Source organism: Lissotriton vulgaris, chromosome 11, assembly GCF_964263255.1.
Source record: "Lissotriton vulgaris chromosome 11, aLisVul1.2, whole genome shotgun sequence".
Taxonomy (NCBI): Eukaryota; Metazoa; Chordata; class Amphibia; order Caudata; family Salamandridae; genus Lissotriton; species Lissotriton vulgaris.
In genome coordinates this window covers 911,945,724-912,017,812 of record NC_141699.1, presented here as the reverse complement: position 1 = coordinate 912,017,812, position 72,089 = coordinate 911,945,724, and the positions used below count along the sequence as shown (strand labels likewise).

The 72,089-nt window shown below is 48.1% G+C and overlaps 1 protein-coding gene across 1 annotated transcript; it reads left to right on the top strand.

Moving 5' to 3' along the window:
* Positions 1 to 17,764: 17,764 nt before the first annotated feature.
* Positions 17,765 to 46,105, top strand: LOC147683679 (uncharacterized). The gene is made up of 3 exons (XM_086942564.1): positions 17,765 to 18,031; positions 18,089 to 18,650; positions 45,948 to 46,105. Exons 1-3 carry the CDS (start codon positions 17,765 to 17,767, stop codon positions 46,103 to 46,105), a joined length of 987 nt encoding a protein of 328 aa, XP_086798690.1.
* Positions 46,106 to 72,089: the final 25,984 nt, after the last annotated feature.

Genomic DNA, 72,089 nt, shown 5'->3' with positions numbered 1-72,089 from the left:
CTCACTCCCTCTCTCTTAGCCTCACTCTCTCAATCCTCTCACTCTCTCACTCCTCTTCCATCACGCTTACTCCCTATAACTCACCCACACTCCCTCACTTACCTTTCTTTGCTCACTCACTCAGTTCCTTTCTGCCACTCTTTCCTTCACTACCTCTATGTTCTCACTCCTTCACTTCCTTTGTCTCATGCTCACTTGCTTTTATCCTCTCTCTATCTTCCCTTTTTCCTCAACCTCACTGCTCTTCACTCACCCTCCCTCACCCTTGTTTCCTTACTCCGGTTCCCTCAGTTATCCTCATTCATCATCCTTAACTACCCTTCCTCTTTCTCTCCTTACGCACTCACCTTTTCCCAGTACCTTTGCTTCACTTTTCTTCCCTTTCTTCTCTTCCTTTGCTGCCTCGGTCATTCTTCTTCCCTTACTCACTTTACTGCCATTTACTCACTCTTTCTCTCACTCCATCTGTTCTCTCATATTCTCACTTGTCTTCCCTCACTCCCTCTCTGTTACCTTCACTCCCATTGTCTCTTCACTGTCTTACGACTAAGCATGGGCGGAAAATCCGTTTCGCTCGCGGATTTTGCGGATTTTCGGTAAATTCGCAATCCGCGAGATTCGCGAATCTCCCGCAAAATCCGCAAATACGCGAGCAGCGGATTTTATGGCTTGCTCGCACTGTTCGCGTGAGTTCGCGGCTTCCCAGTACAACTTCGCGCCCGCGAATAAGCGCAAAATTGCAGAAATACGATCTTAGCAAAACTGAAACTACTTACCAGGTTCAAAAGTTCAGGCTCATCATTAGTAGCCATTTCCTGTAGTGCTTCCTGAGGGGCCCCTCCAGAGTTCAGTTGCCAGTTGCAACTATTATGTGACCCTGCTCTGAACCTCAGAATAGTTACACATATGCCACAAAGGTCCTGAATTACAGCTAAGGGAGACAAGCAGGAGCCAGGCTGGAAGTTCAAATCCATTAATCAACCCCTAATTCATTATTGTCAGTTGGGGCAGGGCAGGTGTTGTAACTAATTTTGCAACAATGAAAGCACTTAGCAAGTGCAAAAGATCACTAATCAGGAAGCACTAAGGAAGCAGGTGCCAGCTAAAAAAATATTCTGTGACACATTAATCAGCCCCAAATTAATTCAGGTCACTTGAGGCAGGGAAGGTGTGCTTTGCTTTGCCACAATAATGTACACTGACTGGACAACCAGAGGGTGCTGTGATGAAACAGAGGGTGGCATGGGTGGGCCAGAGGGTGGCATGAGTAGTCAGAGAGTGGCAGTGGTGACAGAGAGTGGCAGTGATGAAGAAGAGTGTCCCAAACAGGCTGGACACGTAGAAACAACAAGTTCGCGAAACTTGTGACCCAACAGGTAAGTTCGCGTTTGCGAAATTGTACAAAACCCTCACGAACTGGCAGAAACCCGCGCGAACACACAAAAAAAAAATCCGCAAATTCACGAGAATTCGCAGATTTGGCGGATTGCGAGTTCGCAAATCCGCAAAATTTGCGAACGCGAGATTCGCAAAATTCGCCCATGCTTACTTACGTCCCTACATTCACCTTCACTCACCTTCCATGCCTCATTGTCATTAATCCACCGTTATTCACTCCTGCTTCTCTGTCACTCACTCCCCTTTCTTTACTCCCCTTTCTTCCTTTAGTTTTCCTAATGCACATTCCTTTAGTATCTTACTCACCTTCACTTCATTTCTCTCTCCTACTCTTCTTTTCTGTCACTGAATGTATCCAGGTCATTATCCTTTCAGTAAATTGCTCTCCCTCTATTTCTTTTTAACTCTCTCTGACCTTCACTATTCCTTTGTTTTCCTTTCTGAGTCCTTCACTCTTACTTCAACTCTTACTAACTCTTTAGGACTTTTAATCTCCTACTTCGTCTCTTGTATTGTGAAATATATATTGTAAATATTAAAAAAAAAAAATTCTCTTTCACAGATATTAAATTTACTGAAAATATGTAATTACGTTTTCATTACTTATAAGGTAAGTTTGACGTACAAAATTTACTTTCTCAACACTCTTTATCTTAACCTCACTACTCTTCTCTCATGCTCCAACACCCCTGTTCCTTTACAGCACTTCCCTCACTTATTCTGAATCCCCACATTTACTCCCCTTTTCCTCACTTCTCTCTCACACTCACCTTCTTTCAGACCTTCTCCTTTACTTTCCTTCCTCTCTCTCACCTTTCTTCACTCCTTCACTCTTTTCTCTTCCCTTGCTCTCCTTACTCCACTTCACTAATTCCTTCTCTTACACTCTTTGTCCTCTTACTTCTACATTCCTCTTCCCTCAATCTCTCTCTGTTAGCCTCATTCTCTCCGTCCCCTTAGTCTCTCACTCCTCTTCTGTCACGCTCACTCCCTATAACTCAGCCATACTCCCACACTCACCTTCTTTCAGACCTTCTCCTTTACTTTCCTTCCTCCCTCTTCCCTTCTTTCACTCCTTCAGTCTTTTCCTTTCCCTTACTCTCCTTACTCCACTTCACTAACTCCTTCTCTTACTCCCTCTGTCCTCTTAGTTCTATACTCCCCTTCTCTCATTCGTTTTTCTGTTAGTCTCATTCTCTCCGTCCCCTTAGTCTCTCATTCCTCTTCTGTCACGCTCACTCCCTATAACTCAGCCATACTCCCACACTCACCTTCTTTCAAACCTTCTCTTTTACTTTCCTTTCTGTTTCTTACTTTCTTTCACTCTTTTCCCTTCCCTTACTCTCCATACTCCACTTCACTAACTCCTTCTCTTACTCCCTCTGACCTCTTAGTTCTACACTCCCCTTCCCTCACTCTCTCTCTCTGTTACCCCTCTTCTCTCTGTCCTCTTAGTCTCTCACTCCTCTTCTGTCATGCTCACTCTCTAAAACTCCGCCATACTCCCACACTCACCTTCTTTCAGACCTTCTCCTTTACTTTCCTTCCTCTCTCTTCCCTTCTTTCGCTCCTTCAGTCTTTTCCTTTCCCTAACTCTCCTTACTCCACTTCACTAACTCCTTCCCTTACTCCCTCTGTCCTCTTAGTTCTATACTCCCCTTCCCTCATTCTCTCTCTGTTAGCCTCATTCTCTCCGTCCCCTTAGTCTCTCACTCCTCTTCTGTCACGCTCACTCCCTATAACTCAGCCATACTCCCACACTCCCCTTCTTTTATACTTTCTCCTTTACTTTCCTTTCTCTCTCTTCCCTTCCCTCACTCCTTCACTTTTTTCTCTTCCCTAACTTTCCTTACTCAACTTTACTATCTCCTTCTCTTACTCTCTCTGTCCTCTTAGTTCTATACTCCCCTTCCCTCATTCTCTCTCTGTTAGCCTCATTCTCTCCGTCCCCTTAGTCTCTCACTCCTTTTCTGTCACGCTCACTCCCTATAACTCAGCCATACTCACCTTCTTCCAGACCTTCTCCTTTACTTTCCTTCCTCTCTCTTCCCTTCCTTCGCTCCTTCACTCTTTTCCCTTCCCTAACTCTCCTTACTCCACTTCAGTAACTCCTTCTCTTACTCCCTCTGACCTCCTAGTGCTACACTCCCCTTCCCTCACTCTCTCTCTGTTACCCCTCTTCCCTCTGTCCTCTTAGTCTCTCACTCCTCTTGTGTCAAACTCTCTCTGTATAACTTAGCCATACTCCTACACTCACCTTCTTTCAGACCTTCTCCTTTACTTTCCTTTCTCTCTCTTCCCTTCCTTTGCTCCTTCACTCTTTTCTCTTCCCTAACTCTCCTTACTCAACTTCACTAACTCCTTCCCTTACTCCCTCTGTGCTCTTAGTTCTATACTCCCCTTCCCCCATTCTCTCTCTGTTAGCCTCATTCTCTCCGTCCCCTTAGTCTCTCACTCCTCTTCTGTCACGCTCTCTCCCTATAACTCAGCCATACTCCCACACTCACCTTCTATCAGACCTTCTCCTTCACTCTTTTCCCTTCTCTAACTCTCCTTACTCCACTTCAGTAACTCCTTCTCTTACTCCCTTAGACCTCTTAGTTCTACACTCACCTTCCATCACTCTTTCTCTGTTACCCCTCTTTTCTCTGTCCTCTTAGTCTCTCACTCCTCTTGTCTCACACTCACTCTGTATAACTCAGCCATACTCCCACACTCACCTTCTTTCAGACCTTCTCCTTTACTTTTCTTCCTCTCTCTTCCCTTCTTTCGCTCTTTCACTCTTTTCCCTAGCCTTACTCTCCTTACTCCACTTCAGTAACTCCTTCTGTCAATCCCTCGGTCCCCTAACTTACTCACTTCCCTTCCCTCACTTTCTCTCTGGTACCCCTATTCTCTCCGTCCTCTTAGTCTCTCACTCCTTTACTGCTACGCTTACTCCCTATAACTCTGCCACACTCCATCACTTTTCTTTCTTTCCTCTCTCACTCACTCCTCTACTGTCACTTTTTCCTTCACTTCCTCTGTCTCCTCACTCCCTTACTCCCCTTGTCTCACGCTCACTTGCCTTTATGCATTCTCTATCACCACTCTTTCCTCAACATAACTGCTCTTCTCTTACCCTTTCACACCCCCGTTCCATTACTCCATTTTCTTCACTTATCCTCATTCCCCTTGTTCACTCCCTTTCTCCTCACTCACCTCTCACACTCACCTTCTTTCAGTCCCCCTAGTTCACTTCACTTCCCTTCCCCTCTCGTCCCTTTCTTTGCTCTCTCACTCATATTCATTTGCTCTCTGACTGCACTCCACTTCACTCACTCCTTTTGAATTTGTAAAGAATATAGCTCTTTTTGGAGAATTGGAGGTAGTTTTAAAAAGAACTGTTAGACGGACCGGGAGGGTCGGCCGAGGATAAGGGGAGAGGTCTCCGGGGAGAGCCGTCTCCAGCGATCGTACAGACAAGTAACTTCCCCCCCACAGACGGACACCACACCAGGTTAAGGTTTAACGATACTTTATAAGCAATTCTTTAAGTACGGTGAAATGATACAAGGAGGTCTGGACTCAGGGGTCCCCTCGATTCTGGTCTCTGGTTTGGGAAAAGGGTAGCGGGACAGTCTTGTTACCAATAGATGGAATAGCTCTCAATCCTCGAGCTCGGCGTTCTAGATGGACGGGCCGCGGCGGAGCCAGCAGGTCCCGAGATGGATGAAGGAAGCGACGGTCCGCGGCGGAGCCAACAGGTCCCGATGAAGATGGTGGTTACAAACGGTCCGCGGCCACGCCAGCAGGTCCCGACGACGATGAAGGTTTACGAAGGTTGCGGCAGCGCCAGCAGGCAGGACGATAGTTCGCAAGGCAGAGCTACGGCAGCGCCAATAGCTCGTCAAGGATGAGTTCTTCTCTGCGTCTCTCGACTCCAGGATACAACTGCCTTCCTGCTCTGGAGCTGCCCCAGTTATAGGGCTGGTGCCCTTTGATGTCCGGACCCTCGCACTTGGAGGTCGGGGGGTCCGGGATGAAGGAGTCCAGACACCCAGCAGGGGGTTGGAGCCAGCGCCCGGGGAGGTTGTGGGCGAGCGGTACCTGGCGGGGGAGAGCCATCGACACCTCTTTCTCCCATTGACCTGCCAAGTAGTCCGCTCACCTCCTGGGTGGATGGTGGTGCCGGGATGTCTGAGGCCTGGCCAGGCCCAGGGTTGGGGTCGCTCGGGAGCCACGCGGCCTCGTGGTGGAGGGTCCAAGATGGCGCCCAGGCTGGGTGCGCGGGCCGGTAGTGGATCGGGCCCACGAGGTCGATATGTTCAGAGGCAAGGGTCCCGGAGGGGACGGAAGACGTGAAGTGGTGGTGTGTGACACTTGAGGGGCCGGGCTCGGGCCTGGTCGGGCAGAGGGGGAGCGGCCCTTCACGTGGCCTGTCCAACATGCGTCCCCCCCAGCTGAAGGCGGGGAGAGTCACCCATCCTCTTGGGGACTCTCCTCGTCGAGGCGGAAAATGCGGGACAGGCCATCCGCGTTGGCGTGATCTGGCCCAGGCCGGTGTTCAACAGTGAAGTCCATCCCTTGTAGGGAGATGGACCAACGTAGTAGTTTTGGGTTCTCCCCCCGCATCTGCATCAGCCACTGCAGGGGTCGATGGTCGGTCTGCACCCGGAAGTGTGTGCCAAAGAGGTAGGGCCGGAGCTTCTTGAGGGCCCATACCACAGCGAAGGCCTCCCTCTCGATGGTGCTCCAGCGTTGTTCTCGAGGTAGGAGTCGCCGGCTGATGAAGGCCACTGGCTGATCAAGGCCTTCGGTGTTCAATTGAGACAGGACCGCCCCAATGCCGTGGTCGGAGGCATCCGTCTGGACGACGAATTCTCGGCTGTAGTCGGGGGCCTGGAGCACAGGGGCGGAGCACATGGCGGCCTTCAGTTGTTCGAAGGCTGTTTGACAATCTGGGGTCCAGTTGACCTTCTTGGGTTGATTTTTGGACGTGAGTTCTGTGAGGGGCCCCACGATGGTACCATAGTCTTTCACGAACCGTCTGTAATAGCCCGTGAGTCCCAGAAAGGCGCGTACCTCGGTCTGGGTGATGGGGGGCTGCCAGGACTGGATGGCGGCAATCTTGAGCTGCAGAGGGGCCACCAGGCCGCTTCCCACCTGGTGTCCGAGGTAGGTTACGGACCCCTGACCAATTTGGCATTTGCTGGCCTTGATTGTGAGGCCAGCTCGCTGAAGGGCCTGTAGCACCGCTCGGAGGTGGTGGAGGTGGTCGGACCAATGGTGGCTGTACACAGCGATGTCGTCTAGGTAGGCGGCGCTGAATCCTTCGAGCCCGGCCAAGACCTGATTGACGAGCCGCTGAAATGTTGCTGGAGCATTCTTCATGCCGAAGGGCATGACCTTGAAATGATAATGGCCATCAGGAGTGGAAAATGCAGATCGTTCTTGGGCCCGGGGTGTGAGGCCGATCTGCCAATAGCCCGCCGTCAGGTCGAAAATACTGAGGTAGCGGGCAGCTCCCATGCGGTCGATTAGCTCGTCTGCCCGGGGGATGGGGTGTGCATCCGTTTTAGTGACCGCATTCAAGCCCCGGTAGTCGATGCAGAACCGGAGTTCCGGTGTGGTGCCGGGAGGGGCTGCTTTGGGGACCAGTACTACTGGGCTGGCCCAGGGACTGTCTGAGGGCTCAATGACCCCGAGCGTGAGCATCTTGGTTATTTCTTCCTGGATGCAGGCCCGTACCCGATCTGGTACGCGGTAGGCCCGGTGGCGGATAGGGGGGCTGTCCCCCGTGTCCACGTCGTGCACACACCAGGAAGTGACACCTGGGGTGAGGGCAAACAGGCCGGCGAACTGCAACAGAAGGTCTCGACATTCTTGGCGTTGTTCCAGGGTGAGGGCCTCCGAGAGTCGGACCCCATCCACCGAGCCATCTTTCTCCCGAGTCCGTAGGAGGTCAGGGAGGGGTTCGGAGTCTCCTTCGGCTCCATTGTCTGTGGCCATCAGGAGGCTGAGTTCTGAACGTACAAAGTGGGGTTTCAGTCTGTTAGCGTGGAGGACTCGGAGGGGGTTCCGTGAAGATTCCATGTCGATGAGATAGGTGACGGGACCCTTGCGCTCGACTACTTTGAAGGGCCCCGTCCACCTGTCTTGCAAGGCGCAGGGTTCGGTGGGGGACATCACCCATACCTGTTGTCCGGGTTCAAATTCGATGGAGGAGGCATTTTGGTCATACCACTTTTTCATGTCCTCTTGACTGGCCTCCAAGTTTGCTTTTGCCAGCTCTCTGAACCGGCGGGTCTGGTTGCGGAGGGTTAGGAGGTATTTGAAGACATCTGGAGGGTTCTTTAGAGGGGGCATTTCCCAGCCTTCCTTGACCAGGCTGAGCGGCCCCCGTACGGGGTGTCCATACAATAGTTCAAATGGGCTGAAGCCGAGGGACTTCTGGGGGACCTCTCGATATGCGAAGAGGAGGCACGGCAGCAGCACATCCCACTGGCGACGGAGGGGCTCTTCCAACCCCCCAATCATCCCTTTGAGCGTGCGGTTGAACCGCTCAACGAGTCCGTTTCCTTGAGGGTGATAGGGGGTCGTGAATCGGTAGGTGACCCCACACTGTTGCCAGAGGGACTTCATATACTTAGAGATAAAGTTTGTGCCTCTGTCGCTGACGACTTCTCGGGGGAAGCCCACACGGGAGAAGATCCCCATCAGGGCCCGGCCGACCACCGGGGCTGTCACAGTTCGCAGGGGAACAGCCTCGGGGTAGCGGGTGGCGTGGTCCACCAGTACCAGGATGAACCGATGTCCTTGTCTTGTACGGGGGTCCAGGGGCCCCACAATGTCTATCCCGACCCTCTCGAACGGGGTGGTGACCACGGGAAATGTTTGCAGGGGGGCTTTTAGTTTGCGGCCGCTCTTTCCACTGGCTTGGCACGTGGGGCAAGATCGGCAATGCTGGAGTACATCATTCCTCATTTTGGGCCAGAAGAAGTGGGTCACTAGGCGGCTGTAGGTTTTATCCTGACCCAGGTGTCCAGCCAGGGGGACATCGTGGGCCAGGTTTAGCAAGAAGTCTCTAAAACGGAGGGGCACCACTAGCACTCGGCTGGCCCCCAGCTCCGCGATCCTTTGCTCACTGTATAGCAGATCATTGTCCCAGTAAATCCAATGTGTTCCGGAGGTATCCCCTGTGCTCTGGGCGAGGGCTTGTTGGCGGAGTCCCTCGAGGGAGGGACAGGTCTTCTGCTTGCGTAAGTCTATCTCAGCTAACTTGCGCTCGTGTTCATATGCCAGTCTCTTTTCCTCGAGCTCCCTTTGTCTCTGTTTTTCCTCTCTTTCTTCTCGGAGACGCAGGTGCTCTAAGCTCAGTTTTTGTTCGGCCAACTTAAGTTCAACATCCATTTTGAGCCGGGCCATTTCTAGCTCATGTAGCCGTGTTTTTTCTCGTTCCTGGATCTCGTCTTGCGAGAGACCCTTTCTTTGCTCCTCGGGGGCCGTGGTGTTTTTTTCTACTGCTGCGATGCTTTGGTCGGTGGTTCCGATGGCCCCGGTTTCTGCCCAGGACTCTAGGGCATGCTTGAAATCGTCTTTGGTACTGAGACCGGTGGTAGCGATACCTAGTTCGATGCAGAATTGTTTTAATTCACGATGGCTGTACTCGTCCAATTTCTCCATCTGAAATTTCTCGGTGGATCCGCTTTCTTTGGTTGTCATCGTGATTTCGTCGTGGGGTGAGCTACTTTCTGTACGATTATGCGGTGATTCGGATCGCGCCGCTGGCCACCAATGTTAGACGGACCGGGAGGGTCGGCCGAGGATAAGGGGAGAGGTCTCCGGGGAGAGCCGTCTCCAGCGATCGTACAGACAAGTAACTTCCCCCCCACAGACGGACACCACACCAGGTTAAGGTTTAACGATACTTTATAAGCAATTCTTTAAGTACGGTGAAATGATACAAGGAGGTCTGGACTCAGGGGTCCCCTCGATTCTGGTCTCTGGTTTGGGAAAAGGGTAGCGGGACAGTCTTGTTACCAATAGATGGAATAGCTCTCAATCCTCGAGCTCGGCGTTCTAGATGGACGGGCCGCGGCGGAGCCAGCAGGTCCCGAGATGGATGAAGGAAGCGACGGTCCGCGGCGGAGCCAACAGGTCCCGATGAAGATGGTGGTTACAAACGGTCCGCGGCCACGCCAGCAGGTCCCGACGACGATGAAGGTTTACGAAGGTTGCGGCAGCGCCAGCAGGCAGGACGATAGTTCGCAAGGCAGAGCTACGGCAGCGCCAATAGCTCGTCAAGGATGAGTTCTTCTCTGCGTCTCTCGACTCCAGGATACAACTGCCTTCCTGCTCTGGAGCTGCCCCAGTTATAGGGCTGGTGCCCTTTGATGTCCGGACCCTCGCACTTGGAGGTCGGGGGGTCCGGGATGAAGGAGTCCAGACACCCAGCAGGGGGTTGGAGCCAGCGCCCGGGGAGGTTGTGGGCGAGCGGTACCTGGCGGGGGAGAGCCATCGACACCTCTTTCTCCCATTGACCTGCCAAGTAGTCCGCTCACCTCCTGGGTGGATGGTGGTGCCGGGATGTCTGAGGCCTGGCCAGGCCCAGGGTTGGGGTCGCTCGGGAGCCACGCGGCCTCGTGGTGGAGGGTCCAAGATGGCGCCCAGGCTGGGTGCGCGGGCCGGTAGTGGATCGGGCCCACGAGGTCGATATGTTCAGAGGCCAGTGGCGGCTGGTCCATGGGGGCGTTTGGGCGCCGCCCCCCCTGTTTTCTCGCTGTGCGAGAAGGCAAACAAATGTAGTTATTATCACCAATGATAATAACTACCATTTGCTTCTGCCTTGCCTTCTTGCACGGCGAGAAAGTAGAATCTGTGTGGGCGGTGTTACTCGAGGGCAGGGGGGAGCGGCTTGCCCACTGTTGGTAATACTGTCTGTTTGGGCATCCTGAGAGGCTACCCAGACAGACAGTATTAACAGAGTAGGCAAGCCGCTCCCCCCTGCCCTCGAGTAACCCCTCCCACTCTCCCCGTCTCTCTGTATGCTGCTGTGCTGCAGCATACAGAGAGAAATGACGTCAGTAGGGGGCAGCCGGCCGAACCAATCCCAGAGCTGGCTGCTGTGGAGGGGAGGGAGGCTGCCTGCCGCCTTCTAATGACGTCGGAATTCTCCAGCAACTGCGGGATTCTGAAGTCTGGATCGGATCCTCAGTCAGGATTCAAAGAAAAGCGGGAAGCCGTCAACTAAGCCTTAGGTAAGTTTCGGAGACCCGAGCCAGCATTAATATTATTACTGCAGTGTGAGTGTGTACATTGAAATACACCTGCATCTTAAAGTACATTCCGTGCAAGTGCTGAGTCACCTGCAAGAGAAAGCCGCGTAAGGTTCGGAATATGAACAGTGACCGTGGTCTCCGTTCAGTGCTAGAATATCTGCTGCGCATTGTGCTCTGGTTCAGGGTAGATGGCCTCCCAGAGAGAACTCACTATTATTATTATATCTTATTTTGTTTCAGTAAATGCAAATGGTACTTTGGCTTTTGTTAATTCAAGTTATGGATATGGAAATACCTAACAAACACGCAGATAACATAGTGGATGTTATCCAGGAGCTAAGCTCATTCCATTCAACCATTAGGAACAGTAATTGTACTTAGTTTAAATCCACTTCAAAGTCGGCGGGCACAAGCATTTACATTGTTGATGTACACTGAGTCTAGACAATACCTCAGTCTGTACTAGTGTATTGTGTAAATCAACTTGTTGTTTCGCAAATTTTTTTGAGTAGACCTACTGCCTCTCCAGTCCACTGCCAGCACCAATCCCCCCCTCCCCCCCATCCCCCCCATCCCCCCCGGCCTGCCACCTACACATACACACAGGCCTGTGCTGCGTGACGGTGTACAATCCAGGCGCTATGAAGACGTGAAACTACTCCTGCACAACATAGTAGTGGAACCGCTATTTACGGAGGAGCTATTTCTCGTTTTATTTCTTTGAGTTGTTTATTATTATAGAGTGCGGTTGATGCACTGTATAAGGGGGCACGAATTAGTGGGTAGTTGCCTAGCGACCACGTCTCTGTCTCACCTTCACACATTTTTTTTCTTTCAATAATGCACTAGTACCTTGCGTTATGGGCGTTGGTTACATACATTATCGCCGTTCCTAATCTTGGGGGTATATTCATCAGTGTGTAAAGTCTTGACAGAAACGACACAAAGGAGGAAGTGCCTCGTCTGTTTTGACTGCAGCCGCGATAATCAGTCATCAGGCAGCTACAAGAGGAACTCTGGGAGTCATTTTAAGTCTTGCAGTTGTGAATGTTGTTTGCTCAGGGTATTGTAGTGAGGGCGAACACTTGCGGTCTTTTAGTCTCTGACCCCTAACATTTCTAGGTCTTAGATGCATGTATACAACTTCCAATACATTTCCTGGATATGTAGGGAACGAGGTTAAAGTTACTATCCCGTAAGAATGTTTTTCCTATGAACTTGCCAACTTATACACACACACACACACATTACTATCGCCATCAATGAAAAACGTTATTAAAGAGAGTTTATCATTCGGCACTCCCATCAGAAAAATAACATAATTCATAAAAAATAATAGATCCCTATAAAACTGGGTACTTTTTTATTGCGATCCAAATCCGAAATTCGCTAGTTATATTCATCTTGGTAGCCATAACCGTTTGAAAGCATTGCTCCTGGCTACCGATCTTCTTGTCATAGGTAAGATCAAAAATCACATCGTTGGTGATGCCATTAATGACGTCATTGAAGCCACTAGGGCTACTCGGCACAGGTGCACCGTATGCTTTAGGGACAGGTGCGCTGATCACAGGGCCTTGAAGGTCAGCTACAGACGAAGAATGCAGACTAGTGGGCTGTGCTCAGAGACTGCTGGTGGCTTCTGAATGCCTGGTCTAATTAGGCTATTGAACAGGCACTGCGTTAGAGCCCAGTGGGTGTGTTCGAAGAAGATCTGACCATCCAAGTCTTCTAGTCGGAAGGTGTGGGATGCTTTTTAAAAATATTTGCCTTTTTTAATGCAAATGCAAGGTTGGAGGTCTGCAGTCCCTTGCAGGCAGTGCTTAATTTGAGCCGGTGGTTGCTGTTGGGGCCCAAAAGTAATCATTTTTGGGAATCACCACTTATTTTTCCTCAACAAACACCACCCTCCCAAACCCCCTGGCACGCGACACTCATCCCCAACTTTTACGCCCTACCACTTTCAAATGTCACCAGCCGCCACTGTCAGAGGCAAGGGTCCCGGAGGGGACGGAAGACGTGAAGTGGTGGTGTGTGACACTTGAGGGGCCGGGCTCGGGCCTGGTCGGGCAGAGGGGGAGCGGCCCTTCACGTGGCCTGTCCAACAAGAACTTTTTTTCTTCTTCTTTTTTATGTTTTTTTCTGAACAAAAACCAAAACAGGGAATTCCAAACTGCTCAACAGGAGCAAAAAAAAGGGGAAAAATTAGGGCTGGGGATGGCAGTGGTGGTTTTCCCTTGTGCGTACAATGTTTATTATACTTTGTTCACTGTAGCATAGCAGTTCATCACACTGCCTACACTTGATAGTGATATCATTGAAAACAGGGTGAATATTGGGGATCAGCTGCTCAGGTCTTCCTCTCACGGATGATGCTGTTGCTCCTCCAGTGGATGTTGATGCACCATCTCTTGGGGGATATTGTGCCAGGTCTCTGACACTCTCCCGGGCATAGTTTTGGGGGTGCCTCCGTTGCACATGATGAATCATTGTAGAGTTGCCAAAACTGTACTTTCCTCTAGGGTCACCCCGTGAAAGAACTGTTTGGTAAATTTTACACTCCACCTTTGGAGCATTAACCTTTTTTTCACCTGGTGGTATGGTAAAAAACTTCCAAATAAAATGCTCCTTCACCTTGGGCTGAGGAGGCTGCTCCTCAATGAAGCCATCTGTGTCCTCACTTCTGATGGATGGTCTGGCAGCCATTCTTTTCACTAAACAGAAGAACAGAAAGGAACAGGTCTTGCTGTCTCCAAAGTGAAAGAAGAAGTGAAGGAAATGGGTGGGGTTTTCATTAGTTGTAAAAAAAACTGTTAACAACCAATGAAAAGAGTTATTTTAAGGTCACATGACGACGCGCTGACGCTGCGCGCACCGAAGCGCTTCCGGGGCGCTTACGCGGCGCGAACGTAGGCGCTTCCGGGGGAGCATACGCGGCGCGAACGTAGGCGCTTCCGGGGGCACTTACGCGGCGCGCCTGAATGACGCTTTGCTAGCTTTTCGGAAATGTATTTAATGTAAAAATACGGTTTTCTAAAATCAAAAATACAAATTTTATAAGTATACCACTGAATATCTTGCATTATTATTTAGTATAAATACATACTTTTTTTCCTGCGCGCAGAATTAGCGCTCTCGCTGCGCTCTCGGGTGAGCTTACCGGTGCACGCACCCTGAGCGCGCCAAGACAAAATGACAAAAATAAAAAATCCTACATAAAAAATACATTGGAAAAAAAAATTGGAGAAAAAATAATAATATTTAATAGTTAAAAAAACAGCTAATAAAAAAAATCAAATTAAAAATCGTAGGTTACAAACTCGACATACAAAGGAATTAGCTTTTAAAAAACCTTTGAAATTCACTGAAAAAAACATAGGTTTCACAATCGTTATAGTTAGGAATTAGCATTTAGAAAACCTTTGAAATTCACTGAAAAAACCATAGGTTTCACATTTGTTATAGTTAGGAATAAGCATTTAAAAAACCTTTGAAATTCAATGAAAAAACCATAGGTTTCACACCAGTTATAGTTAGCTGAACATTTTACTCATACAAAACCATTGAAATTCCCACGTTATAGTTAGTTGGACTCACTATAACTTGCGCGACCGCAATCCACTGCTGATTATGTCACATATTACATCATTCATGACATGGTCAGTGACATCAATGATGACATCACTGATAACATCTCAAATGACATCACTGATGACATCGTCCAGTGTCTGTGTGTTTCTGTAAAGTTCTATAAATCATTTGTGTGTTACTGTAAAGTTTAAATATGTTTTATATATTCAAGAATGAGTGGGTGTTTAAGTGTCTGGATGAAGGATTTAGTTGGTGCGTGACTGACTGTATGAGTGAGTGTTTAAATGTGTGTTACTGAATGCATGGGTTAGTGACTAAACTGTCTGTATGTGTGCATCGTTATGTCTGTTGTTGTGTAAGGTGCTGCATGTTATGATTAGTAGCTATATAAGTGGCTATATGGGTTATTGATTGGTTGCCCAAGTTTTTGTATGTGAGGGTGAGTGTGTGTGGGAGTGGGTGGGAGGTGTGTGACTCTGTGCATAGATGTTTGAGCAGTTGATTCACTTGGTGTATGGTGTAGGAAGTTGGATATATGACTATGGTTACCCCCAAACTTTTTGCCTGGTGGTTAGCTGGTTTTTTACTTATTTGGCCTGGGATCCTGCTATTCAGGGCCCCAGGCTAATTGCTCTCTCCTTAAAATGGACTCCATGTACTTTAGGTACATACACAATTGGATCTGGTTCACCTTATAGGCCCCTGAGACAGTGTACCCCAGGTACCCAGGGCATAGGTGTTTCCAAGGCCTACTAGGGGCTGCAGCATGTATTATACCACCCCTGGCCTGGCCCCCATATTTGACAATACTGGCTGATCAATCAGCTGGGGTAAGTTGGTGTAATCACCTCTTACTTAGATATAGTATACCTATATCTAACCTATCTGGACACATGGTAACCTATAAGCCACTCCTATGGAAGGCCTCGACAATCCTGGAGGCAGAGTGCTTGGTTTCATGTGAGATGGTGCTCTGGCACGAGCTGAGCCTGTCTGCAGCTGTCGGGAACAACTCCCTTAGCTGTTCCGGGATATTGCCATACCATATACTCTTAAGTGCATTATAATCCTCGCGGTTACTTGCTAACTTTGGTTTGGCTTTATCAAAACATGTCGAGTAAGGTGTCATACGACTTGGAATACTACCCCCTCGCCAATTCTGGCAACGGGGGTAGCATTCCACCCTTCTAGAGGGACACAACATGTACATAACCTGAACCCCGGTTAAAGTTAACTCGAGCCTCAGCATCACAAAATGGATGCTGCCACCACAGACACAAGTCTGACCTCCTGCTGCTGGGAGTCCTTCCAGCGAGTTAGGCTTGGACAAAGTGTTTCCTGCCTTCGGAGGTGCGAGCACCACCCCAGACAGGATTTTGTGTATTGGGTAGGACAGGGCTGAATAGAATGAGACATGCCTGGGGCACACAAGGTGTCCCCGTGCATAAGCCAGTCCAAACCGCTGCTGGGGCTTTCCAGCCCCAGTCCTGGCGCAGAGCTGGACAAAGGAAAGGGGGTGTAACCACCTCCCTTCCTTCCTGGTCCCACCCAGAGGAGGGACCTAGCAGGAGATCCGGCCCCTAGATTTGGAATAAGAGTAGGAGCTGTGTCCCAAGACTTCAGATCATCCTGAACTCGACTTGAAACTAAGAAGAAAACTGGACTTCGACATTCTGCTGCACAGAAGACTGAAGAGCATCTCCCTTGTGGCCAAGGAGTGACCACCCTGTGAATACAGGCACCATCCAGCAACTTGATGTCTGCTTTGCCGCCGCCTCCCGCTGGAGCCCGAGCCCAGAGCCCAACAAGACCCTGATTCCCAGACATCTCAGAGCCTGATCCACAGTCCCTGAAAAGAAGAGACCCGTGGAGGCACAGAGAGACGTGGGACCGGCCATCTTGAAAGATTCACGAGAAGCTGACTGCGCAGCACCCAAGGCACCCTCAATGCTGTGCTTTGGGGTTTGAGAAGCCTTACCACCGAGCAGCATCTGCACCGAAGATCAGCCCCCCAGCATCTTCACGATCTGCGTGGGGCCCTTTTGGATTTTGCCTCTCGACGTGTCATCCCGGTTACTGGCCCGTTGGCTAGTGGCCATCTTGGCGACAAAATCCGAAATCAACACTGCTGGTCTGGTTGCTCCAGACTGGCCCTGGCTCCTGTAAAAAGGAGCAGCCCCTCTGACCTTGCTGGTTTGAGTGAGAAGCTTGCATCGTTTCCTGCGTGGCTTGCATTAGCCAAGGCCTGTTTGCTCCGATCTAGAAGCCGACACCCTCATCAGCTAGAGCCTTTGTGGGACAGCTTGTGACCGATGCCTGGATGTCCTCGACCTCTTCTTGTCCACGTGGCTGCGGAGACAATCTTCACCCCTTCGCCTGTTTGCACCCGACATCGCCTGGTTCCATCCTGGTTCCACGGTAGTCACTGGCTAGTGACTTTGAACATTGTCCCCTCTGCTTTCAGGTCTTCACCTCTTCAGATTCACCCTTGGATCCACCGGAACTCTCCTGGACGACCCGCCTGCAGCATCTTCATCTACAGGCTCCATAGACTAGCGCGACGAAACCCGACACACTTTGAGACATATGTACCTGCTTCCTGTGGGTGAGGTAACCCTGGCACTCCGGTGCTCCTGTGTAGCAATACATCTCTAGTATCTATGTGCCAAGTTGCTAGGTTCTAGGTCATCCGGAAGGTTCCCTTTTCAGTAACTTTGTAACTTTTACTCACCATTTACTTTGCAGTGGTGCATGCGTGTGCTTTAAGCGCTGCACCCGAGTCCCGCGGGCCTTTCCCGACTTAGTCACTGCTAGTCCCGAACAGCTCCAGCGATTCCCCAGGCCCTAGGCCTACTCCTTTTCGATTGGTGGTACTTATACCACTATTTTAGTATATAGTTTAGGTGGCCCATAGGGCTCATCCATATTGTGCAGCTTTTGTATATTTAAACAGTGTTTTGTTTTAACGCATTTGCTTCTGTGCTCATAAAGAGTATAGGGGATACTTGTAGTAAATAAATATATATATATTTTCAATATATATCTGTGTGGTGTATTTTCATTTGGTATTCAAGGGGATTGCATATGGTAAAACAGCTTGCTTCACATGCCTTTACAGAGTTTAGCCTAAGACTGTTTTGTCCACGCTACCTCTTGGATAGCTGGTCTATAAGGTTGACTTACAACCAATCATCATAAGGGTTGCTTGGCATGGTACAAGGTGATCACTAGAACTAGTGAGCATCATATACCAGGCCAACTTCTCACATTGGTGAGCAGCGGTTGGGATTTGAGCTTGCTGTTGTTTTACCATTACAATCTTTGAAAATATCATTTGAAAGATCATACAGGTACCTGCTAGGTACATATAAAACAAGACTAGTATACTTAAGTTCTACTGGACTTAGTTGTTGTAGAGGATAGGGAGTAGCACACCCTGACTACAACTACTAGATAGGTTTAGTAGGTAAACACCAGTGTAGGTAGATTGCAACACATCCACCCACACTAGAGCAATGTCTGGAGCAGAGGGGTCCACTGGACCTATCCCTATTGAGAGTGACCCTCCAAAGGCACCATCCAAATTTGCTATGTTAAACTTTAAAGAACTGATGCAACTGTGTACCTTAAGAGGATTCAAGACGGGTCCACCCCCTACCACAGACCACCTCAGAGAGCTTTTAGACCAGTCTGAAGCTCTAAAGACCTCTAAAACAGACCCCACAGGGAATGTGGAAGGAGACTCTCCCACTAAAGATGATAATACTGACACCCCTGTCCCTGTTGGCCAGATAGATGAGGAAGACCAGATCACTGGGGATACTCAGCCTGAGGATGAGGAGGAGGAAGAGGCAGAATGGGAGAGCAGTGATTCTGATGATGGAAGACATAGTCAGGTGCTGGCCAAAGGGCTTAGCCAGGCTAACTTAAGCCTATTTGGGACTGAGTCAGGGGTCAACCCACTCAGACCCCCAAGTGGACTTAACCAGGAGCAAAGGAGGAGGAGGAATCACTCAGGTGAATCCAACACCTCCCAAGCTTCTAGAGGTTCTCATGGTCACTCCAGAAGGGAGATGACAAGCCCTCAGAGAAGGGAACATGAGGCCAACATGAGAGAGGCTGAGCTTAGGATCCAGAAGCGAGAACTAGAAGTTGCCCTGGCCCAAGAGACACTTGCTAGAGCAAGACAGCCTAGAGAGAGTGGATTAGGATCCACTGGTGGCAGCATTATCCCTAAGGATAAAGACAGGTCCTATGACAATAGAAACCTGAGTAAGATTGTGCCCCCCTACAAAGCTGGGGATGACATCCACAAATGGATGACTGCACTTGAGAGAGCCTGCAGAGTACGGCAGATCCCTCGGAAGCAGTGGGCAACAATCTTGTGGCTCTCCTTTGAAGGTAGAGGCCGAGACAGACTCCTCAGAGTTAGTGATGGGGATTCTAGAAACTACCTGGTCCTGAAGAGTGCTCTGATAGATGGGTTAGACGTAACCACTGAACAGTACAGGTTAATGTTCAGAGAGACCCAGAAGACACAGACTCAGGACTGGTCTGAATTTGTTGAAAGTGCCACTAAGGCTCTGTAGGGCTGGTTGCTGGGAAGTAAGGTTACAGACTATACAGGATTGTATAATTTAATTATGAGAGAGCAAATCTTAAGTAATTGTCAAAATCAGCACCTACATCAGCACCTGGTGGACTCTGATCTGACCTCTCCACAAGAATTGGGTAAGAGGGCAGACAAATGGGTCAGAACCAGGATCAGGCCTAAGAACCAGGGTGGTGACCAAAAGAAAGAGACTACCAAGCCTCAAGAGAAAGGTGGGGATAAATCTAAAGAAAAGACTTCCCCAGGGCCCCAAAATTCAAAGGAAAAAGGTGGGCCCCACGACACTTCCTCTACAGAGAAAAAGCCTTACTGCCATGCCTGTAAACAGGTTGGCCATTGTAAAACAGACAGCTGTTGTCCAAAGAATAGTAATAAGGAAAATATACCTCCAGGTAAAGCTCCAACACCTCCTGTTACTGTTAGCAGTAATCCCCCAGGTGGTGGGAGCACCCCCCGAAATTTGGGTGGATTTACTTTTGGAGCACAGGTGGATTCTGGCCTAACCAGGTCCCCTAACTTAGCTACTCTTGTTTGTGAAAATGGCATGGGGTTTGCCAAATTCACTGCTTGCCCAAACACTTTGAGCAAGTACAAACAGGAGCCCCTCATCAATGGCTTGAAAGTTGAGGCCTTTAGAGACACAGGGGCTAGCATCACCATGGTGGCTGAATGTCTAGTCCCCTCAAGGCAACTTTTACCTGATGCCACATACCAGGTGACAAACATTGATGGAATAGAAACCAAACATCCCATGGACGTAGTCAATCGTAGCTGGGGAGGTGTCACTGGCCCAAAGAGATTGGCAGTGTCAGCAAACTTGCCTGTGGATTGCCTACTTGGTAATGATTTGGAAATCTCAGCCTGGGCTGAGGTTGAACAACAAACCCATTCTAGAATGGTAAATCTCCATGGAAAGGTTATTGGGGCTGTGATGGCTACAGCCCCAATCCAAGATGTCCTTCCTGAAAAGGTTGGTAGGGCCGAGCAAACCACAGCCCCATCTTTAGCTAACTTCCCTCCTGAAAAGATTAGCAGGGCTGTGATGGTAACAGCCCATACCCAAACTGAGTCCCTCCCTGAAAAGGTTGGCAGGGCTGTGATGGCCACAGCCCAAATTCAAACTGATTCATGTGTTGTGAAGCCTGAAACAATGGATCACTCCACACAAACAGAGAGCATATAGGAGGAAGAGAAATCTCCCTCCCACCAGACTTTAGGAAAGGATTAGCCTCCTCAGGGAGCTGATCTTACCCCTGATAAAGGAACTGCCCCAGAGGTGGTTGGGCCTAGCCTGACAGAGCCTCTGATGTCAGTGGACCCTTCTCAGGTGGGACCCAGTCTGGAGCAGGTAACCTGCCCCTCTCTAACCTGCCTCAGTCAGCCCAGGGCTATAGAGGCCAAGGAAGTCAGTGAGCCCCAGAGGGCCCCCTGTCAAATAAAACACCCCCATCAGCAGATTAGGGGCACCAAAACTAGCAGCCCTAGTAAGGTGAAAACTTTAAAAACTCCTGAGGGAGCCCCCTTAAAAGTAATTAGGGACCGCCCACAGATGGATTCTGTGGGGCACAGCCAAACCTGGGACCCCAAGGCCCCAAACCTGACCTGTCCCTCCAGTAAGCCAAACAAAGGGACCCAGCCTCCAGTTTTAGGTAGCCAGAGGTTGACCCTGAGAGCACAGTGCAACTCAGTCAAATAAAGAAAGGCCTACATGGTGGAGAGCGATTGGAGGAAGCTGAGTCCTACAGAGGAATCTCACTTCAGTACTTCATCTCAACACCAGCCTTTGACTTTGCCAAGACACACCACAGGTAGAGATTCCCTATGGTGGAGCCCCTCAGATACCCTTAGGGTGAGGGATTGCTTAGTGGACCATGAGACAGGGGGTAACCAAGCCAGTGCTGGTACTTCCTGTGAGAAGTTGGCCCGATATGCAGTGCTCACTATTCTAGTGATCACTATGCATCGGTCCAAACGACCCTTATGGTGGTTGGTTGTAAGTCAACCTTAGACCAGCTATTCTAGTAGCGTGGATACGAGCAGTCTTCGGGCTAAACTCTAGAGGGCGTGTTAAGCCAGCTGGTATACCATCACATACCCCTTGAACACCGAGTGAAAGGACACCACACAAGTGTTATGAAAATAAACAGTGTATTTATAAGAATCCCAACAGCCCTGTACTCTTTATGAGGACAGGGTACTAAGCACACAACAAAACTCTTATGAAAATACTTCAAGTGCACAATCAATACAAGTGCCCGAGGGCACGGAAAGTTTAGTGGTCTCGGGCGGACCCGATTAGGCAAGTCGGAAGCGATAGGGACTCGGGACCCTTAAGTAAGGAGGCTATGCGGGCACCGAAATGCCGAAGTTACCTAGCCCCAAGGGCTGCGGCTGCACAAGTCTTTACAGGCGTCGGGAGTCTTCGCTGACGAGCCAGGAGCCGGAAGGAAGGAGTTGCTGGCCGGCGACCAGTGGAAATAGTTCGTAGAGATCCAAGCCTGGATCAGAGATGGATGACACCTGAAAGCAGAGGGGACCAAGTTCGTACTACTAGCCAGTAGTCAGACGGTACCAGGAAGGCACCGGATGATCGTCACCTCGACTAGGTGAGTGGGCGACACTAGGCTCTGCAGTCTCACGGACCAGGAGGCGTTGTCGGCGACCAGGATGGAGGTGCGAGCTGTCCCACGAAGGTTGATGGTGTCGGCGTCGCTGGGCCCAGGATTGGGGCAACAAGCCTTGGCAAATTTCAGGGCCACGTGGTGGGCCTAAAATGACGTCTTGAGTGTACCAGGAGGGTCCGGGGTGCTCCTCTCGCAGAAGGGAGCAAAGGCCAGCCTGGAGCAACCAGACCAGCAGCGTTGGTTGTCGGGTGTCGTCAAGGAGGTCACAAGCCAGCGGCTAGTGATCAGACAACGTGCTGAACAGCAAAGAGCAGAAGGGCCCCACGCAGATCGTGGAGATACTGGGAGGCTGCACTTCGATGCTGGAGCTGCTCAGGGTCGGGGCTTCTCGGACCCCAGAGCACTCACCAGAGAATCCCTCGGCGGTCGTGCTGGTTTTAAGAAATCGTGCAGGTTTTGATGATGGCCGGTCCCTCGAGGTCTCGTCGCACCCACAGATCTCAGCTGAGCTGACGACGTGGGTAGAGGTCAGAGGTGCCAGGGAAGCCGGTTCTCGTCGAGCTGGGCAGTCGGATTCCTGAGGAAGGACTTGCAGCAAACCGCAGAGTTCTTAGATGGTGCCTGCGGATGCAGGGTGACTACTCCTTAGCCACAAGGGAGAAATCTTGAGAAGAGTCTCGAAGTCCTTTCGTAGAAAGTATTCTTGATTCAAAGATGATCTAATTTGGAAGGGTCCCCGCTCCTGCCTTTATCCTAAAGAAAGGGGTGGGGACGTGACTAGGTCCTTCCCTAGGGGTGGGACCAGGAAGGGGGGTAGTTACACCTCTCTCCCATGCAGGACTTTCCCCAGGTCAGGGGCTGGCGCCCCTGGAACTGGTTCTAGCTGGCAGATGCGTAGTGAGTCCCCTTCCTGTAAAGCCCTGCCTACCCGGGATACACAAAACCCTGTCTGGGATGGTGCTAGCACCGCCCCTGACAGGAAACCCTTTGTCCAAGCTCTCCTCGCTGGAAGGACTCCCAGCAGCAGGAGGTCAGACTCGTGTCTGTGGTGGCAGCATCCATTTTGTGGAGCTGAGGCTTGAGTTAACTTTAACCGGGGTTCACAGTTACATACATGTCGTGTCCCTCTAGAAGGGTGGAATGCTAACCCCGTCGCCAGAATTGGCGAGGGGTTAGTATTCCAATTCGTATGACACCTTACTCGACATGTTTTGATAAAGCGATACCAAAGATAGCATTTAACCGCGAGGATTATAATGCACTTAAGAGTATATGGTATGCGTTATCATGGAACGGCTATTGGGACTTGGTTCCGCAAGCTGCAAACGGGCTCAGCTCATGCCAGAGCACCACTTCACACGATTCCAAGCGCTCTGCCTTCAGGATTGTCAAGGCCTGCCATAGGAGTGACTGATAGGAATCTGTGTGTCCATTTTTAAGGTTAGATATAGGTATACTATATCTAAAGCAAAGGGTGATTACACCACCTTGCCCCAGCTGTCGTGTAGCCAGTTGTGTCAGATTTAGATGGCCATCCAGGGGTGGCATAATACATGCTTCAGCCCCTGGTAGGCCCTGGGTACACCTATGCCCTGAGTTACAGGGTCTGATAAGGTGGCCCAGTACCAATTGGAAATGTACCTAGGGTACATGGAATCCATTTTAGAGAGAGAGCAGTAGGCCTGGGGTCCTGATTGGCAGGGCCCCAGGTCAACTAAGTCGGAAAACCAGCAAAACACCAGGCAAAAAGTTGGGGGCAGCCATAGTCAGGTATCCACCTTCCTACACAACCCCCCCCCCCCCCAAACGAAAGGAGATAAGGCTATCCTTGACCAGGTAAGCCTATATGGCCTGAGTGGCCTTATGAGGTGGTACATGCACTGGCATGGTTACCCCCTGTATCATGGTCCACTAAGCAACCCCTCACCCTAAGGGTATCTGAGGGTCTCCACCATAGGAAATCACTACCTGTGGTGTGCTTTGGCAAAGTAAAAGGCTGGTGTGGGAATGGAGTACTGAAGTGAGACTCCACTACTGTTGGGCTCAACTTCCTCCAATCACTATCCACCATATGTGCCTTTCTTTCTAGTACTGAGTTGCTATGAGCTCTCAGGGTCAACCTCTGGCTACCTAAAGCTGGAGGCTGAGTCCCTCTGTTTGGCTTACTGGAGGGACAGGTCAGGTTTGGGGTTTTTAGGCCCCAGGTTTGGCTGTGCCCAACAGTGTCCAGCTGTGGGAGTTCACTAACTAAGTTTAAGGGGGATCCCTCAGGATTGTGTTTTATTTTCACTTGGCTAGGACTACTAGCTTCAGTGATCCTAATCTGCTGATTGGGAAATTCTTTTGGACAGGGGGCCCTTTGGGGTCCACCACTGGCCTCCCTGACCTCTACAGCCCTGGGCTGACTGAGGCAGGGTAGAGAGGGGCAGGTTACCTGCTCCAGACTGGGTCCCACCTGGGAAGGTTCCACTGTCATCAGGGGCTCTGCCAGGCTAGGCCTGACTACCTCTGGGGCAGTTCCTTCACCAGGGGTAGAGTCAGTTCCCTGAGGAGGCTGGCTCTCACCTAGTGTCTGGGAGGGGGAAGACTTTTCTTCCTCCTCAAGGCTCTCTGTTTGAGTGGAGTGATCCATTGTTTCAGGCTTCACAACACTATTATCGGTCTGAGTTTGAGCTGTGGCCATCACAACTCCACCAACCTTTTCAGGAAGGGACTCAGCTTGGGTTTGGGCTGTGACCATCACAGCCCTGCCAACCTGTTCAGGAAAGGCATCTTTCTGGGATAGGGCTGTGACTGGCACAGCCCTCCTGACCTGTTCAGGGAGGACATCTTGGACTGGGGCGGTGGCTATCACTGTCCCACTAACCTTACCATGGAGGTTTACCATTTTAAAATGGGTTTCTTGCTCTACCTCAGCCCAGGCTAAGGTCTCTAAATCATTCCCCAGTAGACAATCTACAGGCAAGTTTGGTGACACTGCCACTCTCTTGTGACCAGTGACACCTCCCCAGCTGACATTTACCACTGCTATGGGATGATCTCTCTGCACTCCATCAATGTTCACTACCTGGTATGTGGCACCAGGCATAAGTTACCTTGAGGGGACTAGGCTCTCAGCCCAATGGTGATGCTAGCCCCTGTGTCTCGGTAGGCCTCAACTTTTGAACCATTGATGAGGGGCTCCTGTCTGTACCTGCCCAAAGTGTTGGGACAAGTGGTGAAGTTGGCAAACCCCATGCCAGTCTCACAGACAAGAGTATCTAAGTCAGGGGACCTGGTTAGGCCATAGTCCCCAGGCATTCCCAAAGAAAATGCACCCAGATTCTTGGGGGCGCTTCCACCACCTGGGGGATTACTACTAGTAGTAACAGGAGGCTGGGAAGCTTTATTTGGGGGTATGTTCTCCTTATTGTTGTTGGCCTTGTGACAACTGCTGTCAGTTTTGTAATGGCCCACCTGTTTGCAGGTGTGACAATAAGGTTTCTTTTGGGTTTTGGGAGAAGTTGGGGACCCACCCTTTTCAGAGGAATTTTGGGGCCCTGTGGTTTGATCAGAAGATTTATTCCCACCCTTCTCTTGAGGCTTGGTTGATTCCTTCTTTTGGTCACCACCCTGGTTCTTCGGCCTGACCCTGGTTCTGACCCATTTGTCTGCCCTCTTACCCAATTCTTGTGGAGAGGTCAGATCAGAGTCTACCAGGTGTTGGTGTAATAACTGGTTCTGACAATTACTTAAGATTTGCTCTCTCATAATTAGATTATACAATCCTTTAAAATCAGTAACCTTACTTCCCAGTAGCCAGCCTTCAAAAGCCTTAGTGGCACAATCAACAAAGTCAGACCAGTCCTGAGACTGAGTTTTCTGGGTATCCCTGAACAGCGACCTGTACTGCTCAGTGGTTAGGCCGAACCCATCAATCAGTGTGTTCTTCAGGACCTGGTAATCGTTAGTGTCCTCAGCTCTAGTAGTGAGGAGCTTATCTCTACATTTACCTTCAAAGGAGAGCCACAAGATAGCTGCCCACTGACTCTGGGGGACGCACTGTACAGTGCAAGCCCTCTCCAAAGCAGTAATCCATTTGTGGATATCATCCCCTTGCTTAAAGGGGGCACTATCTTACTCAGGTGCCTAGTGTCTAAACTCCTGTTTTCCCGTGGGGGAATGCTGCCACCAGTGGGATTTGTCCCACTCAATTCTTGCTCTCTAGCAAAGGCGAGTCTTTCTTTGGCCAGGGCAAGTTCTTCCCTTTCGATCCGCAGATTGACTTCACGCTCCTTCGCTTCGTACACTCTCCTCTGAGAGGATGTCATCCCTCTTCGAGAAGAGCCTCGAGAGCCATTGGTTCGAACGGATCTGTTAGAGCCTCTCGACAGAGACCTAACTCGTCCATTCCCAATGTTAAGCTGGCCGGAGAGGGGCCCCAGGGGTCTCCTAGTACCACTCTCGTGCCTGCTTAAGTTGTCCCTAGTTAGCTGGCTAACTACGACTGGACCTTTGTCTGCCTCGTCCCCAGATGTCTCTGGATCCTCGTCCTCCTCTTCACCTTCTGCGGAGAGATGGATAAGGTCAGGGTCACCTCGGGTTCCCTCAAGGGGGGGCATATTCCCTTCTGGATGAGAAGGGTCCGTGTTACCGGCCCTCCTAGCATCATAAGTCTCTAAGAGACCAATCAGAAAAGGAATGGTAGGGTTTGCACCCTGTTTTAGCTTCCGAGATGTACAGATCTGTCGCATCTCTTGGAAGCTAAGTGCAGCATATCTGGACATGACCTGTGGAGGGTCGACTGACACAAGGGGAGACTCAGAGTTTCCTCCTTTGTCTGACATGCTGCTTCTAGTGTGGAGTAAGTGATGCACCTACCTACACTATATGTATACCTACTGATCCCTTGCTAAGAGTTGTAGCCAAGGTGTGCTAAGCCTTGAGGAGCTACAACAGCTGGTTCAGTAGAACTCAGAGTATTCTAAGCTAAGTTATATGTACCTGGAGTACTTATGCGATCTTTCACAAGATATTCTTAGGATACGCGTGGTAAAAGAACAGCAAGCTCAAATCCCAACCGCTGCTCACCAATGTGAGAAGTTGGCCCGAAAAGCAGTGCTCACTATTCTAGTGATCACTATGCATCGGTCCAAACGACCCTTATGGTGATTGGTTGTAAGTCAACCTTAGACCAGCTATCCTAGTAGCGTGGATACGAGCAGTCTTCGGGCTAAACTCTAGAGGGCGTGTTAAGCCAGCTGTTATACCATCACATACCCCTTGAACACCGAGTGAAAAGACACCACACAAGTGTTATGAAAATAAACAGTGTATTTATTAGAATCACAACAGCCCTGTACTCTTTATGAGGACAGGGTACTAAGCACACAACAAAACTCTTATGAAAATACTTCAAGTGCACAATCAATACAAGTGCCCGAGGGCACGGAAAGTTTAGTGGTCTCGGGCGGACCCGATTAGGCAAGTCGGAAGCGATAGGGACTCAGGACCCTTAAGTAAGGAGGCTATGCGGGCACCGAAATGCCGAAGTTACCTAGCCCCAAGGGCTGCGGCTGCACAAGTCTTTACAGGCGTCGGGAGTCTTCGCTGACGAGCCAGGAGCCGGAAGGAAGGAGTTGCTGGCGGGCGACCAGTGGAAATAGTTCGTGGAGATCCAAGCCTGGATCAGAGATGGATGACACCTGAAAGCAGAGGGGACCAAGTTCGTACTACTAGCCAGTAGTCAGACGGTACCAGGAAGGCACCGGATGATCGTCACCTCGACTAGGTGAGTGGGCGACGCTAGGCTCTGCAGTCTCACGGACCAGGAGGCGTTGTCGGCAACCAGGATGGAGGTGCGAGCTGTCCCAAGAAGGTTGATGCTGTCGGCGTCGCTGGGCCCAGGATTGGGGCAACAAGCCTTGGCAAATTTCAGGGCCACGTGGTGGGCCTAAAATGGCGTCTTGAGTGGACCAGGAGGGTCCGGGGTGCTCCTCTCGCAGAAGGGAGCAAAGGCCAGTCTGGAGCAACCAGACCAGCAGCGTTGGTTGTCGGGTGTCGTCAAGGAGGTCACAAGCCAGCGGCTAGTGATCAGACAACGTGCTGAACAGCAAAGAGCAGAAGGGCCCCACGCAGATCGTGGAGATACTGGGAGGCTGCACTTCGATGCTGGAGCTGCTCAGGGTCGGGGCTTCTCGGACCCCAGAGCACTCACCAGAGAATCCCTCGGCGGTCGTGCTGGTTTTAAGAAATCGTGCAGGTTTTGATGATGGCCGGTCCCTCGAGGTCTCGTCGCACCCACAGATCTCAGCTGAGCTGACGACGTGGGTAGAGGTCAGAGGTGCCAGGGAAGGCGGTTCTCGTCGAGCTGGGCAGTCGGATTCCTGAGGAAGGACTTGCAGCAAACCGCAGAGTTCTTAGATGGTGCCTGCGGATGCAGGGTGACTACTCCTTAGCCACAAGGGAGAAATCTTGAGAAGAGTCTCGAAGTCCTTTCGTAGAAAGTATTCTTGATTCAAAGATGATCTAATTTGGAAGGGTCCCCGCTCCTGCCTTTATCCTAAAGAAAGGGGTGGGGATGTGACTAGGTCCTGCCCTAGGGGTGGGACCAGGAAGGGGGGTGGTTACACCCCTCTCCCATGCAGGACTTTCCCCAGGTCAGGGGCTGGCGCCCCTGGAACTGGTTCTAGCCGGCAGATGCGTAGTGAGCACCTGGGTGCCACTCTGCAGTCACCTTCCTGTGAAGCCCTGCCTACCCAGGATACACAAAACCCTGTCTGGGATGGTGCTAGCACCGCCCCTGACAGGAAACCCTTTGTCCAAGCTCTCCTCGCTGGAAGGACTCCCAGCAGCAGGAGGTCAGACTCGTGTCTGTGGTGGCAGCATCCATTTTGTGGAGCTGAGGCTTGAGTTAACTTTAACCGGGGCTCACAGTTACATACATGTCATGTCCCTCTAGAAGGGTGGAATGCTAACCCCGTCACCAGAATTGGCGAGGGGTTAGTATTCCAATTCGTATGACACCTTACTCGACATGTTTTGATAAAGCGATACCAAAGATAGCATTTAAGCGCGAGGATTATAATGCACTTAAGAGTATATGGTATGCGTTATCATGGAACGGCTATTGGGACTTGTTTCCGCAAGCTGCAAACAGGATCAGCTCATGCCAGAGCACCACTTCACACGATTCCAAGCACTCTGCCTTCAGGATTGTCAAGGCCTGCCATAGGAGTGACTGATAGGAATCTGTGTGTCCATTTTTAGGGTTAGATATAGGTATACTATATCTAAAGCAAAGGGTGATTACACCACCTTGCCCCCGCTGTCGTGCAGCCAGTTGTGTCAGATTTAGATGGCCATCCAGGGGTGGCATAATACATGCTTCAGCCCCTGGTAGGCCCTGGGTACACCTATGCCCTGAGTTACAGGGTCTGATAAGGTGGCCCAGTACCAATTGGAAATGTACCTAGGGTACATGGAATCCATTTTAGAGACAGAGCAGTAGGCCTGGGGTCCTGATTGGCAGGGCCCCAGGTCAACTAAGTCGGAAAACCAGCAAAACACCAGGCAAAAAGTTGGGGGCAACCATAGTCAGGTATCCACCTTCCTACACTTCCTTATATGCGCACTTAGGCAATATAGGCTTACCTGGTCAAGGATAGCCTTATCTCCTTTTGTTTGGGGGGGGTTGTGTAGGAAGGTGCATATCTGACTATGGTTACCCCCAAACTTTGTGCCTGGTGTGTAGCTGATTTTTTACTTATTTGGCCTGGGATCCTGCTATTCAGGGCCCCAGGCTAATTGCTCTCTCCTTAAAATGGACTCCATGTACCTTAGGTACATACACAATTGGATCTGGTTCACCTTATAGGCCCCTGTAACAGTGAACCCCAGGTACCCAGGGCATAGGTATTTCCAAGGCCTACCAGGGGCTGCAGCATGTATTATGTCACCCCTGGCCTGGCCTCCATATTTGACAATACTGGCTGATCAATCAGCTGGGGTAAGTTGGTGTAATCACCTCTTACTTAGATATAGTATACCTATATCTAACCTACCTGGACACATGGTAACCTATAAGCCAATCCTATGGAAGGCCTCGACAATCCTGGAGGCAGAGTGCTTGGTTTCATGTGAGATGGTGCTCTGGCAAGAGCTGAGCCTGTCTGCAGCTGTCGGGAACAACTCCCTTAGCTGTTCCGGGATATTGCCATACCATATACTCTTAAGTGCATTATAATCCTCGCGATTACTTGCTAACTTTGGTTTGGCTTTATCAAAACATGTCGAGTAAGGTGTCATACGACTTGGAATACTACCCCCTCGCCAATTCTGGCGACGGGGTTAGCATTCCACCCTTCTAGAGGGACACGACATGTACATACCTGAACCCCTGTTAAAGTTAACTCGAGCCTCAGCATCACAAAATGGATGCTGTCACCACAGACACAAGTCTGACCTCCTGCTGCTGGAAGTCCTTCCAGCGAGGGAGGCTTGGACAAAGGGTTTCCTGCCTTCGGAGGTGCGAGCACCACCCCAGACAGGATTTTGTGTATTGGGTAGGACAGGGCTGAATAGAATAGGACATGCCTGGGGCACACAAGGTGTCCCCGTGCATAAGCCAGTCCAAACCGGTGCTGGGGCTTTCCAGCCCCAGTCCTGGCGCAGAGCTGGACAAAGGAAAGTGGGTTTAACCACCCCCTTCCTGGTCCCACTCAGAGGAGGGACTTAGCAGGTGATCCGGCCCCTAGATTTGGAATAAGAGTAGGAGCTGTGTCCCAAGACTTCAGATCATCCTGAACTCAACTTGAAACTAAGAAGAAAACTGGACTTCGACATTCTGCTGCACAGAAGACTGAAGACCATCTCCCTTGTGGCCAAGGAGTGACCACCCTGTGAATACAGGCACCATCCAGCAACTCGACGTCTGCTTTGCCGCCGCCTCCCGCCTCCCGCCGGAGCCCAGAGCCCGACAAGACCCTGATTCTCAGATATCGCAGTGCCCGATCCACAGTCCTTGAAATGAAGAGACCCGTGGAGGCACCGAGAGACGTGGGACCGGCCATCTTGAAAGATTCACGAGAAGCTGACTGCGCAGTACCCAAGGCACCCTCGATGCTGTGCTTTGGGGTTTGAGAAGCCTCACCACCGAGCAGCATCTGCACCGAAGATCAGCCCCCCAGCATCTCCACGATCTGCGTGGGGCCCTTTTGCATTTTGCCACTTGACACGTCATCCCGGTTATTGGCGCGTTGGCTAGTGGCCATCTTGGTGGCGAAATCCGAAATCAACACTGCTGGTCTAGTTGCTCCAGACTGGCTCTCGCTCCTGTAAAAAGGAGCAGCCCCTCTGACCTTGCTGGTCCGAGTGAGAAGCTTGCATCATTTCCTGCGTGGCTTGCATTAGCCAAGGCCTGTTTGCTCCGATCAAGAAGCCGACACCGCCATCAGCTAGAGCCTTTGTGGTACAGCTTGTGACCGACGCCTGGACGTCCTCGACCTCTTTGTGTCCACATGGCTGCAGAGACAATCTTCACCTCTTCGACTGTTTGCACCCGACATCGCCTGGTTCCATCCTGGTTCCACGGTAGTCACTGACTAGTGACTTTGAACATTGTCCCCTCTGCTTTCATGTCTTCACCTCTTCAGATTCACCCTTGGATCCACCGGAACTCTCCTCGACGACTCGCCTGCAGCATCTTCATCTACAGGCTCCATAGACCAGTGCGACGAAACCCGACACACTTTGAGACATATGCACCCGCTTCCTGTGGGTGAGGTAACCCTGGCACTCCGGTGCTCCTGTGTAGCAATACATCTCTAGTGTCTATGTTCCAAGTTTATAGGTTCTAGGTCATCCGGAAGGTTCCCTTTTCAGTAACTTTGTAACTTTTACACACCATTGACTTTGCATTGGTGCATGCGTGTGCTTTAAGCGCTGCACCCGAGTCCCGCGGGCCTTTCCTGATTTAGTCACTGCTAGTTCCGAACAGCTCCAGCGATTCCCCAGGCCCTAGGCCTACTTCCTTTTCGATTGGTGGTACTTATACCACTATTTTAGTATATGGTTTAGGTGGCCCCTAGGGCTCATCCATATTGTGCAGCTTTTGTATATTTAAACAGTGTTTTGTTTTAACACATTTGCTTCTGTGCTCATAAAGAGTATAGGGGATACTTGTAGTAAATGAATATATATATATTTTCAATATATATCTGTGTGGTGTTCTTTCATTTGGTATTCAAGGGGATTGTATATGGTAAAACAGCTTGCTTCACATGCCCTTACAGAGTTTAGCCTAAGACTGCTTTGTCCACGCTACCTCTAGGATAGCTGGTCTATAAGGTTGACTTACAACCAATCATCATAAGGGTTGCTTGGCATGGTACAAGGTGATCACTAGAACTAGTGAGCATCATATACCAGGCCAACTTCTCACATATGGGTTCAAGAGTGCATGTGGGAACAGCTGTATGGGCGGTTGACTGTGTGCATGGATGTGTTGGTGAGTGAATGGATATCTCAGTGCCAGATGTCTGTAGCCGGTGGGGCAGGGAAAGGCAGGAGACGGGTCTTAGTGATGTTTAAACCAGCTTTTATTTGGTGGAACAAACAGTCTGTACAGGTCTTCCTGGCCGCGACTCTTCTCGGGGATTGGCTCCTTTCATGCCGACACTTTCTGAGCACACCTTCTTCCCGCCGTCGAGTCGGGCTCCTCCTCCTTCTTCCTTCCTCGGGCTCCGTGATGACCCAGGCTCTGCCAACGGGGAAGACACAAGAGAGGGAGTATCAGGTACACGCTTGATCAATCAACAGTCTTGGGGAAAGGGGGTGAGGACAACCTTGGTGCTCGGGGAAGTGCATGGGCGTGAAGGACGTGTGTACCGGAAAGTTAACTAGGGCTTACGGGGTACCTCTACCCTTTCTACCAACCCAACCCGCTATCCGGTCACGCACCCCGGTTAGCCACGCCCCTCCAGGGGAGCAGCTGGGCGATGAGTGATATCGTTGGCCTCCTGGCTCCGTAGTCCCCGCTGCTCTCCTTCGGATTCTGGCCTCCCGATGCTCTGAGTTCTCCGCCTCTACCTGGGCTCCTGGGCTCCTTCCTTCCCGTCCTTCGTGACGGCTCTCGCCTCCTCCTACGATGCCGCTCTCGCCTGCTCCTCCGATATCGCTCTCGCCTCCTCTTCCGATGCCGCTCTCGCCTCCTCGTCTACGCTCTTGCTCCACACCGCTCCTCTCCACTCACTGACCGCTCCTCCGGTGTAAAGACACACCTGTGTTTGCGGGCGGTCTTTCTTTAAGGCGGGTCCTGACTCCTCCTCTGTGATACTCCCACCAGTCCACTTAAAGGGTCCGAGGCCCTTCTCCTCGTCATCGCAACTGTACCGCTCCTCATGCCAGTTCCATGCAGGGGCCGTTGACGTCTGTGGAAACAAGAGGGAGGGGTCACAGGTTACGGGCTCACTCCGGGGCACAGGGGGCGGGGGCCACCCGTCCTGGTTACAATGTCCAAATAAGTACATATGTAAAACACAGTGCATGTGAGAGTTGGCATATATCAATGACTATACATGAGAGCCTGTGATTGCGTAAGTGACTATCTGAATCAATGTGTACTTGTATCAGTGATTGTAAAAGAGAATAAGTATGTGTTAGTATATATTTCAATAAGTAAGGTTATGTTATGCGTGTATAACTGTATAGATGAGCAAATGGGAGTGTGATTGATGCTTTGCATGACTGACTAGGTGTGTGAGTAACTCCATGAATGAGTGGCAGTGTGTAAGTGTCTGTATAGGTCTATGAGTGCATATGATAGTGTTGTATTGATGAGTGACTGTATGTATGAGTAGACTTAGGAATCAGTGAGTGTGTATGTAGTAACTAGTATTGGTGAGTCAATGGTTTCAGGATTGGTAGTCTCTATTCAACACTGGATGTATCAAAGGTTAGATTAGAGTGGAGTGGAGAAGTGTGGCTCAATGGTTTGAGTGGCAGACCCTGATGCAGAAGTCTAGCCCGGGACCAGGGTTCAATTCCCTGCCTCGGTGGGTCTTGGGCTCAAAATTCCACGGACCTGATAATTCTCGCCTCGGTGCCTATTCCAATCATGGAGTCCCACTCTGCAACTCTCGGCAATAGCTTGCTTAATCTCCACAACGGCCCCCACAACGCTAAGGATGCCTGGCCTCCACCTTGGGGGTGCCCAGGAGTGGACGCCTCACAGGGAAAGTCAGGATGGGTTCCACAGCGGTATTCGTACAAGCGCTTTGAGACCCTTGCGGTTGAGTAGTGCGCTATACAAGTATCAATTTAGTGTGAGGAGGTGCATTATATTATCACATGGATGATGTCATCAGTGATGTCATTTGAGATGTCATCAGTGATGTCATCATTGATGTCACTGACCATGTCATGAATGATGTAATATGTGACATCATCAGCAGTGGATTGCGGGCGCGCAAGTTATAGTGAGTCCAACTAACTATAATGTGGGAATTTCAATGGTTTTGTATGAGTAAAATGTTCAGCTAACTATAACTGGTGTGAAACCTATGGTTTTTTCTTTGAATTTCAAAGGTTTTTTAAATGCTAATTCCTAACTATAAAAAATGTGAAACCTATGGTTTTTTCAGTGAATATATATATATATATATATATATATATATATATATATATATATATATATATATATATATATATATACATATATATATTACCTACTGGCAGGAAATCCGCAACATTCTACTTGGAATAACTTTGGCGCCGGTTGACGAATCTTCGCAAAATTTTCAAAACTAGTGGGGTGTCCCAAAACGTTTTGAAAAAATGGAGAAATGTGCGCAGGGTGCATGGATCCTCCGTGAAAAAAATAACGAAGCGAGGGCTTCTGTATTTGTTTAAAAATTCAGCTACCTGGGGGGGGGGCAAATCCCGGGGTCTAAAATATTAAATTTGAAGGGGGTCCAGAGGAGCCCTGTAGCCCGGGGACCGCCATCCATCGGTGCTACGAAATAAATGGGTGGGGGGGGCTCAAAGGTACTCCCCCAGTAAAATTCTTGGGTGGGGGGCTTAAAGGCCCTTTCCAGCCCTGGGGACCGCTACTCTTTGGGGCTTTCAAAAAAATGACTGGGTGGGCTCAAAGATTCCTCTAAGCTCCGGGGATCAACACCCCCAGGAGCTTTTTTAAATTTGGGAGGGATGTTGCTTGGCCCCAATTCTGGAGCAGTCGAGGGCCCTGGGGAACACCACTCCCCAGGATCGGCTCCTGCTGTGTCTCCGGGTGCCTACCCTGGGACACTGCTGTTTGGTATGGCAGGGCAGGAGTCGAGGTTCTCACTCTGTCATAGCAAACTTGAGGGCATATTAACAAGGGCCATTTCGCCGCATTTTTAAAAAAAAGGCAAAAATGCAGTGAAAAATATATCGCCTTGTTTACTGTTTAGGCATATATACAACGTTGCGGAATTTGGGTGGAGCCCCAATGTCTCTATGGTCCTAGCCAGCTCCCCGCGTCCTTCTAAAGCCGCCATTACTTTTCCACACAGGGACCTGCTAATATGCAGCTACCCGTGGGGAAAAGGAATCTGCTTTGCATTTTGAAAGAGAGAGTAGGTTTCCCTGTTCTCTCTTTCAAAATCCAAACCAAGTTTGCTATGACAGGGCGGGAGCTTCGGCTCACACCCTGCCATAGCCAACAGCAGTATAGAAAAAATCTTCCGGTAAGACAACAAAGGATTTTCAAGTCCATAATCGCAGTTTTAGCTGCAGGTTGTGGCCGCTAAAGCGGCGATAATTTTATTGCTGTCCTTGTAAATATGCCCCTAAGTTTTGGAATGTCAACAATCCCGTCTACCTTTTAAATAGCCACAAAGTATTTAGTGACGTGCACACTGTGAAACGTGAAGCAGCAGTGTCTGATTGCTATTGCTCGCGTCCTCTCTTGAGGTTAATTCGAAGAGTTATGTACTTCTTTTGCTCCTAATGTACACAGTGTTCTGTCATCACTGTTTGCTTTCTCCTGTGTTAGGTAGAGGACTTTGGGTAAATATGACTGTTTCTGTACAGCCAGCACCTGGGAACCCTACCCCCAAACTGCTTACTGCCTGTTACCATAGTAACAGTGCATGGAACACTCAATTGAGCACACAGGTCACAAGTTCAGCACACAATGTTGCTAATCCAAACAGTAAGTGTGCTTGACTTTTAAAATGTTTCCATAGGAACCGTTAATTGCAGCTACAGCCTCTGGTAAAGAGCTGGTAAAGAGTTATCCCCGGTATTACACTTCTAGTTATAAACATAATTCTTTTCTTAGTAAAACTTTGAGCCCTGTCAGTTATTCTTTTACAAATTAAGGGGTATCATTTTAACGGCTTCCTTGTAAATATGCCCCCAAGTATTGTGTTAATGTTACATGTGAATTGGGCGCCGAAGGGTACAGAGACATTTTGTAGTCTAGGACACAGCCACCTTCCGGAGAATTATTTACTAATTGTTCGAGGAGTTCGAGGCAACTTAAGTCCAGGAATTGTCATACTCACGATCTTTATTTTAATATGCAGCGTGTGCCTCGGCAGTCTCTGAAGCCTCGGTGGTGCTAGGCAGTACCTTATTTGTTTTGCAATCAGACTTACAGTACTTATGCTGTTATAAAGTGATACACTCATAGAACTCTTGTAGTTGTATAATTACTCAGGGTGTATGTGCCTAGGAGTTATTTACATTATTTTTTGTAGGTGTACTGTAATGTTAAATAGTTTTAATTTTAAAATTTTCTCTAAGGAGATGATTATCAAACTAAATAATAGTCAAATGTTGTCAGAAAAAGAAGACATATACACTCAGTTATTTAATTCTTTATTTATTTTAAATTATCCTTTATTAAAACAGAAATAAATAAATAGAAACATAACTTTAATATAACAGTATAATAAACTAATCGTGAGATGGACTTCAGTGGTAGCAGCATAGGTAACCTGCAAAACAAAAATGAAACATAAGTCCTTAAAATTAGATCAATGTGATTGAATGAGGTGAGAGATTACATCATTACGGAAGGCAAGATCGTTTTTTCTCACATGCACACTCAGTGGAGTGCACCCAACCCCTCCCGCAGAATCACTCTCAACAGGAGTCTGTAGGGCAGCGCTGGTCATAGGCTTATGCCTATCTTATGGTATAGATGGTATTTAAAATGAGACAGAGACAGAGATGTGACTGAATGAGGTCAAAGATCACAAATTAACATAATATTTGGCACTATTGCTTATTCGCACTTGTGCAGTGTGCCTGATATATCCCACCCCTCTCGTAGGCCCGCGCTAAAGAGGTGTCTATAGGGAAGTGCCTGCTGGCTCAGATTTACAGTATGATCCAGCAGGTCTTTAAAATGATTCAGAGATGAGACAGAATGAGGTAAGAGATCACGTCATTATGCAGGACAATATCGTTTGTTCGCACCACGTTTAATTGGAGGCCTTGTGCACCTAGGCCGCTCTGCTTACCTTTGCAAACACTCATCTAGCAGAGGTTACAACTTGAATTCTGGTTTGGATCTATACTGCAGACAGTGTTAAATTCCCAAGACCTACTCGCCTTCAGAAGACTCCTCAAGACCTGGCTCTTCAAGCAGTAGCGGCACCCCCTTCCCCTCAGTGCCTTGAGACCCTCACGGGTAACTAGCGCTTTACAAGTACTCTGATTGATCGATTGATTAAATTCAGCCTTGATTTATTTATCTGCAGTGTGGACAGCAGGGTTCATAACTTGAAAAGAGAAATAGAAACAGTGTGAGAAAGAGGAAGAGAGAGAGAAAGAGAGAAAGAAAGACATTGAAAGTGTGGGAGAGAAAGTCATACATGGAGCAGGAGTTAGTGTTGATACTGGAGAAAATCTTCGCAGCTCACCTTTTTGCCACTGGTGTGTGTCCAACCGCGTGCCGGGTTATAGTGCACCCTCAAGTTTAGTGATCTGAAAGAGAGTATACAATTAGCAATTGCAGAGCACATACAACTGCATATGTATATTTGTGTTATGGCTTGGCACACCCAGGCTACTGTAGTACATCAACTTCCACTGTAAGGAGGTGTCTGTGCACTCTTTCCCTCCCAGGGTTCTATACCCCATGCATTCCCACTGCGTAGCGGTGAGTTCTCATTACTGGGCACCCAGACTGCTGCACCCCATCCACTCCCAGTGTCCGGAGGTGAGTGCCCTTTCCTGCGCACCCAGACTGGAGCAACCTATCCACTCCCACTGCCCGGAGGTGATTGTACATTCCTACGTACTCAAGTTGCTGCACACTATCCAGTCTCTCCGCCCACAGGTGACTTCTCGTTGCTTCTGAAACAAGTTTCTCTGCTCACCTTGCGCCATTGGAATGTTTCAAAGAGGGTAAATATGGAGAAGTGTGGCTCAGGGGTTAGAGGCGGCAGACCCGGAAGCTGAGATCGGCCCTGGACCAGGGTTCAATTCCCCGCCTCGGCGGGTCTTGGGCTAAAAATTCCACGGACTCGATAATTCTCGCTCCGGTGCCTTCTCGACTCTCGGGTTCACACTCTGCGACTCTGGGCAATAGCTTGCTTAATCTCCACAACGGCCCCTCGCGGCGTGATGCCTGGCTTTCACCTTGTGGATACCCTGTCGGGGTTATCTCACAGGGGAATACCAGGACGGGTTCCCTAAGCAAGCGCCGGGAAACCCACTGCGGGTAGCTGTGCGCTATATAAGCTCAAATACATTTACATTTACATTTACAGGGTCCACCACGTGCCGAAGCAACCTTCTTACACGTTGTTACGATGGCCATGCATCATCGCAGATTCTTCAAATGTTGAGCTTTGGAGGTGTTGGGGGGGACGCCAATTTGTGAAACACAACCTATTAAAAAGGATGATAAGATTGTGCGTCATTTGTTCATCAAAGGAGAGAGGAAATGAGAGAGTGAGAGAGTGACTCTGAAAAGAATATTCGCAGCTCACCTTTCTGTCACCGGTGTGTGTTTCACAACATGCCAGGACATAGTGCACCCTGAAGCTCCACGTCTAAAAGATGGTAAAAGAAAGATGTTATGATTGGTAATTGCCACTATCTTAATGTGGAGTAGAATAACATCGCACTTTCACACACCTTCCCTCCCCCATTAACAATACAACCATTTGTACGGTTCCAACTTGTTTAATGGGCTTCGATTTATGAACAATTAGTAGAGTAGTAATGTTTTCCATCCGGTTATAGAAAACAAGTGGTGCGCAGTCATACACGTTGTTTCAATCATCACGCCCGTGTCTGGGCATGATAACTGAAACCTCATGTGCTATTGGAGTCTATCACGCGCAGCAAGCGCATAATAGATATCAATAGGCCATGGAGGGAGCAATGCGCCCGCCTATGGCCAATTGCGTGCAGTCTTTTAGAATAAGTCGCACGCAAAGGCCAATGGTTTAGTACGGAAGGAAACAGACACGCACGAACGTGTGCGATTCGTAGGTTAGGTTCATATCCCCGTTTTTTCAGATAGAAAATGTCTCACGCTGCGTGAGCAGTGCTGTGCTCTCCAATGAAGGCAAGAGCTGTACTGCGCACAGCAACGAAGGCACAAGTGCTAAATGAATTGAGAAAGGAAAAGTTGTCAAAATAAGATGGTAAATTTAACTGTACATAGTATGAAAAAATAAATACTTATCTACTTCGCTACGCAAGTGGGAGCGGCGGACATTTGACCGACTATAAAAGCTTTCCTGCTATTGGAGAAAAGACAAATGCAATAAGAGGGCATGTAGGACTGCGTACGCCTAAATTGCTGCATCGTTTTTTTGTATCCAGTCTACTGTATCGCATCTACTTCTTCCAGTGCGCACCCAGGCCTCACTGTTCACCTTTTTGAGGACAGAGCAACTTCTACATCAGGGGTCTCCAAACCGATACTGGAGGCCGGATTCATGCCAGATTTTTTGGATATCCCATTGAGATACATGTAGTAATTTTAAAAATCTGGCATGGATCCGGCCCTCCAGGACTGGTTTGGAGACCCCTGTATCATGCAGTCCCGCTCTGCCACCAAGAAGTCTCATATTTGTTGCTGAGTCTTGATATCACTATGGCAAAGGACTTACTTGTGCACACATCATCATTGCAGGTTCCTCACCCGCTCAGTCCTTGCGGTACCACTAACTCAGTGACCAAAGAGGCCACACACGTGGTGGTGGGCCCCCCTGTTCGGTAGTTCGGGCCTACTTGAGGCATCCGAACCACCAAGATGGGCCATCACAGCACTTGGAATGATAGCAACTCTAAAATGGCATAGAGCATGTGCGCCCAGTCTTTTTTATTGGTAGGGTCATGTGTGTTGTGACACCTGTGCTGGATGGGTGTGGTGTGGGTATATACCAGCCATGAGGGAGTGTGTGTGTGTGCCGTTCCGACAACTAGACCTGGCACAAGCAAATAACTACAATGAAAATCTGGGCCACGTAGCGTTGTTGTGTTAAGCAGCTTAAGCAGAGTGGGCTGGCCTGACGTATGCCAGTGCTGTGCGAGGCTGTGAATATTGACTCCGGAGCTATGGGCATGGCTTCGTTGTGAGCTATATCAGAAATCAACTGATTCGGGTGTCTGTGTTGTAGTGCTGCCGTCACCCGGGTCTTAAACGCAAATGTGTCATTATGTCTGTGAAGTCCCACAACATGGCCAACATGGAAGGTATGGGGAATCAATGCCCCTACATTCATCCATAGTTCCACACATAAAAGATTGTGAACATGACGCATTTCTGCGAATATGAATGTTTGTTGTACATTCAGTGGAGTGTTGTAGCTGTAGTAATACAGGGCTATGAAAGCTTTAGGTTGCATTTTTTGGCACATGAAGGGCAGCTAATATATACGAATGTGGTTATTTGGGTATACTGTCGAACTTGGTGCTGGAAATCAGTGTTCGAGCCTTGGAGTTGCAAGCACATCCTGTTATTGTAGACAAATCACGTAATCTACGCGTGCCTGAAAATGTACTGTAAATACGGTGCTCATATAAATCGCTGACATAGTTTTGAGTCGACTTTGCGCTATATAAATATGCTACAAAAAAAAACTTGAGCAATAGCACACACTTATAAATTTACTATACACTTTGCTTGCAGTATTGTAATGATCCAGTTTCTACGTTCGTATTTGTAAAATGAGTGAGAGAAAGTTATATAACCAAAGTTTTTGTTACTGTCAGAGGTGAGATGGTTGCATACGCTGTTTACAGCACAATATAATGTGGTAGGACCCAGGGGCAGCATTTTACAAACATAATGAATATACAGACACAGATAGATAGTTGAAGTAATCACAGGCACATGCGCTCGACTCCATTTTATTTTGATGCTCTTGATAACAAGTACAATCGTAATTATCATATCATACACAGATATTCCATCATAAACAGTTTATGACTTCTGCTTTACAAAGGTAGGAGCACTACATGTGAAATAATACACAGAAGATTCTATCATGAAATGTTCATGAGTTGTGGTGCACTGAGGTAGGGGCAGTTTGTGTGGAGCCTGCGATGATGCGTGGTCCAGTCAGACCGCACTGGTAAGAATGTCTTTTGACTACTGAATTTTGCCTTAATAAGGCCACATGGCGATTATTTATGGTGCACTAAGTTAGTGGTACGTCTGGTGCTCAACGTGTGCTCACCCTGCTGATGCGTGTTCCGAACGGGCTGCAGTGGAAGCATTGCCTGTTGCCTACTGGACTGCATCATCTGTAATCATGATTCACATAAAATACGAAACATATTTGGAATACGTTGTCGAAATATGTAGGTTTCAGGGACATTATAGTTCAAATTGTGACCTGTGCTGCCCGCAGTGTAGACTGCCATTCAGTGTTCCTTTGCACTTGCAGGGTGAATTTTGTTATTCAACTAAACCTAGAACTGATATAAAAGAAGTTATTGAAGGAAGACTACTAAAAGGGATATTGTGTAGGTTTGAGGGACATTATACTTAGTTTGGTACTAGACTCTGTAAATAATGAATCAAGAGTCTATTTAATTGTGAGCTCTGATGACCGCAGGGTAGGCAGGAGGCAGCGGTTAGCAAGAGCCCACGGCCAGGTGGTGTTGAGTAGAGCTGCACAGTATTGGTAAGTTAGCGTGTCTGCAATCAGCAATAATAAGTGGTGCACTGAGTTAGTGGCACCTGAAGCATCAATGTTCTGTGGAGCCTGCGATGATGTGTGCTCCAGACAAGCCGCACTGGTAGCAATGTCTTTTGCTTTCTGAATTCTGCCTTAATAAGGCTATGTGGTGATGATTTATGGTGCACTGAGTCAGTAGTACCTTTGGTGCTTAGCGTGTACGTACCCTGCGATGATGCTTGGTTGACAGGCACAGAAAATTGGATTAATGTCTTTTGTCTATTAAATTCTGCATCAATTCGATTTGAAATTGATAGTGTGCCTCATTGCTGACATAAAACTGTTCACTCTTCTTTGCGATGATTTATGGTGCACTGACTTAGTAGTATCTTTGGTGCTGAGCTTGTACGTACCCTGCAATAATGCATGGTCCAGGGGGGCCGCATTCGGACCAATGTCTTTTGTCTGTTGAATTCTGCCTGAATACGGCCACGTTGCGATGACTTATGGTTTACTGAGTTAGTAGTACCTTTGGCACTTGAGCGTATACGTAATCTACGATGATGCGTGGTCCGGGGGGCCACACTGGTAGCAATGCTTTTTGCCTTGCGAATTCTGTCTTAATAAGGCCATGTGAAGATGACTTGTGGTGCAGTGAGTTAGTGGTACCTGAAGAACTCAGCGTGTGTGTACCCTGTGATGATTCGTGGTTCGAGCGGGTCGCACTAATACAATGTCTCTTGCTCACTGGAATGCGTCATGTGCAATCGACATTCCACCTGAATTGTGAGTCTTCCCAATGTAGATCGAAGGCAGTAGTCAGTACAGAAATTGAGGAATGTTTTTTGTCACATCCTTTAACAAAATCTGAGGACATAGAGTAAAATTGTCTCTGCCTTAAATAAAGCAAGGCTGAATTTCATGCTGTCTGTAGTGTAGATCCAAAGCTGAATTAAAGTTGTGAACCCTGCTATCCGCAGCGTAGATCAAAGGCAATAGTCATCAGAGACATCAAGGAATGCTTTTGTCACATCCTTTAACAAAATCTGAAGACATATAGTACAATTGTCTCTGCATTAAATAAAGCAAGGCTGAATTCCCTACTGTCTGTAGTGTAGATGCAAAGCTGAATTCAAGTTGTGAACCCTGCTGTCCGCAGTGTAGATCGAAGGCAGTAGTCGACACAGACATCAAGGAATGCTTTTTGTCACTTATTTTAACAAAATCTGAAGACATACAGTACAATTGTCTCTGCCTTAAATAAAGCAAGGCTAAATTCAATGCTGTCCGTAGTGTAGACCCAAAGCTGAATTCAAGTTGTGAACCCTGCTGTCCGCAGTGTAGATCGAAGGCAGTAGTAAGGACAGACATTGAGGAATGCTTTTTGTCACATCCTTTAACAAAATCTGAAGACATATAGTACAATTGTCTCTGCATTTATTAAAGAAAGGCTTAATTCAATGTTGTCTGTAGTGTAGATCCAAATCTGAATTCAAGTTGTGAACCCTGCTGTCCGCAGTGTATATCGAAGGCAGTAGTCGATATAGACATAAGTCTGCGGCGCTGTGGCACTGAGTTCGCATGGACCTGTATCGAGAAGTCAGGTGGTCATGGCGGCAGCCACGTGGCAGGGTGAGAACCTTCGCTGTGGCAGAGTCTTTTGTCTTCGCACAAGTGAACCATGCCCAAGGCGTAGCCTAATTATTTATACTCTTATGCTGGAGTTGCGTACGTTGGACCAGCCCACTCTGCTTCTGCTTCAAAGGGGGGGGGACAACACAGCTACATGACCGAGATATTCCCCAGTGTCTGAGAAAATATGGTTGCATCCACTGTGCAGTACACTACACGTATCAATACTATATCTATACACGGAAAAGTTTTTGTTTTGTATAGTGAGTTGTGTATAGCATATCACCGGTAGTCTTGGCATTGTGTAAATTATTGTTGATGTGCAAGGTCCCTCCCTTATACATAGTTGGTTGCCACATCTCTTACCATTCAGCTAGTGTGCTGTTGAGGGGATATATTATTTTGGGAAGGTCTGTTGTCCTGTTTTGCGCTGCCTCTGAGGTAGTAGAAGGGGAGGGGTCAGCAGGGGTGGTTGTAGTGGTGGTGGCGCTGGGTGTTGTGATTTTGTTGGGTGTTGGAAGTGCATAATTAGTGCCTCTATCACATATTCATCTTTAAATAGGGGTGTGAGTTGGATGTAATTCACGCAGTACAAAGTCAACGTCCTTACACTAGTTAAATGTTGATGTTAATTTGTTAGTGGTAAGTGGAACTATCGCCTGTTTTTTTAGGTTGCATTGCAGATTTGGCTTGTTGTTGAAAATATGGGAAAGTGGTGTTTTTTTGTTTTTTTTCTACGGGAATGCCTAGTTTGTATATTATTAATGTTAGTTCTGGTTTGTGGCAATTTTGTTGAAGGAAGGAATCAAAAGAAGAGTGGTAATATTTGCAATTTTTACTAGATTGAGAATGGGATGATAATTAAAAAAGACAGAAAAAAACAGATATGCTTGATGAACATTATAATTAGGAATTATCATTTAAAAAAACTTTGATATTCACTGAAAAAACCTTAGGTTTCAAGTATGTTATAGTTAGGAATTACCATTTAAAAAACCTTAGAAATTCAGTGATGTCATCAGTGATGCTACTGACCATGTCATGAAGGATGTAATATGTGACATCATCAGCAGTGGATTGCAGGCGCGCGAGTTACAGTTAGTGCTATAACTATAACGGAGGAATTGCAATGGTTTTGAATCAGTGAAATGTCCAGCTAACTATAACACCCCTGAAACCTATGTTTTTTTCAGTGAATATATATATATATATACCACATAAAATCCCCTCGCCTACTACTCCGGAGGAAACAGCCACACCAATGCGGAATGGTTTACAGGTATTGTTTATTCAAGCAAACGGAACTGACACGTTTCGATCTTACGATCTTTTTCACATAACCCGATTCCCACCATATTGCTTGTATTTGTAGAAAGTGCATACAACGTGAAAACAAACATAAACAAAATACTTAAAATTTTGTGATTTCTCCCCGTCTATCAACAAAACGTTATTGATGTTTAAACAAAGGTTGTAATTATTCCTTTTTCTGATTTCTACTCGAGAATCTAGTGCCCTTAAACTCATATAACCAGTTGATCAAGTTATTCAGGGTATAGTACCTAGAGAAAGTTATTCTTTCAACTCTGCAAATCTAGAAAAAGATGTTGCCACATAATATTTCTTCAACACTACCAGCAGATGTGCCAGGAAATTTCCAAATTATCTGCAAAAGTAGAGAGAATACAATTTTAGTGCAACACAATAAGTAGATTACAACCTAAAGATTAATTAAATTCTTAATTTACATAATGTTGAGCCTCTCAACAGTTGAAGGAGAAAATAATATCACTAATCTTTTAGTGTCTCTACTTAAACAGAAAAAATATGCATTTAAGACGTTACCAAATATTTACAATTTAAAACTCAAGCAATCAGAGTTGTACATAGGAGCTTGCGATTCACAGGTGTGTGTAAAGCTCTTCATCCTGATTCATACTATGTGGTGTGAGACTGCCTGTTTCAAGTATGTACCTTGATTCCATTCTGCGTAATGCACTTATTCTGTTGCCACCTCTAGGGAGTTTGGCTACCGTATCGATGCCAAAGAATCTATCCTTAGTCCAGTCCCCGTCATGGTGTTCTTTAAAGTGCCATGCTGTGCTGTAGCTCATGTCTGCATTCGTTATGGCATGCCAGTGTTCAAGTATGTGTTTTTGTACCAGGAAAGTAGTGGACCCTATATACCATTTTCCACAGGGACATACAATTACGTAAACTACATAGTCTGTCTTGCGTGTGATTGCTTTAGTAATGTGGTGTCTCTTCCTGATTCTGTCTAGGGTGATCTCTTTGACATTGGTGCTGTATTTACAAGCTTTGCAGTGACCACATTTTCTAAATCATCTGCTCTGCTGTAGCCATATTTGTTTATTACATGTTAGGTGGCTATGCACTAGCATATCTTTCAAAGACAGATTTTTCTTAAAAGTAATATCAGGAGCATTACCTATCCTAGTTCTCAGGATAGCATCTTGTGAAAGGATTGACCACCAACTTTTCAAGATCTTACGTAAATTGTTTGCGTGACATGTACATTTTGAGATGAAATGTATAGGTTCATTGTCAGGGTCCCTTGCTGTATGTGTTTTTTCTTGCAAACAATTCCTCTCTTGATTTTTCATCAGCCCTAGTGCTGGCTTTCTTGATGCTTTTCTTAGGATATTTTCTGGCACAGAAGTGATCTAGCAAATTCTGTCTGGTTCTTTTATAGTGTTCATGTGTACAGCTATTTCTCTTGGCATCAAGGAGCTCGCTATAGGGTATGCTCCAGCGGAAGCTTGGTGGATGACAGCTATCCACGTGGAGGATCGAATTACCAGCAGTACTCTTCCTATAGAGATCTGTCTGGAGTGTGATGTTTCTCAATGAAACTTTAATATCCAGGAATTCCACCATCTCCTGATTATAGTTCATGGTGAACCTCAGATTTATGTTGTTACTATTGATGACAGATAGAAAGATTTTAAGGTCTTCCTCGTTTCCCTCCTAAACGAGGAAGACGTCATCAATGCCCCTGAGCCATACACTGATCTGGTTGACTTATTTGTTCTGATCTTGGTTCCAGAGGAGTTCTGTTAATCAAGGAGAGAGAGAGGAACTAGAGTAGCTAGTTCATTTCCCCTGGGACGTGGTTGATCAAGGAGAATTAGCTATGTCTGTGTGCTATGTGTCTACATGGGAAACCATTTGGTTTAGTATGAAGGCCCTCACCCACCAACCTAGTTGGTGGCATGCTTCATAATTGGGCCCCACCCAAGGCACCAAGTGCACCTCAGGTGTGCTGCGACGCCAGATTACTTTGGTGTGGTCGACTAGTTTCAGCCAGGCCTTTTTAATAAACTGGCTTTCTTCAGGACTAATGTGTGGGGGACCTTGCAACCGGATCACAGGTGTTCCTTTGGGCCTGGAGACACAGCCAAAGTGCTAATAAGTCCGACCCTCCGGCAAAAGTCCAGGGAGTTTTATCCTCTGTAGACAGGAGTACAAACTGAGAGGAAATACCTCTTTCATATATCAGCACCTTAGCGCGTGCTTCACACCCCTTGCACTGATAATCACATAGATCCCTGTAACACCCCCACACATAGGCCTGAAGAAAGCCAGTTTAATAAAAAGGCCTGGCTGAAACTAGTCAACCACACTGGACGTGGGAGACCATAAGTCAACCCCTTAGGGCACTAATATTGAACTTCAGGGATCTGTAATGGAGCCCCGGGGACCACCACCACCCGGGGCTGTGCAATAGGTAGGAGGGGGGCCGCACGGCCCCCCTCCGGGAGCCCTCGATGGCCCTGGGGACCAATCAGCAATGTGGCGCTTGCTGGAGGTACTTCGTGGGCTAGTTAGACCCCAGGGACACTCAAGATTCAAGGGGACTTAATCTCCCACCTTAAAACGCACCACCAGGCGCGTTTGCACAGTGGTGAAGGGAGGGGGTGGGTCCTGAGGTGACACGTGTGCAAACACGCCCTGTGGAGCATTTAAAGTGGGGGAATTAATTTCCTTTCAATCCTGAAGGCCCCTGGGGGACAACTAGCCCACCAGGTGCTTCCAGTAAGCACCACTGTGCTGTGTTGCAGAGAGGTGGTCCTGGCCATGCCCCTTTTTAAACCTCTCTGCAACGCAGCTCTGTGGCACTTACTGGAGGTACCTGGTGGGCTAGTTGGACCCCAGGGACCCTCAGGATTCAAGGGGACTTAATCCCCCAACCTAAAACATGCCATGGGGCGCGTGTGCACAGTTTGCATCCCCATCTACCTATCTCCCCATCTCCATCCCATCTCCATCTCTCCATCCCATCTCCATCTCTCCATCCCATCTCCATCTCCCCATCTTCATCCCATAACCATCCCATCTGCATCTCCCCATCTCCATCTCATCTCCATTCCATCTCCCTCTCTCCATCCCATCTCCCCATCTCCATCTCTCCATCCTCATCCCATCTCCATCTCTCCATCCCATCTCCCCATCTCCATCTTCATCTCTCCATCCCATCCCATCTCCATCCCCACATCTCAATCCCATTTCCAACTCCCCATCTCCCCATCTCCCCACCTCCCCCATCTGTCTCCCCATCCCATTTCTCTGTCCCCCCATCTGTCTCCCCATCTGTCTTCACCCTCTCCCCATCTGTCTCTCCCTCATCTCGCTCTCCCTCATCCCCCATCTTCCTCATCCCATGTCCTTCTCCCTCATCTGTCTCCCCATCTGTCTCCCCTATCTCCACCCTCTCACAATCTCCCTCTCCACCCTCTCCCCATCTGTCTCTCCCTCATATGCCTCTCCCTCATCTACCCATCACCCTCATCCCATGTCCTTCTCCCCATCTGTCTCCCCAATCTGTCCTTCAGTCTCCCCATCTGTCTCCCCATCAGTCTCCCCCATCTGTCTACCCCTTCGGTCTCCCCCATCTCCACCCTCTCCCCCCATCTCCCACTCCACCCTTTCCCTCATCAGTGCCTCCCTCATCTGCCTCTCCCTCATCTCCCCATCTCCCTCATCCAATGTGCTTCTCCCGATCTGTCTCCCCAATCTGCAATCGGTCTCCCCATCTGTCTCCCCATCTGTCTCCGCTATCTCCCCATATTATCTCCCTTTTAGATCCCTTTTATCTCACTATTAGCTCCCTATTAGCTCCATTTTATCTCCATTATACCTCCAGTACATCTCCGTTTTATCCTCATTTTATCTCCATTTTAGTCCCATTTTATCACCATTTTATCTCCCCTTTATCTCAATGTTATCCCAATTTTATCACCATTTAATCTCCACTTTATCTCCCCTTTATCTCTGCTTTATCCCCATTTATCCTCATTTTATCTTCACTTTATCTCCGCTTTATCTCCATTTTAGATCCATTAAAGCTCATCTTAATCTCCCTTTTAAGCTCCCTTTTATCTCTGTTTTATCTCCATTATATCGCCATTCCATCTTACTTTATCTCCACTTTATCTCCTTTCTATCTCCTTTCCAGCTTCATTTTATCTCCATTTTATCTCCATTATATCTCTACTTTATCTCCGTTATATCTCCATCCCATCTCCATCCCATCTCCGGGGCATATTATCAAGAACGGTGTTAAAAATGATCGCCGCTTTAGCAGCAGAAAACTGCAGCTAAAGCGGCGATAATGGGCTTGATAATATGCCCTGGAGAATTCCAATAAAAGTCCATGTTCTGGTGTCAACATGGGCTTCTATTGGAATTCTGAAGGGCATATTATCAAACCCATGATCGCCGCTTTAGCGGCAGTTTTCTTCCCCTAAAGAGGCGATAATTTTATCGCCGTTCTTGATAATATGCCTCCCCATCTCTCCATCCCATCTCAATCTCCCCATCTCCCTCTCCCCATCTCCATTCCTTCTCCATCCAATCTCCATCTCCCCACTCCCCATCTCCATCTCTCCATTCCCATCCCATCTCCGGGGCATATTATCAACAAATAGCGAAAATTATCGCTAAATGCGCTTAGCACATTTTTTTTTATCGCTGCGTATCGCCGATTTTTATCGCTGAGATAACGTGCTATTAGCTACGTTTCTCTCCAAAGTGCTAAAAAATCCGGCGATAGCGGCTCAATGCGTGAATATCGCTGGAAATCCGGCGATATTCAGGCATTATCGCTAATGAGGACTTAACCTGAATATCCACCTCCCATTGGATATACAGGTTAAGAAGTGGTCTGAGCAGGCGATAATCGCGCTGAGGACAAGTTTTTTTATCACTTCGCCTGCCTTGCTAATCGGCGGTAACTGTGTTAGCGACTGCTTTCAGTCGCTAACAGGTTGGATACGCCCACTTTGCATGTAATTAGTGATAAATATCGCCGACATGCAAAGCGGGCCCCAAACCTGTAGCTATCTCCTACAAGCTGTTGCTAACTGCTGTAAGCGACAGCTTGCTAATAGGGCGATAAAAATATTGCCAATTTTGCGGGCGAAAAGTTCAGCTAAAGCGGCGATATCGCCCTTGCTAATATGCCCTTCCATCTCTCCATCCCATCTCCATCTCTCCATCCTATCCAATCTCCATCTCCACATCTCAATCCCATTTCAAACTCCCCATCTCCCCATCTCCATCTCCCCCATCTGTCTCCCCATCCCATTTCTCTGTCTCCCCATCTGTCTCCCCATTGGTCTCCCCATCTGTCTCCCCATCTGTCTCTCCCATCTCCACCGTCTCCCCATCTCCCTCTCCACCCTCTCCTCATCTGTCTCTCCTTCATATGCCTCTCCCTTATACCCCATCTCCCTCATCCCATGTCCTTCTCCCATCTGTTTCCCCATTCTGTCCATCAGTCTCCCCATCTGTCTTCCCCCATCTCTCCATATTATCCCCCTTTTATCTCCGTATTAGCTCCCTATTAGCTCCCTATTAGCTCCATCATATCTCCGGTATACATCCATTATATCTCCATTTTATCCCCATTTTATCTCAGTTTTATCCTTGTTTTACCCCTGATTTATCTCCATCTCTACATCTCAATCCCATCTCCATCTCCTTTATCCCATGTCCTTCTCCTCCATCTGTCTCCCCCATCTGTCCATCTGTCTCCTCACCTATATCTCCATTCCCCCTATTATCTCCCTTTTATCTCCCTATTAGCTCCATTATATCTCCATTATACCTCCAGTTAGTCTCCATTTTATCACCATTTTATTTCCATTTTATCTCTGTTTCACCTCTATTTTATCTCCACTTTATTCCCATTTTATCTCCATTATAGTTCTACTTTACCTCCATTTTAGGTCCATTTTATCTCTGTTTTATCTCCATGACATCTCCATTATATCTCTACTTTATCTCCATTTTAGCTCCCTTTTATCTCCATTATATCTCCATTCCATCTGTGCTTTATCTCCACTTTATCTCCTTTCCAGCTTCATTGTATCTCCATTATATCTCTACCTTATCTCCATTATATCTCCATCCCATCTCCGGGGCATATTATCAAGAACAGTGTTAAAAATGATCGCCGCTTTACCGGTGGAAAACTGCAGCTAAAGCGGCGATAATGGGCTTGATAATATGCCCTGGAGAATTCCAATAGAAATCCATGTTCCTGTGTCAACATGGGCTTCTATTGGAATTCTCAAGGGCATATTATCAAGCCCATTATAGCTGCTTTAGCTACAGTTTTCTGCCGCTAAAGCAGCAATAATTTTATTGTCGTTCTTGATAATATGCCCCCCCATCTCTCCATCCCATCTCCATCTCCCGATCCCGTCTGCACTCCCCATATCCGTCTCCCAATCTCCATCCCTTCTCCATCTCCCCATCTCCTCATCTCCATCTCTCCAACCCCATCCCATCTCTGGGGCATATTATCAACAAATAGCGATAATTATCGCTAAGTGAGCTTAGCGCATTTTTTTTCCGTTGCGCATCGCCGGATATTATCGCTGAGAAAACGTGCTATTAGCAACGTTGATCTCCAAAGCGATAAAATATCCGGCTATAGCCTAAATATCCACCTCCCATTGGATATACAGGTTGAGAAAGGGTCTGAGCAGGCGTTAGGTATTGGCGATAATCTCGCTTAGCACGAGTTTTTTTTATCGCTTCGCCTGCCTTGTTAATCGGCGATAGCTGTGTTAGCGACTGCTTTTAGTCGCTAACAGGTTGGGTACGCCCACTTTGCATATCATTAGCGATAAATATCGCTGACATGCAAAGCGGGCCCCAAACCTGTAGCTATCGCCTACAAGCAGTCGCTAACTGTTGTTAGCGACAGCTTGCTAATAGGGTGATAAAAACATTGCCGATTTTGCGGAACAAAGTCCCGCTAAAATGGCGATATCGACCTTGCTAATATGCCCCTCCATCTCTCCATCCCATCTCCATCTCCCCATCTCCATCCCATCTCCATCTCTCCATCCCATACAATCTCCATCTCCACATCTCAATCCCATTTCCAACTCCCCACCTCCCCATCTTTATCTCCCCCATCTGTCTCCCCATCCTATTTCTCTGTCTCCCCATCTGTCTCCCCCATCTCCACTCTCTCCCCATCTCCCTCTCCACCCTCTCCCCATCTGTTTCTCCATCATCTTACTCTCCTTCATCTCCCCATCTCCCTCATCCCACGTCCTTCTCTCCATCTGTCTCCCCAATCTGTTCATCGGTCTCCCTATCATTCTCCCCATCTGTCTCCCCATCTGCCTCCCCATCTGTCTCCCCCATCTCCATTGTCTCCCCATCTCCCTCTCCACAATCTCCTCATCTGTCTCTCCTTCATCTGCCTATCCCTCATCCCCCCATCTCCCTCATCCCATGTCCTACTTCCCATCTGTCTCCCCAATCTGTTCATCGGTGTCCCCATCAGTCTCCCCATCTGTCTCCCCATCTGTCTCCCCATCTGTCTCCCCATCTGTCTCCCCCATCTCCCTCTCCACAATCTCTCCATCTGTCTCTCCTTCATATGCCTCTCCCTTATACCAACATCTCCCTCATCCCATGTCCTTCTCCCATCTGTTTCCCCATTCTGTCCATCAGTCTCCCCCATCTGTCTTCCCCCATCTCCCCATATTATCCCCTTTTTATCTCCCTATTAGCTCCCTATTAGCTCAATCATATCTCCGGTATACATCCTTTATATCTCCAATTTATCCCCATTTTATCTCAGTTTTATCCTTGTTTTACCCCTGATTTATCTCCATCTCTACATCTCAATCCCATCTCCATCGCCCCATCTCCTTTATCCCATGTCCTTCTCTCCCATCTGTCTCCCCCATCTGTCCATCTGTCTCCCCATCTATATCTCCATTCCCCCTATTATCTCCCTTTTATCTCCCTATTAGCTCCATTATATCTCCATTATACCTCCAGTTAGTCTCCATTTTATCACCATTTTATTTCCATTTTATCTCTGTTTAAGCTCTATTTTATCTCCACTTTATTCCCATTTTATCTCCATTACCGTTCTACTTTACCTCCATTTTAGCTCCATTTTATCTTTGTTTTATCTCCATGACATCTCCATTATATCTCTACTTTATCTCCATTTTAGCTCCCTTTTATCTCCGTTTTATCTCCATTATATCTCCATTCCATCTGTACTTTATCTCCACTTTATCTCCTTTTCAGCTTCATTGTATCTCCATTTTATCTCCATTATATCTCTACCTTATCTCCATTATATCTCCATCCCATCTCCGGGGCATATTATTAAGAACGGTGTTAAAAATGATCGCCGCTTTAGCGGTGGAAAACTGCAGCTAAAGCGGCGATAATGGGCTTGATAATATGCCCTGGAGAATTCCAATAGAAGTCCATGGTCCTGTGTCAACATGGACTTCAATTGGAATTCTCAAGGGCATATTATCAAGCCCATTATCGCTGCTTTAGCTTCAGTTTTCTGCCGCTAAAGCAGCGATAATTTTATTGTCGTTCTTGATAATATGCCCCCCCCATCTCTCCATCCCATCTCCATCTCCCGATCCCGTCTGCACTCCCCATATCCGTCGCCCCATCTCCATCCCTTCTCCATCTCCCCATCTCCTCATCTCCATCTCTCCATCCCCATCCCATCTCCGGGGCATATTATCAACAAATAGCGATAATTATCGCTAAATTAGCTTAGCGCATTTTTTTTCCGCTACGTATCGCCGGATATTATCGCTCAGATAACGTGCTATTAGCAACGTTGATCTCCAAAGCGATAAAATATCCGGCTATAGCGGCTCAATGCGTGAATATCACTGGAAATCCGGCGATATTCAGACATTATCGCTAATGGGGACTTAACCTAAATATCCACCTCCCATTTGATATACAGGTTAAGAAAGGGTCTGAGCAGGCGTTAGGTATTGGCGATAATCACACTTAGCATGAGTTTTTTTTATCGCTTCGCCTGCCTTGTTAATCGGTGATAACTGTGTTAGCGACTGCTTTTAGTCGCTAACAGGTTGGGTACGCCCACTTTGCATGTCATTAGCGATAAATATCGCTGACAGCTAAGCGGGCCCCAACCTGTAGCTATCGCCTACAAGCTGTTGCTAACTGCTGTTAGCGACAGCTTGCTAATAGGGTGATAAAAACATTGCTGATTTTGCGGAACAAAGTCCCGCTAAAACGGCGATATCGCCCTTGCTAATATTCCCCTCCAGCTCTCCATCCCATTTCCATCTTTGCCCATTTTCATCCCATCTCCATCTCTCCATCCCATCCAATCTACATCTCCACATCTCACTCCCATTTCCAACTCCCCATCTTCCCATCTCCATCTCTCCCATCTGTCTCCCCATACCATTTCTCTGTCTCCCCATCTGTCTCCCCATCTGTCTCCCCCATCTCCACCCTTTCCCCATCCACTCTCCACCCTCCCCCCATCTGTCTCTCCATCATCTTACTCTCCCTCATCTTCCCATCTCCCTCATCCCATAGCCTTCTCCCCATCAGTCTCCCCATCTGTCTCCCCCATCTCCACCGTCTCTCCCATCTCCCTCTCCACAATCTCCCCATCTGTCTCGCCTTCATCTGCCTATCCCTCATCCCCCATCTCCCTCATCCCATGTCATTCTCCCATCTGTCTCCCCAATCTGTCCATCGGTCTCCCCATCTGTCTCCTCATCTGTCATATTATCTCTCTTTTATCTCCCTTTTTAGCTCCATATTAGCTCCCTATAAGCTCCATTATGTCTACAGTATACATCCATTATATCTCCGTTTTATCCCCATTTTATCTCTCTTTTTTTCCTCGTTTTACCCCCGATTTATGACCATTTCCTCATCTCCATCCCTTCTCCATCTCTCCATCACATCTCCATTTCCACATATCAATCCCATCTCCATCTCCCCATCTCCTTTATCCCATGTCCTTCTCCCCATCCATCTCCCCATTTGTCTCCCCCATCTGTCCATCTGTCTCCCAAGCTGTCTCCGCATTCCCCCTATTATCTCCCTTTTATCTCACTATGAGCTCTATTATAGCTCCATTATACCTCCAGTACATCTCCGTTTTATCCCCATTTTATCCCCATTTTATCTCTGCTTTATCTCCACTTTATCTCCATTTTATCCCTATTTCATCACCATTTTATCACCACTTTAGCCTCATTTATCTCCATTTTATCTCTACTTTATCTCCATTTTAGCTCCTTTTTGTTTCTGTTTTATCTCCATTATATCTCCATTATATCTTTACTTTATCTCCATTTTAGCTCCATTTTATCTCAGTTTTATCTCCATTATATCTCCATTCCATTTGTACTTTTATCTCCACTTTATCTCCTTTCTATCTCCTTTCCAGCTTCATTTTATCTCCATGGTATCTCTATTATATCTCTACTGTATCTCCATTATATCTCCATCCCATCTCCATCTCTGGGGCATATTATCAAGAACGGTGTTAAAAATGATCGCCGCTTCAGCAGCAGAAAACTGCAGCTAAAGCAGCGATAATGGGATTGATAATGTGCCCTGGAGAATTCCAATAGAAGTCCATGTTCTGGTGTCAACATGGGCTTCCATTGGAATTCTCAAGGGCATATCATCAAGCCCATTATCGCCCCTTTAGCAGCAGTTTTCTGCCGCTAAAGCCGCGATCATTTTATCGCCGTTCTTGATAATATGCCCCCATCTCTCCATCCCATCTCCATCTCCCCATCCTATCTCCATCTCCCCATCTCTGACTCCCCATTTCCATCCCTCTCCATTCCTTCTCCATCTCTCCATCGCCCCACTCCCCATCTCCATCTCTCCATCCCCATCCCATCTCCGGGGCATATTATCAACAAATAGCAATAATTATTGCTAAATGCGCTTAGCGCATTTTTTTTTATCCCTGCGTATCGCCGGATATTATCGCTGAGATAATGTGCTATTAGCTACGTTTATCTCCAAAGCGCTAAAAAATCCGGCGATAGCGGCTCAATGCGTGAATATTGCTGGAAATCCAGCGATAGTCAGGCATTATCGCTAATGGGAACTGAACCTGAATATCCACATCCCATTGGATATACAGGTTAAGAAGTAGTCTGAGCAGGCGATAATCGCGCTTAGCACGAGTTTTTTTGTCGCTTTGCCTGCCTTGCTAATCGGCTGTAGCTGTGTTAGCTACTGCTTTCATTTGCTAACAGGTTGGGTACGCCCACTTTGCATGTCATTAGCGATAAATATCGCTGACATACAAAGCGGGACCCAAACCTGTAGCTATCGCCTACAAGCTGTTGCTAACTGCTGTTAGCGACAGCTTGCTAATAGGGCGATAAAAATATTGCCGATCACGCGGGAAAAAGTCCAGCTAAAGCGGCGATATCGCCCTTGCTAATATGCTCCTCCATCTCTCCATCCCATCTCCATCCCCCCATCTCCATCCCATCTCTATCTCTCTATCCCATCCAATCTCCATCTCCACATCTCAATCCCATTTCAAACTCCCAATCTCCCCATCTCCATCTCTCCATCTGTCTCCCCATCCCATTTCTCTGTCTCCCCATCTGTCTCCTAATCTGTCTCCTTATCTGTCTCCCCATCTGTCTCCCCCATCTCCGCCGTCTCCCCATATCCCTCTTCACCATCTCCCCATCTGTCTTTCCTTCATATGCCTCTCCCTCATACCCCCATCTCCCTCATCCCATGTCCTTCTCCCATCTGTCTCCCCATTCTGTCTAACGGTCTCCCCCATCTGTCTCCCCCATCTGTATCCCCCATCTCCCCATATTATCTCCCTATTAGCTCCCTATTAGCTCCATCATATCTCTAGTATACATCCATTATATCTCCGTTTTATGCCCATTTTATCTCAGTTTTACCCCTGATGTATCTCCATCTCCCATCTCCATCCCATCTCAATTTCTCCATCCCATCTCCATCTCCACATCTCAATTCCATCTCCATCTCCCCATCTCCTTTATCCCATGTCCTTCTCCGCCATCTGTCTCCCCCATCTGTCCATCTTCCCCCAATCTATATCTCCATTCCCCCTATTATCTCCCTTTTTTGTCCCTTTTATCTCCCTATTTGCTCTATTATATCTCCATTATACCTCCAGTTAGTCTCCATTTTATCACCATTTTATTTCCATTTTATCTCCGTTTTAGCCCTATTTTATCTCCACTTAATTCCCATTTTATCTCCATTTTATCTCCATTATAGTTCTACTTTACCTCCATTTTAGCTCAACTTTATCTCTGTTTTATCTACATTACATCTCCATTATGTCTCTACTTTATCTCCATTTTAGCTCCCTTTTATCTCCGTTTTATCTCCATTATATCTCCAGTCCATCTGTACTTTATATCCACTTTATCTACTTTCCAGCTTTATTTTATCTCCATTTTATCTCCATTATATCTTTACCTTATCTCCATTATTTCTCCATCCTATCTCCAGGGCATATTATCAAGAATGGTGTTAAAAATGATCGCCGCTTTAGCGGTGGAAAACGGCAGCTAATGGACTGTAATGGACGGTAATGGACTTGAGAATATGCCTTGGAGAATTCCAATAGAAGTCCATGTTCTGGTGTCAACATGGGCTTCTATTGGAATTCTCAAGGGCATATTATCAAGCCGATTATCGCTGCTTTAGCTGCGATTTTCTGCCACTAAAGCAGCGAAAATGTTATCGCCCTTCTTGATAATATGCCCCCATCTCTCCATCCCATCTCCATCTCCCGATCCCTTCTGCACTTTCTATATCCATCTCCCCATCTCCATGACTTCTCCATCTCCCCATCAGAGTGGAGAAGTGTGGCTCAATGGTTAGAGCGGCAGACCCTGATGCAGAGGTCTAGCCTGGGACCAGGGTTAAATTCCCCGCCTCGGCGGGTCTTGGGCTCAAAATTCCATGGACCTGATAATTCTCGCCTCGGTGCCTATTCCAATCATGGAGTCCCACTCTGCAACTCTGGGCAATAGCTTGCTTAATCTCCACAGCGGTCCCCTCAACGCTAAGGATGCCTGGCCTCCACCTTAGGGGTGCCCAGGAGTGGACGCCTCACAGGGAAAGCCAGGATGGGTTCCACAGCGGTATTCGTACAAGCGCCTTGAGACCCTTGCGGGTGAGTAGTGCGCTATACAAGTATCAATTTACATTTCAATTTTACATTTATATCTCCCCATCTCCATCTCTCCATCCCCATCCCATCTCCGGGGCATATTATCAACATATAGTGATAATTATCGCTAAATGAGCTTAGCACATTTTTTTTTCTGCTGCATATCGCCGGATATTATCGCTGAGATAACGTGCTATTAGCAACGTTGATCTCCAAAGCGATAAAATATCCGGCTATAGCAGCTCAATGCGTGAATATCGCTGGACATCCGGCGATATTCAGGCATTATCGCTAATGAGGACTTAACCTAAATTTCCACCTCCCATTTGATATACAGGTTAAGAAAGGGTCTGAGCAGACGTTAGGTATTGGCGATAATCGCGCTTAGCGCAAGTTTTTTTAACGCTTCGCCTGCCTTGTTAATCGGTGATAGCTGTGTTAGCGACTGCTTTTAGCGCTAACAGGTTGGGTACGCCCACTTTGCATGTCATTAGCGATAAATATCGCTGACATGCAAAGCGGGCCCCAAACCTGTAGCAATCGCCTACAAGCTGTCACTACCTGCTGTTAGCGACAACTTGCTAATAGGGTGATAAAAACATTGCGGATTTTGCGGAACAAAGTCCCGCTAAAATGGAGATATCGACCTTGCTAATATGCCCCTCCATCTCTCCATCACATCTCCATCTCCCCATCTCCATCTCTCCATCCCATCCAATCTCCATCTCCACATCTTAATCCCTTTTCCAACTCCCCATCTCCCCATCTCCATCTCCACCATCTGTCTCCCCATCCCATCTCTCTGTCTCCCCATCTGTCTCCCTCATCTCCACCCTCTCCCCGCTCCCTCTCCACCCTCTCCCCATCTGTCTCTCCATCATCTTACTCTCCTTCATCTCCCCATCTCCCTCATCCCACATCCTTCTCCCCATCTGTCTCCCCAATCTGTTTATCTGTCTCCCCATCAGTCTCCCCATTTGTCTCCCCCTCTGTCTCCCCCATCTGTCTCCCCATCTGTCTCCCCCATCTCCACCGTCTCCCCCATCTCCCTCTCCACAATCTCCCCATCTGTCTCTCCTTCATCTGCCTATCCCTCATCCCCCATCTCCCTCATCCCATGTCCTTCTCCCCATCTGTCTCCCCAATCTGTTCATCGGTGTCCCCATCTGTCTCCCCATCTGTCTCCCCCATCTGTCTCCCCATCTGCCTCCCCCATCTCCACCGTCTCCCCCATCTCCCTCTCCACAATCTCCCCATCTGTCTCTCCTTCATCTGCCTATCCCTCATCCCCCCATCTCCCTCATCCCATGTCCTTCTCCCATATGTCTCCCCAATCTCTCCATCGGTCTCCCCATTTGTCTCCCCCATCTGTCTCTTCCATCTCCCCATATTATCTCTCTTTTATCTCCCTATTAGCTCCCTATAAGCTCCATTATATCTACAGTATACATACATTATATCTCCATTTTATCCCCATTTTATTCCCATTTTATCTCTTTTTTATCCTCGTTTTACCCCGATTTCTCTCCATGTCCCCATCTCCATCCCTTCTCCATCTCTCCTTCACATCTTCTTTTCCACATGACAATCCCATCTCCATCTCCTCATCTCCTTTATCCCATGTCCTTCTCCCCATCTGTCTCCCCATATGTCTCCCCCATCTGTCCATCTGTCTCCCAATCTGTCTCCCCATTCCTCTATTATCTCCCTTTTATCTCCCTATTAGCTCTATTATATCTCCATTATACCTAAAGTACATCTCCATTTTAGCCCAATTTTCTCCCCATTTTATCTGAATTTTATCTATGCTTTTCTCCACTTTATCTCCATTTTATCCCTATTTTATCTCCATTTTATGACCACTTTAGCCCAATTTTATCTCCATTTTATCTCTACTTTATCTCCATTTTAGATCCATTTTGTCTCTGTTTTATCTCCATTAGATCTCTACTTCATCTCTATTTTAGCTCCATTTTATCTCAGTTTTATCTCCATTGAATCTCCATTCCATCTGTACTTTTTCTTCACTTTATCGCCTTTCTATCTTCTTTTCAGCTTCATTTTATCTCCATGGTATCTCCATTATATCTCTACTTTATCTCCATTATATCTCCATCCCATCTCCGGGACATATTATCAAGAACATTGTTAAAAATGATCGCCGCTTTAGTGGCAGAAAACTGCAGCTAAAGAGGCGATAATGGGCTTGATAATATGTCCTGGAAAATTCCAATAGAAGTCCATGTTCTGGTGTCAACATGGGCTTCTATTGGAATTCTCAAGGGCATATTAAAAGCCCATTTTCGCCGCTTTAGCAGCAGTTTTCTGCCGCTAAAGCGGCGATAATTTTATCGCCGCTCTTGATAATATGCCCCCCATCTCTCCATCCCATCTCTATCTCCCCATCCCATCTCCCCATCTCTGTCTCCCCATTTCCATCCCTTCTCCATTCCTTCTCCATCTCTCCATCTCCCCACTCCCCATCTCCATCTCTCCACCCCCATCCCATCTCCGGGGCATATTATCAACAAATAGCGATAATTATCGCTAAATGCGCTTAGAGCATTTTTTTTTATCGTTGCGTATCGCCGGATATTATTGCTGAGACAATGTGCTATTAGCTACGTTTATCTCCAAAGCGCTAATAAATCCGGCGATAGAGGCTCAATACGTGAATATCGCTGGAAATCCAGCGATAGTCAGGCATTATCGCCAATGGGGACTTAACCTGAATATCCACCTCCCATTGGATATACAGGTTAAGAAGTGGTCTGAGCAGGCGATAATCGCGCTTAGCACAAGTTTTTTTATCGCTTCGCCTGCCTTGCTAATCGACGGTAGCTATGTTAGCGACTGCTTTCAGTCGCTAACAGGTTGGGTAGGCCCACTTTGCATGTCATTAGCGATAAATATCGCTGACATACAAAGCGGGACCCAAACCTGTAGCTATCGCATACAAGCTGTTGCTAACTGCTGTTAGCGACAGCTTGCTAATAGGGCGATAGAAATATTGCCAATTACGCGGAAAAAGTCCCGCTAAAGCAGCGATATCACCCTTGCTAATATGCCCCTCCATCTCTCCATCCCATCTCCATCTCCCCATCTCCATCCCATCTCCATCGCTCCATCCCTTCCAATCTCCATCTCCACATCTCAATCCCATTTCAAACTCCCCATCTCCCGATCTCCATCTCCCCCATCTGTCTCCCCATCCCATTTCTCTGTCTCCCCATCTGTCTCCCCATCTGTCTCCCCATCTCCCTCTCCACCCTCTCCCCATCTGTCTCTCCTTCATATGCCTCTCCCTCATACCCCTATCTTCCTCATCCCATGTCCTTCTCCCATCTGTCTCCCCATTCTGTCCATCGGTCTCCCCCATCTGTCTACCCCCATCTCCCCACATTATCTCCCTTTTATCTCCCTATTAGCTCCCTATTAGCTCCATCATATCTCCAGTATACATCCATTATATCTCCGTTTTATCCCCATTTTATCTCAGTTTTATCCTTTTTTACCCCTGATTTATCTCCAACTCCCCATCTCCATCCCATTTCCATCTCTCCATCCCATCTCCATCTCCACATCTCAATCCGATCTCCATCTCCCCATCTCCTTTATCCCATGTCCTTCTCCCTATCTGTCTCACCATCTGTCCATCTGTCTACCCATCTATATCTCCATTCCCCCTATTATCTCCCTTTTATCTCCCTATTACCTCAATTATATCTCCATTATACCTCCAGTTAGTCTCCATTTTATCACCATTTTATTTCTATTTTATCTCCATTTTAGCCCTATTTTATCTCCACTTTATTCCCATTTTATCTCCATTATAGTTCTACTTTACCTCCATTTTAGCTACTTTTTATCTCTGTTTTATCTCCATGACATCTCCATTATATCTCTACTTTATCTCCATTTTAGCTCCCTTTTATCTCCGTTTTATCTCCATTATATCTCCATTCCATCTGTACTTTATCTCCACTTTATCTCCTTTTCAGCTTCATTTTATCTCCATTTTATCTCCATTATATCTCAGTTTTATCTCCATTATATCTCCATTCCATCTGTACTTTATCTCCACTTTATCTCCTTTCCAGTTTCATTTTATCTCCATTTTATCTCCATTATATCTCTACTTTATCTCCATTATATTTCCATCCCATCTCCATCTCATCTCCGGGGCATATTATCAAGAACGGTGTTAAAAATGAACGCCGCTTTAGCGGGGGAAAACTGCAGCTAAAGCGGCGATAATGGGCTCGATAATATGCCCTGGAGACTTCCAATAGAAGTTCATGTTTTGGTGTCAACATGGGCTTCTATCGGAATTCTCAAGAGCATATTATCAAGCCCATAATCGCTGCTTTAGCTGCAGTTTTCTGCCGCTAAAGCAGCGATAATTTTATTGCCGTTCTTGATAATATGTCCCCCCATCTCTCCATCCCATCTCCATCTCCCCATCCCATCTGCACTCCCCATATCCGTCTCCCCATCTCCAACCCTTCTCCATCCCTTCTCCATCTCCCCATCTCCCCTATCGCCCCATCTCCATCTCTCCATGCCCATCCCATCTCCGGGGCATATTATCAACATATAGCGATAATTATCGCTAAATGAGCTTAGCGCATGTTTTTTTCCCGCCAAGTATCCCCGGATATTATCGCTGAGATAACGTGCTATTAGCAACGTTGATCTCCAAAACGATAAAATATACGGCTATAGCGGCTCAATGCGTGAATATCGCTGGAAATCCGGCGATATTCAGGCATTATCGCTAATGGGGACTTCACCTGAATATCCACCTCCCATTGGATATAGATGTTAAGAAGTGGTCTGAGCAGGCGACAATCGCGCTTAGCACAAGTTTTTTTATCGCTTCGCCTGCCTTGCTAATCAGCAGTAGCTGTGTTAGCGACTGCTTTCAGTCGCTAACAGGTTGGGTACGCCCACTTTGCATGTCATTAGCGATAAATATCGCTGACATACAAAGCAGGACCCAAACCTGTAGCTATCGCATACAAGCTGTTGCTAACTGCTGTTAGCGACAGCTTGCTAATAGGGCGAAAAAAATATTGCCAATTATGCAGGAAAAAGTCCTGCTAAAGCGGCGATGTCGCCCTTGCTAATATGCCCCTCCATCTCTCCATCCCATCTCCATCTCCCCATCTCCATCCCATCTCCATCTCTCCATCCCATTCAATTTCCATCTCCACATCTCAATCCCATTTCAAACTCCCCATCTCCCCATCTCCATCTCCCCCATCTGTCTCCCCATCCCATTTCTCTGTCTCCACATCTGTCTCCCCATCTGTCTCCCCCATCTGTCTCCCCATCTCCACCGTCTCCCCATCTCCCTCTCCACCCTCTCCCCATCTGTCTCTCCTTCATATGACTCTCCCTCATACCCCCATCTCCCTCATCCCATGTCCTTCTCCCATCTGTCTCCCCATTCTGTCCACCGTTTCCCCCTTCTGTCTCCCCATCTGTCTCCCCCCATCTCCCCATATTATCTCCCTTTTATCTCTCTATTAGCTCCCTATTAGCTCCATCATATCTCCAGTATACATCCATTATATCTCCGTTGTATCCCCATTTTATCTCAGTTTTATCCTTGTTTTACCCCTGATTTATCTCCATCTCCCCATCTCCATCCCATTTCCATCTCTCCATCCCATCTCCATCTCCCCATCTCCTTTATCCCATGTCCTTTTCCCCATCTGTCTCCCCAGCTGTCCATCTGTCTCCCCATCTTTATCTCTATTCCCCTATTATCACCCTTTTATCTCCATATTAGCTCCATCATATCTCCATTATACCTCCAGTTAGTCTCCCTTTTATCACCATTTTATTTCTATTTTATCTCCGTTTTAGCCCTATTTTATCTCCACTTTATTACCATTTTATCTCCATTACAGTTCTACTTTACCTCCATTTTAGCTCCTTTTTATCTCAGTTTTATCTACATTACATCTCCATTATATCTCTACTTTATCTCCATTTAGCTCCCTTTTATCTCCGTTTTATCTCCATTATATCTCCATTCCATCTGTACTTTATCTCCACTTTATCTCCTTTCCAGTTTCATTTTATCTCCATTTTATCTCCATTATATCTCTGTTTTATCTCCATTATATCGCCATTCCATCTGTACTTTATCTCCACTTTATCTCCTTTCCAGTTTCATTTTCTCTCCATTATATCTCTACTTTATCTCCATTATATCTCCATCCCATCTCCATCCCATCTCCAGGGCATATTATCAAGAACGGTGTTAAAAATGATCGCCGCTTTAGCGGTGCAAAAACTGCAGCTAAAGTGGCGATAATGGGCTTGATAATATGCCCTGGAGAATTCCAATAGAAGTCCATGTTCTGGTGTCAACATGGGCTTCTATCGGAATTCTCAAGGGCATATTATCAAGCCCATTATCGCTGCTTTAGCTGCAGTTTTCTGCCGCTAAAGCTTTTGATAATATGCCCCCCATCTCTCCATCCCATCTCCATCTACCCATCCCATCTGCACTCCCCATATCCGTCTCCCCATCTCCATCCCTTCTCCATCCCTTCTCCATCTCCCCATCTCCCCATCTCCATCTCTCCATCCCCATCCCATCTCCGGGGCATATTATCAACATATAGCGATAATTATCTCTAAATGAGCTTAGCGCATTTTTTTTCGCCGCGTATCGCCAGGTATTATTGCTGAGATAACGTGCTATTAGCAACGTTGATCTCCAAAGCGATAAAATATCCAGCTATAGCGGCTCAATGCGCGAATATCGCTGGAAATCCGGCGATATTCAGGCATTATCGCTAATGGGGACTTAACCTGAATATCCACCTCCCATTGGATATACAAGTTAAGAAAAGGGCTGAGCAGGCATTAGTTATTGGCAATAATCGCGATTAGCGTGAGTTTTTTATCGCTTCGCCTGCCTTATTATCGGTGATAGCTGTGTTAGCGAATGCTTTTAGTCGCTAACAGGTTGGGTACGCCCACTTTGCATGTCATTAGCGATAAATACCGCTGACATGCAAAAAGGGCCCAAAACTGTAGCTATCGCCTACAAGCTGTCGCTAACTGCTGTTAGCGACAGCTTGCTAATAGGGTGATAAAACATTGCCAATTTCGCGGAACAAAGTCCAGCTAAAATGGCGATATCGCTCTTGCTAATATGCCCCTCCATCTCTCCATCCCATCTCCATCTCCCCATCTCCATCCCATCCAATCTCCATCTCCACATCTCAATCCCATTTCCAACTCCCCATCTGTCTCCACCTCCCATTTTTCTATCTCCCCATCTGTCTCCCCATCTGTCTCCCCCATCTCCACCCTCTCCCCATCTCCCTCTCCTCCCTCTCCCCATCTGTCTCTCCATCATCTTACTCTCCCTCATCTCCCTCATCCTATGTCCTTCTCCACATCTGTCTCCTCAATCTGTTCATCGGTCTCCCCATCATTCTCCCCATCTGTCTCCCCCTTCTGTCTCCCCATCTGTCTCCCCCATCTCCACCGTCTAACCCATCTCCCTATGGGCTAAGTAGCGCAATATAAGTCGGATTTCATTCATTCATTCATCTCCCTCTCCACAATCTCCCCATCTGTCTCTCCTTCATCTGCCTATCCCTCATCCTCCATCTCCCTCATCCCATGTCCTTCTCCCCATCTGTTTCTCCAATCTGTTCATCAGTGTCCCCATCAGTCTCCCCTCTGTATCCCCATCTGTCTCCCCAACTGTCTCCCCCATCTGTCTCCCCATCTGTCTCCCCCATCTCCACCGTCTCCCCATCTCCCTCTCCACAATCTCCCCATCTGTCTCTCCTTCATCTGCCTATCCCTCATCCACCCATCTCCCCCATCCCAGGTCCTTCTCCCATTTGTCTCCCCATTCCATTTCTCTGTCTCCCCATCTGTCTCCCCCATCTACACCCTCTCCCCATCTCCCTCTCCACCCTCTCCCATCTGTCTCTCCATCATCTTACGCTCCTTCATCTCCCCATCTCCCTCATCCCATGACCTTCTCCCCATCCGTCTCCCCAATCAGTTCATCGGTCTCCCATCAGTCTCCACATCTGTCTCCCCATCTGTCTCCCTCATCTGTCTCCCCATCTGTCTCCCCCATCTCCACCGTTTCCCCCATCTCCCTCTCCACAATCTCCCCATCTGTCTCTCCTTCATCTGCCTATCCTTCATCCCCCCATCTCCCTCATCCCATGTCCTTCTCCCCATCTGTCTCCCCAATCTGTTCATCGGTGTCCCCATCTGTCTCCCCATCTGTCTCCCCCATCTGTCTCCCTATCTGTCTCCCCCATCTCCACCGTCTCCCCCATCTCCCTCTCCACAATCTCCCCATCTGTCTCTCCTTCATCTGCCTATCCCTCATCCCCCCCATCTCCCTCATCCCATGTCCTTCTCCCATATGTCTCCCCAATCTCTCCATCGGTCTCCCCATCTGTCTCCCCCATCTGTCTCTTCCATCTCCCCATATTATCTCTCTTTTATCTCCCTATTAGCTCCCTATAAGCTCCATTATATCTACAGCATACATCCATTATATCTCAGTTTTATCCCCATTTTATTCCCATTTTATCTCTGTTTTATCCTCATTTTACCCCAATTTATCTCCATTTCCCCATCTCCATCCCTTCTCCATCTCTCCATCACATCTCCATTTCCACATATCAATCCCATCTCTATCTCCCCATCTCCTTTATCCCATGTCCTTCTCCCCAATCTGTCTTCCCATTTGTATCCCCCATCTGTCCATCTGTCTCCCAATCTGTCTCCCCATTCCCCCTATTATCTCCCTTTTATCTCCTTATTAGCTCTATTATATGAATTTGAATTTAAAAGTATTTATTGAGCGCTCGTTCACCAGGCGGTTTCATGGCGCTGTTGAGGAGGAATCCTGAGTAGGGTGGTAGAGCGGTTTTAGATTTGAAAAGCCTGTGAAAACAGAGTAGTTTTCAGGGTGCTGCAAAATTCTAGGTAGGATGGATTTGATCTCAGTAGGAGAGGTAGAGTGTTCCAGAATTGCAAGGCTAGGATGGAGAACTTAGAGCCTCCCATTCTACTCTTCTTGAACCTGGGCACCACCAAGAGGGACAAGGAGGAGGAGCGCAGTTGTCTGCTGGGGATGTAGGGTTCGATTTTGGACTTGATGAAAGACGGGGCTGTTACTGCGAGGGCCTGGAACGTAATACATCCCATCTTAAAAAGGGCCCTTTCTCTGATAGGGAGCCAGTGGAGGGATTTTAGTAGGGGTGTGATGTGATGTGATTTGGGTAAGCCGGAGACCAAGCGGGCAGCTTGGTTCTGCACCAGTTGGAGCCGCCGGATGGCGTACGCGGGGCGCCGTTGTACAGAACATGGCCCTACTCTAAACGGGACAGGACCATAGCCATCAGGATCAGTTTGAGAGCAGGAGCGAAGAAAAACCGTGAGATCTTTCGAATAGTGCGCAAAATAAAGAAGCAGGAGGAAACTACCGTTCTGATCTGGGAGTGTAAGGTGAGATGTTGATTAAGGGTGATCCTGAGTGTTTTGACGGAGGGAGAAGGAGAGGGGGGGGACCAAAAGAATGGGGCCAAAAGATAGAAGACCAAGGGTTGAGTTTACCGCCAGTGAGCAGAAGCTCGGTTTTATCAGGGTTGAGCTTGAGATGGTTAAAGCTCATCCAATCCCTGATAAAGACCATCACCGACTGGAAATTATAGATAGAATCAGAAGAGTCAGAGAGGTTGAAAATGAGCTGGAGGTCATTGGCGTAATTACTACTGTGACCTCCATCCTCTGAAGGGCAAAGATAAGTGGAAAGATATACAAGTTGAAGAGAAGGGGGGAAAGAGAAGATCACTGGGGGACACCACATTGTACTTTGCGGGCCTCGGAGGAGAAATTCGCCAGATGGACTGCCTGTGAGCGGTCGCTCAGGAATGAGCTGAGCCAGGTCAGAGCAGAACCTCCAATGCCTCCAAATCTCCATTATACCTACAGTACATCTCCGTTTTAGCCCCATTTTATCCCCATTTTATCTGAATTTTATCTCCACTTTAGCTCCATTTTATCTCCATTTTATCATTACTTTAGCCCCATTTTATCTCCATTTTATCTCTACTTTATCTCCATTTTAGCTCCATTTTGTCTCTGTTTTATCTCTATTATATCTCTTCTTTATCTCCATTTTAGCTCCATTTTATCTCAATTTTATCTCCATTATATCTCCATTCCATCTGTACTTTTTCTCCACTTTATCTCCTTTCTATCTCCTTTCCAGCTTCATTTTATCTCCATTATATCTCCATCCCATCTCCATCCCATCTCCATCCCATCTCCGGGGCATATTATCAAGAACAGTGTAGGAAGGTGGATACCTGACTATGGTTACCCCAGATTTTTTGCCTTGTGTTTAGCTGGTTTTCGACTTAGTTGACCTGGTTCCCTGCTAATCGGGGCCCCAGGCTATCTGCTCTCTCCTTAAAATGGATTGCATGTACCCTAGGTGCATAACTAAATTGGCTTGGGTCACCTTATCAGCCCCTGTACAGAGCACTATAGGTGCCCAGGGCATAGGTGCATCCAAGGCCTGCCAGGGGTTGCAGCATATCTTTTGCCACCCCTGGCTGGCTATCCAAAATTGACAAAACTGGCTGATCACTCAGCTGGGGCAAGGTGGTGTAATCACCCCTTGCTTAGATATAGTATACCTATACCAACTTCTCACATTGGTGAGCAGCGGTGCGGATTTGAGCTTGCTGTTGTTTTACCATTGCAATCTTTGTATCAAATTGAAAGATCACATCAAGTACCTTAGGTACATATAAACAAAAGCTTAGCATATTTTAGTTCTACTGAACTTAGTAGTTGTATATCAAAGGGCTTAGCACACCCTGCCTACAACTCACTAGCAAGGTACAGTAGGAAAACACTTAGTGTAGGTAAGTGCACCACTTGCACCTCACTAGCAGTCATGGCTGGCACAGAGGGAGCTTCAGGCTCTTCATCTGTGAAGGTTGACCTTACCAAGGCACCCTCCAGCTATGACAACCTCAGTCACAGAGACTTGAGTGCCTTGTGCACTTCAAGGGGGCTGAAAAAGGGTCAAGACCCTACCATATCCATCCTGATAGCCATCCTGGAGAAGGATGACTTAGATAAGGCGAGTGCAGTTCCCTTAGATGCAGGAGATGGAGTGAACCCCCCTGAGATTGAGAACTCCCCAGACTTAGAGGAGGAACTTGAATCAGAAGAGGAAGAGGTTGATCAGGCTACAAGATCGTCCGGAGGGACCGAAACGCCAACCAGATGGGAGGAGGCATCGCCATCATCCACAGGAACACCATCCGTCTCACGACCAGCACCGACAACACCCTGACCAGCGCCGAACACCTGCACTTCCAGATCCACACCAACCCGAACACCACCCTCAGAGGCACCCTGATCTACCGACCCCCTGGACCACGCACGCAATTCAGCGAGGACATCGCCGACTTCGTCAGCCCGCATGCCCTCCCCTCCGCTGACTACATCCTCCTGGGAGACCTCAACTTCCATCTGGAGAACAACAACGACCACAACACCAGCACCCTGCTCGACAACCTCGCCAACCTGGGACTCAAGCAACTGGTGTCCACCCCCACCCACCTCGCCGGACACACACTCGACGCCGTCTTCTCATCCAGCACAGACATCGACTTCAGCCACGCCACAGAGCTTCAATGGACGGACCACAGCTGCGTCCACTTCACCTTCAAGAGAACGACGACCCACCAACACCAGCAACACACCGCCCGCAGAAGCTGGAACAAGATCACAGCAGACCAGCTCGCCACCTCCCTGAGCCAACACCCTCCTGCCAGCTCAGCGAACCCCAGCCAGGCCGCCGATAACATCACGAAGTGGATCAGCAACTGCGCGGACGTACTCGCCCCGCTGAGGACCCCGCCCAGCAGACCCGGCAGCAAGAAGGCCCCATGGTTCACCGACGAACTCAAGAGCTCCAAGAAGAACTGCCGAGCCCTCGAGAAAGTCTGGAAAAGGGACCCGACACCGGACAACAGGACCTCCTACAAACTGGCCACCCGGAAACACCACCAGCTGATCCGCGCCGCCAAGAGAACAGCATTCAAGGACCGGTTGGACAACAACGCACACAACAGCAAGGAACTCTTCAACATCGTGAAAGAGCTTTCCAACCCCAGCGCAGGAAACAACGACATCACCCCATCGCAAGACCTCTGCAACTCCCTCGCCTCATACTTCCACAACAAGATCACGGACATACACAGCAGTTTCAACAACCAACCAACGCACACCACGACCGACCAGCCACCCCCCCCCACCACCACCCTCCACGCCTGGACCCCGATCAGCACAGAAGACACCATCCGCACGATGAACTCCATCCACTCCGGATCACCAACCGACCCCTGCCCTCACCACGTCTTCAACAAGGCCGACGCTGTCATCGCACCCCACCTGCGAGACATCATCAACACATCCTTCGACACCGCCATCTTCCCTGAAAGCTGGAAACACGCCGAACTCAACGCTCTACTCAAGAAACCAACAGCGGACCCCACCGACCTCAAGAACTACCGCCCCATCTCGCTTCTCCCGTTTCCAGCCAAAGTCATCGAGAAGACCGTCAACAAGCAGATGGCCGCCTTCCTCGAGACGAACGGATCCCTCGACCCCTCACAGTCCGGCTTCCGAGCCAAACACAGCACCGAGACCGCCCTCATCGCCGCCACCGATGACATCCGAGCCCTGATGGACAATGGAGAAACAGCGGCCCTCATCCTCCTAGACCTCTCCGCGGCATTCGACACGGTCTGCCACCGCACCCTAATACGGCGCCTCAGCAACATCGGAATCCAGGACAAGGCGCTGGAGTGGATCATCTCCTTCCTCGACGGAAGAACACAGCGAGTCCGCCTACCACCGTACAAGTCAGAGGCCTCCAAAGTCATCTGCGGCGTCCCCCAAGGATCATCCCTGAGCCCCACCCTCTTCAACGTCTACATGAGCCCCCTCGCGGCCATCGTACGCAAACACCACCTCAACATCATCTCCTACGCCGACGACACCCAGCTGATCCTCTCCCTGACCAACGACCCCGCCGCCGCCAGAGCCAACCTGCACGAAGGGATGAAAGAGGTAGCCGAGTGGATGACGACCAGCCGCCTGAAACTGAACTCGGACAAGACGGAGGTCCTCATCCTGGGCTCTTCACCCTCCGCCTGGGACGACTCCTGGTGGCCTCCCGCCCTGGGCACCGCACCCAAACCGACAGACCATGCACGAAACCTGGGCTTCATCCTGGACTCCTCCCTCTCCATGACCAGGCAAGTCAACAGCGTCTCCTCGGCGTGCTTCAACATCCTACGCATGCTACGGAAGATCTTCTGGTGGATCCCCACAGAGACCAGGAAGACCGTCACCCAGGCCCTCGTCACCAGCCGACTGGACTACGGCAACGCCCTCTACGCCGGGACCACCGCCAAGCTCCAGAAGAGACTCCAGCGGATCCAAAACGCCTCAGCCAGACTCATCCTCGACATCCCACGATCCAGCCACATCTCCGGACATCTGAGAGACCTTCACTGGCTCCCCATCAACAAGAGAATCACCTTCCGCCTCCTCACCCACGCACACAAAGCCCTACACGACCAAGGCCCGAGCTACCTCAACAGCCGAGTCAACTTCTACGCTCCCAAACGACACCTCCGATCAGCCAACCACGCCCTCGCCGCCGTCCCCCGCATCCGAAGAGCGACTACAGGAGGAAGGTCCTTCTCCTACCTGGCCGCCAAGACCTGGAACTCCCTCCCGTCCGACCTGCGCCTGACCCAAGACCACCTCTCCTTCAGGAAGAAGCTGAAGACCTGGCTGTTCGAGCAGTAGCGGCACCCCCCCTCCCCAGCGCCTTGAGACCCTACGGGTATGTAGCGCGCTTTATAAGTGTCACTGATTGATTGATTGATTGATCAGGATCAGAGGGGTAACCAGGTACTAGTGGGGAGGCTTAACCAAACCAACTTGGACCTACATAGGAATGGAGAGGGCGAGCACCTCCCCAGATCCTATAACATAGTTCCCTCAGGTAATAGGAGAGTGAGTTCACCTTCCAGGGACTCTCACATTTCTAGTGCCTCAAGGGAATCTCAAAGGGGAATGACTTCCCCCCAGAGAAAAGAGCATAGGGCCAGGATGAGGACTGTCCAACTCCAGATAGAGAGGGAAGAGATAGCTCTGGCTCAAGCTAAACTTGCATTGGCAAGAGAAAAAAAGTTGTGTGGATTAGATTCCACTGGTGGCAGCAATATTCCTAAAGAGAAAGACAGGGCC

Coding starts and splice junctions, on each gene's coding strand:
- LOC147683679 (XM_086942564.1), top strand. CDS start 17,765: ATGTCTGGAGCAGAGGGGTCCACTGGACCTATCCCTATTGAGAGTGAC. Junction 18,032..18,088: donor ATACTGACACCCCTGTCCCT/GTTGGCCAGATA, acceptor CCTGAGGATGAG/GAGGAGGAAGAGGCAGAATG. Junction 18,651..45,947: donor CTTGTGGCTCTCCTTTGAAG/GTAGAGGCCGAG, acceptor GTTCTTTTATAG/TGTTCATGTGTACAGCTATT.